Raw genomic sequence first — 72,089 nt, forward strand, 5'->3', positions numbered from 1 at the left:
GGGTGTCAGCGGGGAAAACAGGTACATTAGATAAGCTTCATTCAGGCATGAGTTATAGGGCCATCAGCTATGAGTCCAAGGTTAATGCATCAACAGTGTTTATTAAATAAGGTATCTTTAAACAGAAACATCACACAAGGTTACTCTCGGTGGACAGAAATGTGACTAGAGGCTCACAGGAATCTAACTTTGTATTTCCCGTTGGAGCAATGGGTCAGTATTAACTAATTCAGTGTTTGTGACAAATGTACAGAACATAACTGTAAGGACTAATGAGTATCAAGTGTGCATATATATGTATTTTTTAACTGCTACGTATTTGACGTGATATATTAGTTTTAGGTGTACAACATAGTAATTTGATGTTTTTATAGATTACTCTCCATACAAAGCTATTATAAAATATCGACTATATTTCCTATGTCATACATTATACTCTTGGAGCTTATTTATTTTATACCTTGTAGACTGAACCTCTTAGGCTTCTCCCCGTGTCTTGCCCCTCCCTCCACTCCACTCCTCTCTGGTAAGTTTGTTTTCTGTATCTGTGAGTCAGTTTCCCTTTTGTTATATTTACTCATTTATTTTATTTTTAAGAGTCCACATATAAATGTAAAACATACAGTATTTGTCTTTCTCTGTCTGATGCTTTTTATGTAAGTATTTTTCATTAGCTCCTAAAAGGAGTCACTTATAAATCTGCTCACTATCACTTTAAGCACAGCCTGGAGAAGAAAATTGTGAAATTTATGTGACCTTCTCTAATGGATGAAATAAATACAATTCTTTGTGAGGTAAAACAATTCTTTACAACTAGTTAGAACCTATTTACTGTATCAAAAATGGATTTTCTCTAACTCTTTGCAAAACGTTAAATTCTAAGGCCAGGAAACAAAGGCAGGCCACCTCCTCATCAGCCCCTGGCACTTGTGGAGAACAGGACTAGCCCACTTACCACAGAGCTTTGTGGAACATTCGTAATTCATAGAAGGGGGCCATCTGAAAGCATTTCCCAGAATTGTCACAAAATTCTGTCAGCTCCTGCATTGATGAAAAAATACAGTCTTGTGAATATAATTAAGGTGCATTGGAATCTGAGAAAACCATCAATAGCCACTCCACCTCTCTTCACGCTCTTGGAATGGAGTTTCTAGAAGAAAGTCAGTTCTGACAGATGATTTCATGGCATTTTACTCAGTGTGGGATGTATTTGAGAAGCAGAGTATCAAATTCTTGACCTTTGCTTTATTTTTCTTTCTTTATTATTGATTTAGAAGATTAGAAACATTCCAAAACCTTTTTCTAAATGTCTCCCCACCCGTGCAGCAAAAAGAATTCAGAAGGGATTTGACAGACACTGTAGAAGCATAAATCAGCTAAGGGGAGGATCCTTGCAAATTGCTCTCCCCTTTGTAATTTCATCTCGTTAGGGAATCAGGGACAGGTAGGTGGGTGTGCTAGGAGGTGTACATCAGGAATAGCAGTTCGTTTCTAGAGCAGTGAGGATCTTGTGTTATGAAACTCCCTTCTGAGAAAACTGTGCAGGTTTTTATTATGCATAAAATTCCTTCCCTGGTGGGTTTTTTGCAGTTTACAGAAGATGTGTAAACTAAAATTAGAAAATGCTTAGATTTTAAATTTTATTGATTTCTTAGGATCAATGTTTAAAAAAAAGGGGGGGGGGATCCCACAATAAAATTTTTATTCCCATGGTGTATTAAGAGGAACATGTGAAGTAGATTTGTGAAATATACTCAGTTAGTCACTGATACCCAATGTATCTGATAGACCAAGGATGAAGGAATGAGGTCTAGGAGTTCCAAGGACTAATGAGTAATATTTGTGGTCACGTTTGCATAATCCTGTTGTTAATAGAGTCTGCTTTCTAAGTACAGATCTCTTGTGTTTCACCTCTGAGGTCTCCTGATAATGCAGAGGGTAAACATAATGATTTCAGACTATGCAATAATTATAATGATAATGAGTATATGCAGCCATTTTATGTCATGGCATTTCATCTTTATAACAGTCCTGTGGCCGTATCAGTAAACAAGTATTTATTCAGTGCTTTCTTTGAGCTCTTAATTAAAAAAAAAATGTATTATAGTAAAGCATGCATAAGATAAGAATTACCACATTGGCCATTTTAAGTGTACATTTCAGCAGCTTCAAGCATATCCACAGTGTTGTGCAACCATCATCACTCTCCAGTTCCAGAATGTTTCCATCATCCCAAACAGAAAGTCAGTGGCCACTTGACAATAACTCTCCATTTGCCCCTCCCCCAGCCCCTGGTAACATTTGTCATACTTTCCGTCTCTATGAATTTGCCTACTCTAGGTACCCCATATAGGTGGCATCATATAATATTTGTCCTTTTGTGATTGGCTTATTTTGCTTAGCGTGATGTCTTCAAAGCTCATCCATGTTGTAATACGTATCAGAATTTCACTCCTTTTCAAGGATGAATGAATAATTAATTTTTTTAGCACCTACTAATTTCCCAACCCTATTCTAGACCTGAAGTTCTTACTAGAAAATAAATGCTCGTGTTTACTTCTCCCCCGAGGTCTCCACACTCTGGCAGTTTTATCATTTTGCCCTGATTCCTAGCTTCCAGAATCCATCCCCATGTCTTTTCCTTTTTAAGTCCAAACTCCATACTTGAAACTCAAATTAATACTCTTTGCATCATGCTATGTATATGCAATTATTAATAATCTATGCTAATCACCACAAATTAGCCCACCTAGGGATGTTGTGAAATAGTATAATGGTGACATTCTTAAACCAGTACTTCCAAGAGGATGTTTGATGGCATGCCAAAGGAAGTGCCATGACACTGCATAACAGGACACAGCCACTTTTAATTTATACCCAAGTCAAGTAGTGAATTTTCCCACCCAGTGGAATAAATCAAACTCCTCTTTCTTCCCAGGATAAGAGAGAGCCCCAAAGCAAACCAGAAATCTTATTCCCATGGTTAATAAAGCAGGCAGCTGATGCTTCTCAGAGTGTACTGAAAGGGGCATCTCCATGGAATCCAAATAGAGACTGTATATTTGAAGGAATGCGTAAGAAGTCATTAAAGACTGAGGACTGGATACAAGGATGCAAGCATCCTAATACAGGATGTCTTGGAAAGCGCAAGGGCAGCGGCATAGTTGGGACAATGTAAGGATTGAAAAAAAAAATGGCCCAGTAGGACCAGAAGAGGATTCTCTTCACCTTAATGTTCAAGTTTTCATATAAATTCCTAGTGTATAGGAACTAGAATTTGCTTTACAACTAGTGTAATATTCACAGGCTGTTATATTAGTCTAGGCTTTTAAAAACTGTATAGCAGACTCATAGACATAGAATACAAACTTGTGGTTGCCAAGGGGGAGGGGGGTGGGGAGGGACAGACTGGGATTTCAAAATGTAGAATAGATAAACAAGATTACACTGTACAGCACAGGGAAATATAAACAAGATCTTATGGTAGCTCACAGCGAAAAGTATGTGACTATATATATATGTTCATGTATAGCTGAAAACTTGTGCTCTACGCTGGAATTTGACACAACATTGTAAAATGACTATAATTCAATAAAACAATTTAAAAAAAACTGTATGGCAAATGTATTTTAATTCCATAGCGTTGGCTCTGTGATTCCCTATACCTGCTCGGCTGCATTCAGAGAGCCCAGTTCATCAGTTCCTCTAGGTCGGTGGTGGCTCTCCCACGTGAGTGTGTGCACCAGAATCCCCTGGGGGGCTGCTGACAACGGGACCCACCCCCAGAGTTTCTAATCTGCTAGGTCTGGAGTGGGGCTTGAGATCTGAATTGATGACACATTCCCAAGTGATGCTAGTGCTCTTGGAGTGTTAACCCTAATGTGGAGACCACGTTTTAAGAGCTCCTAGGTATCTCTAGATATATCTAGGTACTGAGATCAGTTGAGTTAAAGTTTAGTTGAAATTCTGATCAGCAGAGTGTTTTTTACATCTGCTCATCTCTTCTGTCTTCATTGTTACCATTGATCTCCAAGCCACCATCAAAAGCCTCCAAATTGGTCTCCAATTTCCTATCTTGCATCCTTCCAATTTCTCCTTCAGTAGCATAGATGGTTATGTTTTAAACCTAAATCAGACCTTCCAGCTCTTCTGCATAATGTTCTTAGACACGTTTCATGGCACTTACCCCGTTAATCCCAACCTCCTTGCCATGGCTCCCCAGGGCTGCTGTGAGCCAGCCCCTGCCCGTCGTCCATCTCCTGCCCCTCTCCCTCTCATTCACTAAACTCCAGTCACCCTGCCATCCCCTCAGCCCCTGCAAACACACCAGGATCTCCTCCCTCAGGACTTTTTAGCTACCCACGCCCTTTGCTGCTATAACCTGTCCCGCCTGCTCCTGACCTGACGAGATCTTTCTCTTCTACCAGGTATCAGCTCACACATCCCTGCAGAGCCACCTTGTCTGATTATCCACACTTGGAGGCAGTCCCTCCTTTTTATCCTCCTCCTACTTACACTCTGTTATTTTCCTTTGTAGCCCGCATTCCAGTCTGTAGCTGCCTTCTTACTTGTTCAGTTGCTCATTTCCCACCATCAGGCTCTAGGTTGCTCAGGAGCGGGACCGCATGAGTGTGGTGCCTGAGAGACAGCAGGTGTCCTCCTGGTTGGATCAGAGGAGGCAGGAGCAGGCGAGCTCTTCCTGAGCACAGTGGTTATTTTCTGGGCTCATCAACAGCCTTTCCAGGAAAGAGCCTGTCCTCTTTCAACTAATGCTACTTGATACCTTTGCTCTGAGTCACAACTGTTCCGTCGTTGACTCTCCTGGAGCTTTTAGTGGCCTGCTTCACTGTGGGTAGTGACTAAACCGCAAGGCCTGGCTGGCCTCAGCTCTCCCCCACTACCCCCGTGCTACTTCAGAGTCTTCTGAGAGGGCTGCCCAAGGAGCTGAGGAAATGGAGAGATGCTTTGATTGAATAATTCCTCGGAGTGTGCCCAGGTCAAGGGATGAGATGGCCCTTGGGCAATCTACATGACATCAAAGACCACATTTCGAGATACTTAGTACTTAGTTTGAGGTAAATACTTAAAAGAGGGGAGTTGGAAACTGCTCAGTCGAGGGAAAGTGCTCAGCTAGTATAGTTCAGAATTTGAGAAGTTTGTCACAGGAAGAGCAGTAAATGAACTGCGGAGAAACCTATGGAGCGAGAAGCCACCATCCTGAAAAGCAATGAAGCTTTTGCTCTAATTTGTCCCACAGGGGAAAGACAACCTTCAGATAAAAGTTACAGGGAAGCAAATTTTGGGTCAACATGAGGAAGAATTTTCCAAAAAGTAGAGCTGTTGAAAAATGAATGGAATTACTGTGTGAGGGCGCAGACTCCTCTTGCCATTGGAAGTGTTCAGGCAGATGTGATGGGGAAGGTGGGAGGAAGGAGGGAGTTAACTTTTATTGTGAACTAGTCTCTTTACCTCTATAATTATATGGCAGAAACTTTATTTTCTTGGCAGCAGACTTTTCAAGCCCCTACCATTGTTTTAAGGGCGAAGCCCTGCTGGGTGGAGGTGGTGTTGAGACGCTCCCTGGAGGAGCAGTGGATGGTCCCTGTTCAGCCATTTTACAGCCTTTTTCTTTTTCTTCTTCTTCTCCTGAATTCCATCTGCAAGCTGAGGAGAGAGCTCTATATTTCAAGATAATGGAAGAAGGGCTGGGGAGATTTTTAGGGCAATTATTTTAGGGAAGAAAACAATGTGAGGTGAGGTAGTTGCCAGTGGAAAGAAATTTTGAGAGAAGAGCCAAGATGTTTAATGGGGGATTTGATGACATTTATGTTGTGGGGTCTCCAGTACAAAATCCCTTTTCCCCTATTCCCCTACGTAATCTTCTGCAGAACACACATTTCTTTGTTAGTGAACTGTGGCTTTAGCTGTGTTTTTTGGAAACCGATGAATGCTGATGTAGCCCGTATGTTCAGAGCAACCATGATGGCCTATGAAAAAACAGCCCCTGTCTATTACACATCTCAGTCCATCCTCATAGCAACTGTCTGGGTGCCGTGAGCATCACTGGTTTCCTTTACAGATGATGGGGTACAGGAAGGTAAGTCACTTTTTCTAGGTTACTAGAGGATTCATCTGATTTTGACCACACCAGAGGCAACTTAAAAGGAACTCTTATCTTGGATTTAAAGTTAGGCCAGATTATTTCCAATATCCTCTTTATCTTTTAAAATTTCTTAAAGCAGAAAAGAGCAAATGAGAGTCATCTCACTTCTCTGAAAGCACAAGAACAAAAAGTTGCAGTAATGATGCAAATAAAGTTGATGAGGTGGTTACTTCCTGGGGTACCGTCCACTGGGCTGGCTTCATGGCTGTGTGACCAGTGCAGTCACATGGCCTTGTGCTTGTTAAAAACCCACACTTGGTTTAATGCTCTCCAGTTGTCATCTTGAAATTAATCATTTTTGACTTTCAATAATTTTGGACAAGAAGCTCTACATTTTTTATTCTCATCGAGCCCTGCAAAAGAGGTAGCTGATCCTGGCTACAGTTACAGGGGTTTTAGGCACCTGGTCCTGAATACATTGTCCAGAGTCTGGTAGTGTTTTAGAAGCCATGGAACCTTGGTCTTGGAAAGGATCTCGGTGGGTTACCCAGTTCAGTGGATCTCACTGCTCTCTGTACATCATGATCACCGAGGAACTTCTGAAAAGTATGTATAACCCAGAGATTCCAGATTTAATTGACCTGGAGTGGGGCATCTTATTTTTTAGAAGCTCTCCAGATAATTCTAAGAAGCCTTGACCTAATTCATTGGTACCTACTATTGTACAGTTGAGCCTAAGCTGTTACATTGTATTTATTCATTCACCAGATACCTGCTAAGTTTCCACCATGTGTAGAACATCAGAACACATTCTATAGGCGATACAAAAATAAATGAACCAGGCCATGGCCCACAAGAATCCAACCATATAATGGGCTTTCTGATTGGCTTGACCATCCAGTTCATCCTCCTGGTTTCCTGGGGGTGTCCTTGGCCTCCTTCCTCCTGCTTTCCGTAATGAGTCTTTAACATCTTTATACAACTTCCTCCCCATGGAGATCTGAAAGCTTTAAACAACATAACAGCAGGTATATATTATTTTTTTCCCATGAAAATGGGCTCCCAATGTAATTCGTTTCCCCAGTTTAGGGCGGTACTACATTCCTCAAAGAACTGGCATATGCATTTACAAAGACCCATTGTTGGAAGAAACTTGTTTATTTTTTACAGCATGCAGTCCCAATGTCTATAGTCACGTTTTAGAGCAAAGCCCTAACATTCCATCTCCCACGAGGTGGGCTCTTTGCCACCTGGGCTGTAATTTGAATTTTAGATGCTTTGTACAGCCTCATTTTCCTTGGTCTGAAACCAGCAGAGCATGTACTCCAGTCATATAGACACTGTGTAGGTGTGGCCGAGCACCTGTTTTTAATCTCGAAAGGAGTGGTTTATTGTCAATATATTTGGGAGGATGAGGCATAAGGAATTCATTCCTAATGTTTCTCTTGCTTTGGGATTTTCTTGGCCATAGTGTCATGGAAGGTTCTCATTATGGCCAAAACCCAATGGCAAACCTGTTTAGGTATCCATCAGCGTCTGTCTTCCCAGCCCCAAGTTCACTGAAGCTCCCCACCCCAGTTCAGGAATGGGGACCATCCCTTCCTGAGGACCTCCTGCTTTACCCACAAGTCCCATGGTGGATGCTCACAGCTTCTTTATGAAGGATTAGTTAGAGCTCTAAAGAATATGAAAGGAGCAGTTTTGCTTTACCCTAGATCCATCCAAAGAAAGAATCTACAGTTTAAGACTTTTGAAAGAACAGTGTGCAGGGGAACACCCACTGTCCTCAGCCGCCTCCTTCTTTACACTCAGGAGCTGCTCTGAAGTCAGATGCTGCAACCCCTCGCCTGCAGAAGCTCCACTGCAGCGGACAGTAGGAGAAGGTCCGCTCCCTGCCCACCTTCCAGCCATGGTTGTTTGCCTCCGAGAGCTCCGTGCTGATTCCAGAAAGGAGGGCAGGGCTGCTTGTCCCATCAGTGGGAGTCAGGAGATATCCAGCTTTGAGGGGCCCGCAGCAAATACAGTGCCCTCTTTTTTTTAAGAGAAAGAAGACAAAAGTATAAGTAGATGAAAAGGTGGATAAATGATTGACAAGCAAAGAATTCACAACTAATTATCAGAGCCTTGGAGCTCCAGCATTTTCTAAAGATCTTTTTAGGCAATTTACCTGAAATGCTTACATCAAAATGCTTTTTGATTGCAACCAGGCTTTTTCTAACCTCCTAGAACACGGCACAGCATCTCTCAGCAGCATCCAGTGCTCCTTGGCTTCAGGCTGGAGTATTCCAGTCCCGTCCTGGTCTTCTCATCTGCCAGAGCCAAGAGGCTGATTCGCTCTGGCTGTTTTACAAGACAGTGCTCTTCACCAAAGTGACCATCTGCTGGGAACAACATAGTTGTCTCTCATATGAAAAAAGACTGTTGTTCCTCTTAACATAATTCTGATCTTACCACTTCTTAATTATAGTCCCAGTGTAATTGTGTTCCTTTCTGGTTCTGGCTTGGATCACAAGAGCGTGTAATCCCTTTAAGTGATTTCCATAGCTGCACAGATGGGGAAACCTCAACTCTTGGTTCTAAATTTTCCCCCTAAAAAGAAGGATGCTCCAGTTTTTCCTACCACATGTGGGCCCCAGACTGAAAGAAGTGTGTGTGAAGAGGCTGTGTCTGCAGAGGTTCTCTGTGTGGCCGGTGCACTTTGTGGACACTCTGGTAACACGCACCAGCATGCACATCCCGAGTTGCCATCAGGGCACTCCACATCAAGAGTCCTGGGAGTAGATTCCAGGATGCAAAAATGGATGGGCATTGCTCTGTATTGAATGTGGAAGGTATTTATCCTGGACAGGTGAAGCTTGTACACACCCGATGGTGTGAAAGACACATTAAAATACTTTAGAATTGTTGCTGCCCTGTGATAAACCTGGAGCCGGTCCTCTTTAAATGAGGCAAGAGCATAGCAACCGGGATTCATTCCATGCCAAACGTCTTCGGAGCGTGAGTGATGGTGAGAAAGGCTATTAGGTTAACAAGAACATCAAATGGATAGAATAATCTCTTATTTCTCTCTCTCACTGGAGGCTCTGTTTGGAGTCTGCTTGAGTCGAATAATTACTTGGTGTTGCTCTGAATTGCGTCTCAACATGTCTTTTCACGTTAGCTTTGCCCTGCCTTCTTTCAGCTTTCACCAGCTTCTCCAGATTATTGCAGGGGGAAGGGGAAAAATCTGGTACGACTCACAGACTCTAGAAGCAATAGGAAAAGAAGGAGCAGGAGGTGGGGGTGAGTGGAGCTCTGAGGAAGGCCCAGGGCAAAGAGACTTAAAAGAGCTGTCGGATCCCAAAGCAGATGCTTCTAGGTGCTAGCCAGCATCTGGTAACAAATCCTCTCTCTCCGTGCTCTGTCCCGCCCCCACCTACTTTCCCACCACAGGCATCAAGTCACTGGTGCACTTCCTTGTCCTTTGTAGAGAAGTACGTTGCTTACCATGTGAAAATACAATACCTTCATCATTTTTTGGAAAACAAGGCAAAATATTAAAAGTAAACCGAGAAAGCTTGCTTCAGAGAGAAACATACAAGAATAAAACCAAAAAAGAGGGTTGAGTTTGGGCTCCCTATAGAACCATCGTCACTGTGGACAAGGTGATGAGAGGCGAGGGAAGGCGGGGTTAAATTATAAGTATGTGTCATGGAGAGCCCTGTGTCCTTGTCACACGGCTGTCACAGGTAGCTACTGTTCTCCCAGTTTTATACACTGTACTGAGTTGGATAATACCTGCCCCTGCCACCACCAAATTCACACTTGCCTGATGTCTCAGAATGTGACTTTATTTGGAAATAGATCTTTGTGGATGAAGTCAAGTTACAATGAGGTCACACTGAATGAGTGTGGACCCAAATCCAGGGACTGGTGTCTTTCTAAGAAGAGGGGTATTTGGACACATACAGAGAGGAGAAAACCACGCCAAGGTAGAGACACAGGGGAGGCGGGCATGTGAGGATGGAGGCCGAGATCGCAGGGATGCGCCTCCAAGCCAGGGAGCAACATCAGAAGCCGGAGGTGTCATAAGGGTCCTCTTCTAGAGGCTTCAGAGAGAGCATGGCCCTGTGGACACCTTGGTTTCAGACGTCTGGCCTCCAGAACTGTGAGAGAACACATTTCTGTTGCTACGAGCTGCCCGGCTTGTGGTGATTTGTTTTGGCAGCCCCAGGAGAGCAGTACACAGATGCAAAATCCCTGGTGCTGAAGGTCGGGCTGGAGTGCCTGGCGTGGGGGCCACGGGGGGCCAGCGGGCAGGGACGCTGCGCACAGAGCCGCCCGGGGGCAGTCCTGCGAAGTGACTGGATCCGTAATTGACCCGCCTGGTTTTGTCCACTTGAACTGATCCCTAGAATTCCAGAGAGAGACCCGGAGTGGGAAGTGGGAGGACGGTCGTTAACTGCAGCAGCACAAGTCATGCACCGATTTATTTTCCGTCTCATGGTATCCTAGAAAGGATCTAGGGTTTCTTTCAAAGATGCAAACAATAGAGCAAGATCAAGTAAATTGAAAAATAAAAAAGATGAAATGGAGAGAAGGAAAACAGTGGTGGGAAGCTGCAGCAGTCAGTTACCCAACCCCACACCCTTCCTCTGTTTCCCCATCCCGTCCGGCTGAGAGGATGGACCCTCTTGGTGGGAGGGAGAAACTTCAAAATGAGATAATGCCAACTTTGATTTCTCTCTAATTTGTGTAAATTCAATGAAAATTTCAGGCTGTTGCTTCAAGTAGAAATGAGCTCTAATTATCCTTCTGATTTTCATATCATTTTTAATAAGTCAGCATTGCGATTCCAGTTGATCAACCAGAGAAAGAAATCTCACATGTTTCCGGGCCCTTTGCATCCTTTCAGATGTGCTTCTGAAATGTTTTCAAACCGGAGATGAAAGGAGAGGCTCTGGAACGGTCTAGCATGCTGTTGTCTGCGGTTTATCAAGCCGTGCACGCCGACTTCCTATCAGAGCAGAGACGGTGCTGGCAGACCGACCTGGGAGTTACAGTTTCATTTGATACTTAGCTTTTTCTGGGTTTATTGGTCATCTTTGGCCGCCTATAAAAAATTTTATCCTGCCCTGTCTAAGAGAACAACCATATGAATAAATATGGAAATACCTTTGCAGGAGGCTCAACTCTGGAATAATTCAGTATTGCTCTGCGTGGCAGTTCTCCTGCTGAATAAACCCCAAACCATCATCCGGGGACCAAGTCTGTAAATTGCCTTGGGGTGAGCTGTGCTGTACAGATAGGAATCTCTAATCGCGTTTCACATAATACATACAAGTCTGCTTTTTAAAATTTTTTTTATTTTTATTTTTTTAAGGGCATCGTATTCACATGGCTCTCTATGTTCTCGGAAGGAAATGAGCTCTTTATTTGGAGAATATTTTAGAGACGAGGGTCAAGGCAAATATTCTGTTCCTAGCTGAGTGCTTGTTGCTCGTACAGTTGTACTTTGACAGCGAAGAACAATAAATACAGTAGATGATTTTTTTTTAAGGCAGCCTTTTAGGTTTAAAGCTAAAACCTCTCCCTCCAACGGGGAAATGCGCCCCTTAAGGTTATTTCGTCTGCTTCTTGCTGATGTTCAGCCACGGCCTGGGCTTTTCACTGGGGGATTACTCTTAATGAAAGATTAACTGTCGTCTTCTAGAAGAGATAGCACACAAAAGGCACAAAAGGAGACGTCACCGGTGGCGTGACCCGACCCGGGACATCGCGCTGGGAGAGGCAGCTCCTGTAGATGGCAGTGTCGCGCTGCGGCCAGCCGTCCTGCCGGCTGTTCCCGGGTGCGGAGGGCAAGGAAAAGCTGCCGCGGGAGCAGGCGTGCCCTCCAGCCAGCAATTTAACTAAGTTGCTGGTTCGCTACTCAATTTCGTAGTTTGCCCTCTAAATGAATCTTTTCTGAACGGAGCAAAAGTACAAACCGTTCCTTCATACACCCTGGACTGTCCTTTTGGGGAAGTGAGTTATGATTTTTTTTTTAATGCCTTCAGTGTTTTTGAATTTCAGAGTTTTTCTGAGCAGGAGATGGGACTTAAACATTCCTCTTCCTGAATTGTGAAAGCAATTAGTTAGCTGTGGAGCGCTCTCTAAGAAATAATGAAAAGCCCCTAAACTGAGACTGCCATAAACTACATTCATCATGCAGGGCAACACAGCGCACTCCAAAATAAAGATCTTTCTGCGGAAACCTCCAGACCAGATTGCCATGATTCCTTTTCTCTTGTTCTGATTGTTTACCTTTCTTCATTTTTTCTTTAAGCCTTTTATTAAAAAATTGTTCTCCACTGTGCTCGGAGGACCTGGATGACTGGGAGTTGAAATGCAATCTAGCAATCACAGATTTAAGGTAATGCATAATGAAGTGAAGGTAAGATGTCAGTTATTTTCTTAATTGTTTTGACCTTTAAAGCTAGATCAGGGTTCTAGTCTTCTGCAGAGTGAGTGATGGTAGTTCTGAATGAATTTGTGGAATTGTGCTAAGTTTTCCTCTCTCCCCTCCCCAAACATTCCTTGTTCCTTCAGCAAGTAGCTGTGTATAATATCACACATTCATGGTATATTTGCTCCAATAACAAAGTGAGTGAATTGGAATCTATGTAGTAACTGAGAAGGGCTTTCGTCCTATAGCGCTCACCATAGATCCACAAAAATGTGTGTATGTCAAGAAATGGCAGGTTTAGGTATGAATGACGCATAGGAATCTGCTGTTGATGTAATCAGTATGGAAATTTTATCGGCAGGATCCTGTACATAATAGGCGAACAATACCTTCTGTTAAATAAATTGAAAGGTTAAATGAGAGTGAAAATGAAGAAAAGGTGATGAATAAACTAGAGAAAGAAGAGACACTGACTAGTTATCTAAAGGCCCAGGAAAACCTTACAGGCTTGAGAGAAACGGGAATTCAAAGCTCAGGAGGCCAAAGCAGGCGGCAAGGAGGCTCTGCCGGATGTGAACCGGGCTAAAGCTGAGTTCAAAGACCCTGGAAGGATGGAGGAAGGGCATATGTCAATGTGCGGCCGAGGAGGTCAGCAAAGGGCTGACCGTGCAACCTCGAGTGGTAGAAGAAAGATTAAGGAATCTGGAAATTTGGAGAGACCATCAGCAGGAGGCAAAAGCACAGCTGACAAAGGGGTCGCAGAGGAGGGGAAGGCAGAGGGATGGGAGGGTGGCGACCAGCTGGGTGCATAGCAGTGCTGGTAGCCGGGCTCTCATGGCAGAGTCAGGGCTTCATTTTCAAGACTTCAGATGGGGGTGCGTTGGTGTGGAGAAGAGCCCATAAGAAGGCTTTCTTTATTTCATGATAGGGAAAACAAAAACAAAAACAAAACAAAACAAATGAAAAACCCAACCTACCCTCCGTTGCTCCCTGACTAAGGTAAACGATACCTGCTGTGCACCAAAGGCCTGATTACATTGGCGCTGGTCTGGAGTCACTGAACAAGGGGAAGCTCGTCTGAAATTGCCAGGGCCTCCCCTAAACCGTGGTGCAAGATTGCATTAATTGTCTTTGTTGGACACGGATGATGAAAACAAGACCCCGGTAGAAAGCAAGAACCTCTGCTCAGTAGTAACCACAAGGCAATTGGATGTAGCCAGTTTAATGCTGCCATTTAGGAGGGGGAGAACTTCGATGCCAAGACAGTTTGATACAGCTTTGCTTTTCGGATACTCATTAACATTTAAAAGTGTAAACTCCTCAACAGTGGGATCCACGACGTTCTCACCCCTGTTGACCACCTCGCTCAGTATTTACCTGAGACTCAGACACAAGGTGCAGCTTCCGATTGGAATCAGGCCCAGGCGCTGGGTGAGGCCCGGTGTGGGGTGAGAGGTGGGGCGAGGAGGGGAGAGGGGGAGAAGGAGCTGGCTGAGGCTCAGGGCTGGGGCAAGTGTGGGAAGTGTTGACTGCATTCACAGATGGGGGTGTGTTGAAATGGTTGACGCAAAAAGACCATGTCCAAGTGCCCTGCTTTGATTCTGGAGATACTAGCTTGACCACAGCGAGAGAAAGGAATCCAGGTTATTCCAGGTCATTTTAAATCTGAATTCAAACTAGCTTTCTTGACTGATAACTGAAGTTTGCATTGCTTTAACATTCTGTGTGACAGGAGTTGTTCATCCCTCTTTCCCTCCTTCCTTGCTTCTTTCTTTTCTTCTTTTTCATTCACCCCTCCCTCTCTGTTTCCCCTCTCTCCTTCTCTTCCTCTCTTCCTTCATCCTTTCCTCCTTTTCCTTATCCCTCCCCTTCTTCCTTCATTTCTTCTTTCCTTCCCTGAGTCTTTTCCTCCTTATTTCCTTCTTCCTCCCCTTTCTCTCATTTTTCCTTTTTTCTTTCTTTTCCTCCTTATTTTCTCTATTCCCCCCCTTTTCCCCTCCCCTATTCCCTCCCTTTTCCTTTCTTTTTTCCTTCCATTCAACATTTATTAATCATATGGGCTAGCTCCTTCGTTAAGCCCCCAAGAAAAATTTACATCCTTGGAGAAATGCCAAAAAGGGAAGACATTTTTTAAATGGGTCAAAATGTTGTTTTCCAACCCACTGCACCCTGTTTACTCCACACATTTAAGAAAGGTCTTTTAAAAGATGACCATCATTTAGTGTCTCCACAAAATTTTCCCCACTTATACTAATGGGACAGATCTATTTGTATTTAGAATTCTAATCACACAAAGGAACTAAAGGTATTTTCCTGTGGTCTCTCTCCTGTGTATTCCCAAGATCTCAGCTGAGAAGAGAAAGACTAAAAATAGTAAGAAGTCACAAGATAGAGAAGCCATCCTTGAGGAATCTTTGTGCTTAACCTGGTGGTTTAATGTAAGATGATTGGCTTTTAGGGTACGGACTTGCCCAAAACTTAAATAAAAAAGTTAATTCCACTGCATTTCTGGAATGTATCCACCACGTAACCTGAAAATCACATGGCTCAAATAGTATAGTTAATATTCAGGCATTTCATGGCTGTTCCAGTATTTATAGAGTTGTATGATTAGTTCTCACTTTTAAATTTGGTAGTCCTTCTGTCAAGTTCGCCAAAATCCCAGTTGCCTGGTTTATTTTTTGGTGAAGACCTGGTATGAGGGGCAGCATTTCTGTTCTGTCACCTCACTAAGCCAACCGAACCCCCTTCACATCCTGTCTGTGGGTCAACAGCGATGACCGCCATTCAGATCGTAGTACGTGCAGCCCTTTCACATCCATGAATTCACTTAACACCTAAAGCAGCCCTGTGAGGTAGGCGTTATTACAGATACTTCTGCAGGTGATGTAACTGACCCAAGCTCACATGAGTAAACAGAGGTGCTGGGCCTTGCCCACAGATCTGTTCCAGGTCAAGGTGGTTTTTCCAAATGGAATTCTTGTCCCTCACCAGCTTGATTTTTGTCGACTCCAGGATGAACGTTGCTGTGTCATGTAAGTTCATTAAATGCACTATAAACACATCCCTGGGTTTGTCCCCTCGGTTCGCATCCTGGTTCTGGGCCCGTCTTAGGAGCCATAGTGCACCAGGAGCCTCAGACTTCCTGCCTACTCCTTGAGCCCGAACCATGGCAGTCATTCTGAGTTCCAGCCTCTAAACTCCAGCACCACTTCACTAGCTGCCTTAAAACCTGGAGACTATCTTAAGGTCTGCCTAGTCATTATTTCTGTTGTTTTATATAATGATTATTATCATCCATACATTCTTAAGATGATCCATAGGAATGGAAACTAAACCTGAGAGGTCAGCACTGTATTTGGGAGGCAAGGGTCAAAAATATGGGGACGAGATGCTGAAATGTTCTGACTTCTCCTCCTAGTGCCTAATTCAGTATTTCTAAGTAATCACTTTCGGTGGTTACACAAAACCGTATAAGACTTACTCAGTTTAACTGCCTGCCGTTAAGAAGATTCCATAAATACGGAGCTGAGACCTAGACCAAGGAACTGTTTTAGCTACATTCACAGCACACTAATTAACCGATTTGCCTGGCAAAAGCTTCTTATACTAAGACATAATCATAAAATAGCTCTTAAGAAGAATTTAATGAAAAGTTTTGTCTGGAGGCTTTGGTAACAGGGATACACGTATCCATTAAGGATCAGTTTATTTCTGAATATAATAAGGAATGAATATTAAAATTAATTTCTCTCTAAAGTGACATATTTTATATCTTTAGACACCATCATCAAGGAAATTTTGCTGTGAGGTCCCAATCATGTTGCTCATTTATTAAACATCTGCCCTTACCAGGTGCAGGGCTCTGAGCTCTGCCATGGAAATATGAAGACAAAGCCAGGATGTTTCTCCCTTCTAGGATTTCAGAGTCTAATTGGGAGGAGATGAATTATTAGGAAATAAACAACTATGTACTCTTCATTCATTAATATGTGACTCAGAAGATTTTGATGGGCCACTTCACAGTAATCTTCATGTAGGAGGACCGTTCTCCATGGATCTCTCTGTATGTCTTGTTAGCAGAGGCGTTGGCAGCCTTTTATTCTAGATTATCCTTTTAAAGATGTCTGTACAAAGAACAGCCTTGAAACATAGGAAACGTATTTCTCTGTGGAGCAGAGAGATTTGTTTACTTTCTTGCATAATAAAGATAAGGTGCTGTTCTGGGGCAAAGGTGAGGTATGTCTGTGGGTAGCACATTGTAGATTTGAGATCCCTAAGCCTGGGACCCCTCAGCGATGATGCAAACTCACTGCTTGCTCAGTGTCCCCCAAGGCTGTTCCACGTTGTCTCCACGGGACATGGGCATGGGAGGGAGAGGGGATACCGCCGTGAACACAGAGCCCTTGCTTCTTGCTGTGCTGTGAGTCCTTTGTCTCTGACCCAGGAGTCTCATGTCTTCTGTCAGCATCTATGAAAATGTGGCTGGGTAACTCGTTACCTTGCAAATGGGGTGAGGGGAAGTCTCAGTCTTTTTCACAGTTCAGGACACTTCAGTCCCTGAATTTGGAATGCATTTGAACACTGTAGTTTTTCAAAAGAGAACCTGGAGAACTATACCTTCCAGTCTTCCACTTATCCTTCATTTTTGGTCTTGAGTGATTGTGTCTTCATCTATGTTACTGCAAACGGAAAGTCTGGGCTGCTGAACTTAGCCAAACGGCCTCTGTGCCCTTTTCCTGAAGAGCTAGGCAGTAAAACAAACATTTGGAGAGGGAAGTTGAATCACATTATAATGAAATAACTGCAGTGTTCTCATTTGCTAATGTTCTCATTCATTTGTAATTTAGTCTACAGTTCCACGAGAGAAATTCTACTCTGATGTAGATGATGACAAATTAAATAAATAAAATATGTGTTTGTTAAAACAAACCAGCAAACAAAACAGCAAAGTGTCGCTTTCGTGCTACTATTAATGCATAATTGAGGAAAATAAAATTGACTTCTTAAAAGTAAGAGTAATAGTCTCATACTGGGTTCCAGATATCAATGGTCAGTGACCTCTGAGCTTTAATTCTTGCCCTTTTTTTTTTTTAATTGAAGTACAGTCAGTTACAATGTATCAATTTCTGGTGTACAGCACAATGTTTCAGTCATGCATATACATACATATATTCTTTTTCATATTCTTTGTCATTGAAGGTCGTTATAAGATATTGAACACAGTTCCCTGTGCTATACAAAAGAAACCTTTTAAAAAATCTATTCTTTTATATACAGTGGCTAACATTTATAAATCTCAGACTCCCAAATTTATACTGTAACTTCTTTATCCAGTCTTCTGTTGATGAACATTTAGGTTGTTTCCATGTCTTGGCTATTGTAAATAGTGCTTCTGTGAACATTGGGGTGCATATATCTTTTTGCGTTAGAGTTCCCTCCAGATATATACCCAGAAGTGGGATTGCTGGATCATATGGTTAATCTATTTTTAGTTTTTTTAGGAATCTTCATACTGTTTTCCACAATGGCTGCACCAAATTACATTCCCACCAACAGTGTAGGAGGGTTCCCTTTTCGCCACACCCTCTCCAGCATTTATCGTTTATGGACTTTGACTGATGGCCATTCTGAGGTGATACCTCGCTGTAGTTTTGATTTGCATTTCTCTGATAATTAGTGATATTGAGCAATTTTTCATATGCTTATTGGCCATTTGTATGTCTTCACTGGAGAATTGCTTGTTTAGGTCCTCTGCCCATTTTTGAATTGGGTTGTTTGTTTTTTTCTTACTAAGTCATATGAGCTGCTTATATATTCTAAAAATTAAGCCTTGTCAGTCACATCATTTGCAGATCTTTTCTCCCATTCTGTAGGTTGTCATTTTGCTTATGGTTTCCTTTGCTGTGCAAAAGCTTATAAGTTTAATTAGCTTCCATTTGTTTATTTTTGCTCTTATTTCTATTGCCTGGGTAGACTGCACTAGGAGAACATTGCTAAGATTTATGTCAGAGAATGTTTTGCCTGTGTTTTCTTCTGGGAGATTTATCATGTCTTGTCTTATATTTAAGTCTTTAAGCCATCTTGAGTTTATTTTTGTGTGTGGTGTAAGGGAGTGTCCTAGATTTATTGATTTACATGCTGCTGTCCAGTTTTCCCAACACCATTTGCTGAAGAGACTGTCTTTTCTCCAAGATTGTAAATTCTTGCCTCCATTTTTGAAGATTAATCGACCATAGGTCTTGCGGGTTTATTTCTGGGCTCTCTAGTCTGTTCCATTTATCCATATGTCTGTTTTTATGCCAATACCATGCTGTTTTGATTACAGTTGCTCTGTAGTACTGTCTGAAGTCTGGGAGGGTTATTCCTCCAGCTTCGTTCTTTTTCTTCAATATTACTTTGGTAATTCTGAGTCTTTTGTGATTCCATGTAAATTTTAGGATCATTTGTTCTCGTTCTGTGAAAAATGTCCTGGGTAATTTGATAGGGATCGCATTAAATCCCTAGATTGCCTTGGGCAGTATGGCCATTTTAATGATTCTGATTCTTCCAATCCAAGAGCACGGGATATCTTTGCATTTCTTTAAGTCATCTTTAATTTCCTTAATCAGTGTTTTGTAGTTCTCCATGTTTCAGTCTTTCACCCCCTTGGTCAGATTTATTCCTAAGTTTTTTTATTGTTTTGGATGTGATTTTAAAAGGGACTGTTTCTTTACTTTTCCTGCTAATTCATTGTTGGTGTAAAGAAATGCAACTGAGTTTTTGTACTGTTCATCTTGTATCCTGCTAGCTTGCTGAATTCTTTTATCAGCTCTAGTAGTTTTTGTGTGGAGCTTTTAGGGTTTTCTATATATAGGATCACATCATCTGCATATAGTGACACTTGTACCTCTTCTCTTCCAATTTGGATTCCTTTGAGCTTTAGTTCTTAACTTGCAAGTCACAAGGAATGTTGGTCCTTCTGGGTTTTTTTTTTTTTTTTTACCTGTTTGTTTTTAGCTAACACTGGATGATATGTAAAGTTTCAGTTATCTTGGTGTAGAACACAGGGGAAGATAATAGAGAACATTGCATTTTAACAAAAATTACAGCATTTCTAGGTATTTTAATGAAAAACTGGGGCTCAAGCCAATGCTTAGAAAAGGCAGGCTGACTAGGACAGGCCGATAAGACCAGTTATAACCTTTATTTGATACAGCAGTCAAAGCAAGACGAGGCATGAGACTTAGTAAACCAGATGAGCAGGGAGAGGAGATGAGGAAGTAAGGCTGAAAGCACAGGGCGCAGACACTCACTGCTAACTGAGGCATGTTCCATGGAGAGAACTAGAGATGGCAGGATCCAAACCTCTGTGTTTTCAGCACTGCTGATATTGTGGTTTTTCTGAAGAAGATCTATAGTCGGCTTAGCTGGGGATTTGGCCCCGCCCCTTCTCTAGTTCCCATCATGGGGATCTTGCTTCTAAACACAGTGAACTGGAGTAGATGAAGTGAGAGCCTCCATGATTCCATTTGTGCATCTATTTCAAGACCTTTACCGGGAGCAGGACAAAGGGCTCTCTTGGCTCCCTTCCCTAGGGCCACACCTTCGTCTTGACTGGAGTTTTATCATCCTTGGGTTGGTCCAGAAGCTGAATCCAAGACAAAGAAGATTCTCATTTCAGGCTACAGAGGAGCAGCCTGGACTCACCCATTCGAAGCTTCCTTTCCTGCCCTTTGAAGTCTAGAACTGGAGGAATTGAAAGGCGAATGCTTTTCCTTGTCCTCCCGGAGAACCTGCCTCACTGGTTCTTATCCCACCAGCTCTAAGGGAAGAGATACGACAGAGAGAAATCATGCAAAGCAAACCGAAAGGAAGCAGCAAGAATCCAAGACAGAGAAAGGTGGAGAGAGAAGAATCTCAAAAGAGGTAAAAATACTTGCTCTTTTCACCGAAAAACTCCCCTTAAGCCACTAAGTGCCCTTGACCTCTACCAAACATTCAGCCCTTTGTGTACCGTGTCTGAGTCTTGAGCTCCTCCTAAAGGAAACCACTTAATCCAGTGACTTACCTGAGAGGTGGTTGTTCCCCTTGAAGGAGACATCTCGTCACAGTCTGAGAGGTCTTGCCCGTTCCTTTGAGAACCCACTGTTCCAATCCATCATTACTGCTGTATCTCCATTTCGGCCAAGGAAGGGAGCAATTTCTGTTCCCAAATAATTTCATAAATATCTTTTGCTTATTTTCAACAGAAACCCCCAAAAGGCATCAGGATATTATTTTAATTCAGTTTACACGGCTACAAGATGCCACCTTTGTTACATAACCTGTCAAACTCCCAGTTCCCTGTGCTCCACTACGAAGTCAGTCCTCTGTTGTCATGAAGAGATGAAAGCCCCTCTCCCCACCAATGGACCTCTTCTTCCTGTTACCCTCAAGAAATGAGTCACTCAGGGTACATACAAAACAATTTTCTCTTTCATTTTCTTTTCTTATTATTCTTGATGCAGGATAACGGATGTGGGGTGTGAGGAGGGCCGAGTCCCAGGTCTTGGTTGAGCCCCTGGGATGTGCCCCACCAGGTGTGGGTCCTTGGCTTTGTGCAGGAAAGAATTCAAATGCAAGCCAACGTTGAGTAAGGGTAGATTTATTTAGAGAGATGCATACTGCATGGAGTGTAAGGCAAGAGAAAGGCCAGGAGAGAGCTGTGGGAATTGGGTGCTCAGGTTAAACTAAAAGTAGGTACACGTTCCATACACAGAGTGGGGGCTGTCTCCAAAGAGGAGGGAGCAACAAAGGGCCACTAGGCATGGTGTTGTCGGTTTTTATGGGCTCAGTAGCTTCACACGCCTGCAGGTGGCATCATTCCAACTGCCCTGAGGAAGGGGCTGGGATTCCCAGGAATTGGGCCACGGCCCATTCTTTGGCCTTTTGCCTTGGGGCTGTCGTGGCACCTGCAGGCATGTTATTTATCGAGCTGTTACAATGAACAAATAATGAAGCTCAGAGTCTACTAGAAGTCAAACCTCTTAATCGTTAAGGCCAAGTAGGAGGTGAATCTTCCACCATTTTGGTGTTAAACTGCTGTCATTCCTTGAGTGGCTGTGCCCTGCCCCCTTCCCTCCTGTCTCATTCTTACCAGCCAAAGGGTCTTCCTTCAGCAACCTGGTTAGAATCTGTCTCACCTTTGGCAGTCTCTGCTTGGAGCATCCATGAGAGCCTCTGTAGTTCCTTCTAAATCTCCAGACGTGCATTAATTTTCCTCTTTCATATGTTCCACTCCTCCAAACTTCCACAGGGTTAACAGGATACATGCAGAATACATCAATGCGAGGCCCACATCCGCACCATCTGAGAAATTTTAAGTACATTTCTTTCAAACATGTGACCAGCCAACAGTTTCTAATATAAACATTAATTCCCATAAACCATAGCATTTCCCAAGCACAGTTAGTTTTTTCCAAGATCCCATACAAATTACTTTCTAGCCTGTGGTTCTCAACCCTGGCCACACATTAAAATTATTCAAGGAGTTTCTTAAAAGTATTACTTCCCAGACCCTAAAATATCTAGGGGGTGGGGACCCAGGTATTGACCATGTTTTGAAAGGGTTGAAAAATCACTGATGGAAAGACAATCTGAATTTTTTTCCGGCTGTAAATGATAACACAGATTAAATTACCTAGAGGGAGGGGATAGACTGACAGAGGAAAGAGAAGCAGCAGAGGACTCATGATTTCAACTCCTACAGGGTCTCATGAACCCCTGCCAGTTACCCAGAATCCACCTCCTGCAACCTTAGAAATTAAAACTTATTTTGGCACAACTTTCCTGAGAAGAAGTTCATTGTGCATTAAGCTTTTCATATTCCAGAAGGAAAAATGAACCTTCAGGAGCCCCATGTGCCTCGTTGAGTACAGGGAAGGCCAAGTCTGTGTAAGCAGTGAGGTCCCAGCGTCTCTCTCCTTACCACATTCTCTCGCAGAGGAGGAGGAAGTAAAAGAAAAAGCGGAACCAAATGAGGTGGGATCAATAGTAAATGAAATGTGCGCAGGGGGGGATCTCTGTCAGGGGGACAAAATATTAAAGTTCTTCCTTCCTTAACAGTTTGCATGTCAGTTAAAATGGTTTCCATGCTTAATGCAAACTGCCGTATGCTCCTCTGCATCAAAATGAATACGCACCCCGTACAAAGATGCTCACCGTGGAACCTCCCGCCTCCCCAGGGGCAGCGGCAGTAGCATCAGCTCCTTGATGCTGGTTCAGAGGCGGGGCCCTGCGCTCTTTCTTACCCACAAAGGAGTACACTGGCGGGGTTCGCTTCCCTGATGCGCTAGGACCAGAAACAGATGTGGCCTTTCTCAGAATGTCCCAGGTCCTCTGTGCCAGGGCCACATCTGTCACAGTTTACACACGGATTCCAGGTGTCTTCCTGTGCACTTGTCAACATAAACTTTTCAGCTGGAAACTTCTTAGGCTTGCAGAAAAGCTGAGGTATAACCATCATTTCTCACCCTTTCCTTTCAAAAGAAACGGCTCACCAGCTGCAAAAATTCACTCCTGCACAACTGTGAGCCCATAATAGACTGGATTGGTTGGCTAGATTGATCTGCTGACAGAATATAATTGAGGGAAACATTGATTCATTGATCGGTTACGAGCTTGCAAGGCTGTCTGTGGCAGTGAAGATTATGTGGTATGCAGACTAGCCTTTAATTATTTTTATTTAGGGGCCCGTCACCTGAAGTGACCGGGCAGTATCCTCGCTGATCTGCGGCACAGAAAGAAATGGCTGACAGTACGTGCTGCAGACTTCGAAATGGCTTGAAATGTTTATTCGAGAAGCTTAGAATGGATCTTTGCCCAGTAAGGCCTTGACTTGTGTACAATGCGAGTGATAATTACTTGTGTTTGGATGAAGCTCTGCAGTTTCCAAATGACTTTCTCGCGCATTGTCCCATCTGAACTTCACAACAGACCTGAGCGGTAGACTGGGCAGCTATTCTCATTCGCCTATTCCAGGCAAAGAAATTAGGGCTGAGAGACTTTCTTTTCCCCCAAGTCATCTGCCCTCTTTTACTCTGCAGCATATAGAGAGCGAAGGAGAGCTGGGAATTATTTAGTGAATTCCGGCTGGTCGGAATCTTTAAGGCATTAATCATCATACCGAAGAATGTCATATTTATCAACACGATTTCTTGGTATGAAATGTGGTGAAAGAGAAGCTGTCACTATAATGTGAAGTATATGACATGGATTTGAGTCTGCTAAAAGGTCTTACCTCATCTGATTTGATTACTAAGTACAGAAAAGGCACAAGATAAAACCTATTAACCAGAGTTATTAAAGATTTTCCCACTGTATTTACAAAACCCAGGGAACAAAGACATCGCTGCTAACATAGAACCAGTGCAAAACTGATGTGGATTTTTGCCATTCAGGGAAGCAGAGACTGAGTATAGAAATTAATATTGAACGACTCGTGTGCTATATGATCAAAGAAGAATTCCTGAGTATTTTCCACGTGCCCAGAAGTACGCTGAGTGCTGTGGGGCTTTTAAAACAAGTTCCCCGGCCACAGAGGTCACCGAGTTGGGTGTTTACTGTCGATTAATTTATGCAGATCCCATTTCTTAAAGAGCAGTGAAGAGTTGGAAGCATATGGAAAAAATAACAGCTCTGGTAATATTGAAGCTGATATAAAGACTGTTCTTTCCTGCCCTGTTTTCCTGGGCTCATCTGTCAGAGCATCATAACCTGCACAAAAGCTGTGTCAGTAGGAATCTGTACTAAGAAAGCAGTATTTTCATCCCTTTTAAAAAGGTGGGTCTGCAAACCAAAGTGACAGCTGATACCCATTCAATGAAAGGTCAGGCAATGAGCACGCAGCTGGATTTGTTTAGCGCTTACCTTATCTTTCTCCGATAAACAGAAACCTGTTGGCCTTAAGTCGCAGGACCTGAGGGTCTTCACCTTTTACTCAACTGCAGTCAGAGATGAAGATGATTGTAATGATTTTTTTCCTTCGTGCCCTTCCCACTGAAATGGCTGCATAGTTTTCAAAGACAAGCCCAATTTTCCAAGAGAAGGAGTTTCCTTTTCGTTAGAAAAATATGTAGTTTTGCTTTTTATAGAAATTGAAGAAGATTAATAACAGGGGTGGTTCACAGATAAGAATGACTGCCTTTGAAAGGGAAAGAGACAAAAAAAGCCGCGGTAGGGAAGGGGGGCTTGACATGACTGTGACATCCAGGCTGTCCAAGGAATCAACATAGCTAGAAGTGTAATTACAGTTTTGATTCCCCCGGGAATAATTAAGGGATTAGTGGTCCCAGGGAGGACAAAGAGACAGTGTCGATTGAGTAATAAAACTCTTTCTTCAATACCAACAGACGTTGACAAATAGCTCCCACAACAGATAAGATTTTGCTGTGAATCCTAGCATCCTCGGCCCCAGTACCTCCTCTCCATGCCCCATTCACCTTCAGATATTGGTGAGGTTCCTGCTCGTCTTTCCCACCCCCTGGGTTCTTCCATCTTTCCTCTGGGTATTTACGGTGCTTCCCGGGTTTTGCTTCTGTCTCCATTTGTCCTGAAGGAGGCTTGGAACTGTGCACTTGCAGACGGTCCGCGAGCAGTGCCTCAGTGCCATGGTGCAGTTGGGTGCTTGAGGGTGTGGCTGGGGGGACCTGGGTGGAGGCACGGAGGAAGCGAAAGGCTGCCAGGACAGCAGAGCGTGGTTCCTGGTTGACCCATCTGGTAGGAATTTCCAGGTAGATCTGATGAGAGCTCTCAGCACAGACCTGAAATTCAGTGTTGAGAGCCAGTGGAAAGGTTGGTTCTCCCAGTAATGGCTGAATAGCTTTTATTAAACTAACTCTTCTGCTAACAACTGTTGTCGACTCTCTCTTAGATTTGTATCTCCAAAGGCAAGAACTTGAGAGGATCCAACCTTGAAAGAGGGAGACCACTACGTCAGATGAGGTCCCCCCATACATGAGGCTCTTCTCCTGAAGCCACCTCTTCCTCCCTGTCTGTATGAGGCCTGTGGGAAAGTCACATCATACTGACCTGGGGAATTAGAAGGAGAAGTTTGGGATGCTAAGGTGGCTGAAAACTGAGCCAAAATATCCCCGAAAGGAAGGAACCTAACAGTCTTACCCTATTAGGTTCAGAACTTTCTATAAATCCCACAATATTCAAGACAAGGCAGAATGAGCATGAGAGAGCAAGAAAAAATGGGGCAGAATAGAGTTCAGAAATAGGCCCACCTATACATGGTCAGTTGATTGTCTACCAAGGAGCAAATTAATTTAATGAAGAGAAGATCTTTTTTTCAATAAGTGTGTTGGAACAACTGGATAAACATATGAAAAAAACGAACCTTGGTCTCTGCTTCATATTCTACACAGATGAACTGCAGATCTAAATATGACTTCTAAAACTATAAAGCTTCTAGAAGAAAGCATATGAAAATATCTTTGTGACCTAGGAATAGGCAAAGATAATTTATCAATGTGGACTCATGGATTTTTATCTTGCTCAATGATTTATAATTTATTAAACGAGTATTCAATTTGATGCTCAATTATCAGATATGACCAGAGGGAGCCCCTCAAACTGAATCCTGTGTCCTTCTGATATGTCCCCATTATTTTCTGAGCACATCTGCATTTTCTGACACAGAACAATTTCCAGACTTATTTTGTTCTTTCCTTCCCCGAGCTCTAGAATCAGCTATTTCTCTCAAGGAGCTCTGGCTCCTTTTTAAAAAAAAAAAAAAAAAACATTGGAAATGGTACAGATCTAGTCCTTTACTTTGCCCAGATAAACAGATGTATTTGGTTTCGTAGTTGGTGGGACAATGGATACCAGTATCCACCGGAAGATAGCCACTGAAGGATGCTCACCGATCTCCCAGAATGTCATCTCCAAGTCCATTTAGAATGTGAATCTCCCTTGAAGGAGCTCTTAGGTTCACTAGAGACAAAATAAACATATCCTCAACAAGAGAGAACTATAAAGGAATATTCATGCTTGACGCATAGCTTCTAGTTGCCATGGGATTCCAGAAGAGAGAGATGTGGTGGGGTTTGCTGTGGTCGAAGGACAACTCTGAGAATGGAGGGCGTGGAGGGATCAAAGGCTGGAGGGAACGTAGTGCCCTCTGGAGACAGGGAGGAGGTTAGATTGGTGGAAAAATGATCCGAAGTTTAGACAGGGTGATGGGAATAATTTAACAGAAAGAGGTGAGAATCTTATGTGAGACAGCCAACCTGCCTTAGCCCTTCCAGCCAGACAGAAGGGTGGAGAGGAGAGTGGTCACTGCCCGTCCATTTTTAGCAGAGTGGGTTATTTAGCTAGAGCGCTGAGGCGCACCAAGAAGAAAACAGAGAAACTCCTTACTTGTTATCCTTCCAAAAACAGCTCCGTGGCTTCCAGGTTAGGAACTGAATGTCTAATTCTGGGTATTCTAATTATTAGGCGTAATTCTGAAGACTTAATTCATTTTCTTGAGATCAATAACAGGACCCCAGATTCTCATTTTACAGTCTTCAAACATGCACTACAGTCAAATCAGAAATAATCTGAAGATCACTTCTCTTTCTGAGCTAGGTCTGATAATTTTCCTTCATTTCTTTAGCAGTCTTAGAGATTTGTTTCTTGCATCCCCGAAGAGAAAGGCCCTGGACACCACACAGTCTTTCAGAGGCTTTCATTTGGAGCTAGGAGACCCAGGCTTGAAGATAAACTACAACCGGACAGAGGGCAGGGGAGGTAGGAAAGGCCCTCGTACCACACTAGTTCTAGGAGACACTAATGGACAGACTTTCTAGATGCTCGTGACAGTGACGTCACCACTGACACACAGATCAGGAATGAGAACCACACAAGAATGGACACGTAATGTCTATTGCATGAACAAAGAGTTATGTTTAATGCTTTATGTGTAGTTTTTCATTTAATCCTCATAACAACCCTATAAGGTAGGTGTTGCTGTGTTTTACAGATGCACAAACCAAGGCTCATGAGATTGTCTTAGGGTGACTTCCCCTGGAAACGCTTCTGTGATTTGTGCACAGAAGGTTCGTAAGGAGTGGTGGGCGGCCCCAGTAAAGGAGTGAGGGAAGCACGCTGGGCAGAGGGAAAAGTTGAATTGGGATGTGACTGGGGCCTCGGCGAATCCCCCATGGAGCCCCGTCCTGGCACGGCCTTTCAGAGCCACGTCATGTCAAGGCGAGGGGGCTGATCTGATCCCTTGAAATCTCCCGTGGACCAGTCATGGGACACCAGTTGACCCCGAGCAGCGGGAGCTCCATCTGGCTGCGGGCAAGCTCTAGATCTGCCATCAGCACACGTTCTCAGAAGCTAGAGCCTCATCAGTGAAGGGGAGAGCGAGGTGGTAGCCCACCCCAGCCACCAGTCTAGCCCTGGGATCTGCTCGTTTCATACAGTGCGACCCCCTCCCCTGGGGACAAGCCCTCCACAGTTCCGGTTGATCTTGTTTCCTTCTGAGACGTAACGGGGGGAGTTCGGTGGGTCCAGGCGTGCCTGCTGCTGCTCCTCTCCTTCCCCGCTGCCCTCGCTCGTGATTCACACGTCTGCTGCCCCATGTGGCTGACCTGGCAAGGGGACCAGCGTCATCCCTGAGGGCTCTGAGCCACTGGTCACCATGCCTTTCTTAGTTACGTCTCCATTTTCTATCAAAATTGGGTAGAAAGGTACTAAGAGGTGCCCAGCGGATTACCTGGGTGTCGACCATGTTCTTCCCTGCCCGTGTTGTCTCTAAGCTGCTGCCTCCTCTCCTGTTAAGAGTTATTAATTTTGCCAATTCAATGACACTTTTCCTTGTCTACTTGTCTCTTGACACAAAAGACTCAAACTGGGTGGCAGCTATAGCTTAAAATTAAGTAGATCTTGAACTGTGTCCTCTGGTGGAAGCATTCCCCCAGGACCTCTAGGTACTGGAGCCCAAAGGTTCATGGTTGGGTCAGGGAGCCCAAATCTCCAGGCAGGTCACTGGGAATGATGGTAAGGGGGCCTCTACCACTTCTGCTCCTTGCTTCCGGGACCCGTGTATTTGACCTGCCGGAACACACCACACCATAGGGGGGCTGTTATTTAAAAGTGTATGCTGTGTTGTAAAGGATGCTCACCGGCCTCACAGAGCGTCATCTTCAAGGTGGGGCCTAATCATTGCTTTCAAAGCATCATTCCGTCGCTCTGTCAGGCTGCAGCTGCTGTTAAGGAGGGTCCCCTGTTCTGATGCGATGTCAGTATCTTGCATCAGTGGAGTAAACATTGCTGAATCCCCCACTGGTGGTGCTTGGCAAAGTCCTGTGGGCAGAAAAGGCAGACCCATCCTCTGAAACAGGGCACTGTGTCTGGGAGTGTGGAAGGGAGTGTACTCAGTGAAGGCAGTGGGAGCCGGGATGGGAGGAAAGGAAGTGGGGGTGGCAAGGCTGCGTCCCAGCAGCCCCAGTAGGACGTTTTGAGGAGAAACCTGGGGTAGATGTAGCAGAATCAGGAGGAAACTGGGGACTGCATCCCTCAGGCCCTGACACAGCAGACAGCAAGACCACTGCGGCAAGTGGAGGTGAGGGCTGCACAGAGAACACGTGGGGATTTTTTAGCAGGAGTTTGAGCTGCTCTGCCAGGGAAAGGGACGACCCAGCCATTCGCCTTCAGTCAGAGGCAAGGCGATTTTTGTTAGTATTGCTGTTCTTATTAGTCACATGCCTTGATTGTTCTCTTCTCTGGTTTTTTGTCTGGTTTCAGAAACCTGGGCTACACAAGATTGTATTATCGTTCAAGTTCAGCCTTGATGGTGCTGGTGGCGGGGGTACGGGTGGCGAGAGGGCGGGACCCTGGGTGCGGCTTTGGGTCTGGTGTGTGGATTCAGAGACACTGGGTCCATTGCCCTTGTACTTCAGCTTCCAGAGTCTGCAGAATCGCCTGGAAATCAATCAGATGCTATTTGGTGATGTTGAAAGGTCTGATTCTAACCCAAGTATTTTCAGAAGGAACATGGGAAATGTCAAAAAGTGTCAGCTCCGTGAGTATCTTCTGGTGATAATGCTTTCCAGCAGTACATTTCCACTGGTTCTCTCTCGTATTGTCAGTTGAACAAAACACTTGGATGCTTTGCTGGTTTCTAACTAATGAGTTGGCTTTGCTCTTTTAAAACAGTAATATATAATACAGAGTATCTATTGAGTCAATAAACCTTTAATCAGAACTGTCTTAATGACAAACAGCACAGCATCACATGAAATAAGGTTAAAGGTTCTTGAATTGAATCATATTTCTGGTTTTGAATTTTTCCACAGGCAAACAAGAATGATAAAAGGGATTATGTTATATTTGTTGTGCCCAGGGAAGTACAAAGATTTTTGTTCCACACTTCCTTCTCTTTAGAATTTGAAAGTAAACTGGCCAAAAAATAATTTTAAAAAAATGGCATTTAAATGTACCATTTTCAGACCTGGAAATGGTAGGGTCACAGTCCACCTCTTTTTTAAAACTCTGGCCGGTAAATTAATTCCTCACCGCTTTATGGTTTCTTTGATGATTAGTGTAATATTTTTATAGCACGCACACGGGTGTCTTGTCTGAGAGTTTTAGTAAAACATGAATACTTTTCCATTTTGTCAAATACTGTTATTTGTTAAACAAAGTAGCCTGCCTCCCCCTGTCTGTCTTCATTCCACGGGGACATGTAGGCTCCTAAAAGCTTATGGGAGCTGACGGTACTCCACCATCACAAGCCACTTAGAGATGTCCTGTTTTGCATGCTGCTTCACTTAAGGGTCAGCATCAGAGCTCTGTGTCGTCGTCTGCCCCCCTTTGGCACTCCACTCAGTCTCTTTCAGACAGATGTTCTTCTAAGAAGAGTCTATGCGTGTCTAAACCAGCTCAATGACACACTTCGTTGACATGTGGGAACATTGGCCAAGCCATAGTGGCCCATAAGTTAAACTGAATAGAGATCTCATGACTTCTGCCTTCTGTCTGGTCCTCCCCTCATTCACAAAACTTCTTCTAGTCTTTTCCTCATCCTTTCCCCCCACCATCCTTGATTCCCTCTATATGCAACTACAAGAACTAGCTTTCCCAAGTGCAGTTCTAACCAGAAATCTTTCATGCTGCTGAGAAAAATATTTTTAATATTTCTGTATTTTCTAATGTATTTTCATATTGTTTGCACAATACTCTCCTGAGAGAAGGCTGCTTGGAACAGCAGAAATGGGCCAAGAGTGTTGTCTGAGCATTCCTTAGCCCAGCACATTCTTGGGTCATTCTGATCTGCTAATGAGGTAGACTCCCAGAAGTTCAAGGCCATGTTCAACAGGGCTTTCATGAGCTTTCGGAAGATAATGTAAGCCCACCGTAGGCCAGCTAGTTAGAGAAGACCCAGGTGGAAGGCCTCATCAGAAGCTGAATCCAAGTACTGTTGTGGAGCAAGGTGTGCAAAAGTTGGATGTCTCTGAAGGGTGGGACTCGTTTTAGAATCTTTGTGTGAATGTGCCTCAAATAAGCAACACTAATGAAAAGAAATGGTTTAAGGGCTGGAGGTCAACTTCCCTGGGCTGAGATGAGAGCAATCTCCAGTAGTAATGAAGGAGAGGTCTGCAAGGCGAGCATAGGGGAACCCGATGGCCAAGAACTGCCTGTCCTTGGAGCCAGAATTGACCTGCCTCAACCAGAGGGTCAGGGACAGGAGGACTGAGTGGCCGGGGTCTTTTCAGAGCTGAAGTATAGCTTTGAACTTGGGTCTTAGGGTGAAGCCTGAAAGAAGTTGAGATGAGAACAGATCTCCAGAAATGTGACCTTACTTAGAAATAGGGTCTTTGCAGACATGACTGATTAAGATGAGGTCACATTAGATGAGGGTAGGCCCTGAGTCCAATGGCTGGTGTTCTACAGAGGGCCATGTGAACACACGGAGACACAGACACCCAGAGAAGATGGTCAGGTGACCACAGAGGGAGAGACTGGAGTGGTACATCCTTGAGAAAAGCACTGCCAAAGATTGCCAGAAGCCGCCGGAAGCTCAGAGGGGGCAGGGAAGGATTCTCCCCTAGGGCTTTCAGGGAGAGCATGGCCCCCCCCCCCCGACATGTTGATTTTGAACTTATGACCTCTTGAACTGTGAATGGATAACTCTCTTTTTTCAAAAAAGTTTTGCAAAAACTGTGGTTAAAAAAACCACATGAGATCGACCCTCTTAACAAATGTTTATGTGTATAATGTATATTAGGCATCTCGAACTTTCTCCTCTGGCATGACTGAAACTCTATACCTGTTGAATAGCAACTTCCCATTTTCCCCTCCTTCTGGTCCCTGGCAGCTACCCGTCTCCTCTGTTTCTATGAATTTAAATACTTTAGATACCTCATATTAGTGGGATCATGGTAGCATTGGTCCCTCTGAGACTGGTTTATGTCAGTTAACGCAATGTCATCAAGATTCATATTGTAGCATGGAACAGGATTTCCTTCTTTTTTTGTGGCTGGGTAATATTCCATTTTATATATACACCAAATTTTCTTTATCTGTTCATCCACCAATGGACATTTAGGTTCTTTCTACCTCTTGGCTATTGTGAGTAATGATGCAATGAACATAGAAGTGCAAATACCTCTTCAAGATTCAGATTTCAACACTTTTGGATATATACCCAGGTGTGGAATTGTTGGATCATATGTTAGTTCTTATTTTAATCTTTTGAGAGACTGCCATGCCATACTGTTTTCCATAGTAGCTGCACTATTTTACATTCTCACTAACAGTGCCCAAGGGTGTCAGTTTTTCCACATCTTCAGGTCAACACTCTCATCTCTTGTCTTTCTGGTAATAACCAGTTTGATAGCTGTGAGGTGATACTTCATTGTGGTTTTGGTTTGCATTTCCCTGGTGATAGTGCTGATGAGCATTTTTTCACTGGCCATTTTATGTCTTTGGAGAAATGTCTGCTCAGATCTTCTGTCCATTTAAAAAATCGGCTTGTTTGGTTTTTCTGCAGAGTTGATGGATATTTTGGATATTAACTCCTTATCAGACATATGGTTGGCAAATATTTTCTGCCTTTCTGTAAGTTGCTTATCTCTGTTATTTTAAGCCCTCCTATTTGTGGTAACTTGTAACAGCAGCCCTAGGAAACTAATAGAGTTGAAACATAATCTCAATTACATAAAAATTGGTTCTATGTGCTACAGAAAAAAATGCATAAAGGAAATTGATCAGTTTGTTATTAGCACTTGCCCCTGGGTGTGGAAGTAAAGGTAGGTGATTTTTGTTTTCTCCTTTGTGATCTTTTGTCTCTTCCAAGTTACCTCAAATGAAAACACATTGCTTTCTTTCTTTTAGAAAATAAACAGCATCAGTTTTAAAATGAAAACTTCATAAAAATATTGAAAGATATTTTGAAAGTTTGTCTTGTAGTGAATACTGAATATCTACGACATTCTTGGCATTGTTCTAAATGCTGGGATAAGACAGAGTTCCTACCCTCCAGCTGTTTATATTCATATATGAAGAAATAAATATGCAGTTAAGGAAATTAATCAATAAAATAATTTCCTGGACATCTGAGAACTGAGTAAGTAGAAGATACAATGAGAGGATGTAAGGCAGAGGGCCTGGAGTGGTCAAGGAGGTGAAACAGTGATTACTTTATGGAGATCTCAGTGGTGCGAGGGCAGCAGCAATGGGAGGTTCTGGAAGCTGGAGTAACAAGTGCAAAGGCCCTGAGGTGGGAAGGAGCTGGTATGTCTGAGGGTTAGAAAGAGGCCAGTATGGCTGGAGTGGAGTGACTGACAGGGATGGGGAAGGAGACAGGCAGGGCGCACCGTCCGGGGATGTGGGCTGCAGCAGAGGTCCAGGCATGGGCCCACAGTCCTGGCGTGCAGTCTGGGCTGCAGAGTGGTGGCAGTGGGAAGCCCACTGGAAGATTTTGATCAAGGGAGTGTGATGTATTGATGTTTGTATGGAAATGTCACTCTGGCCATTCTGTGGAGGGTGCACTTTGTCAGTTATCTCTGTGTGAGGGCGTTTAAAAAATAAAAGCCGGTCTAGGCAGTTTAAACAGAAAAGGAATGAATTGAAGAACCCTCGGGAGCTTATGGAAACTCCAAGAGGCCAGAGAATTAGGTTTGGAGGCTGCACAATCAGCCTGTTCACCAGTGACAGTGCCGCCACCCCAGTGAGGCCCCGATTGGACCTCAGCAGACACAGGTTCCACAGCCTGCACTTGGATCCAGGACTTATGGAAATACATCTAGCTCTGTTTTTTAAAATGCATTAAAAAATGCAGTTTCTGATCTGAGGTAAACCATGGACACGGTTTAGGATCTCTTCTCTAGCTGGGAAACCCAGGAGTACACTTACTGTTATTTTTTCCTTCTTCTTTGAGAAGGATTGCTTTAATGAAAAATTTCCAGTTGCTTCTTTGTTTTCCTGAACTACTGTAGATTCTTACATTTGTGTCAACTTTATTTTTGAAATATTTTACATTTTTTGACTGCCTTCTTTTCACCTGAGTAAAACATTAAGGAGGAAAACGTATACGTAAATTTTTTCTTCTGGATTCTTCTGGATTTATTCTCTTTAATGGAAATGTTGGTACAACTTTGATTTTAAGGAGCCTCTAAAAGGAATCTGATGTAACCTATTGATGGTCAGATTTGCCGATGCAGCATTCCGAGGAAGATAAAGTGCTGTATTTCTAAAAATGCAGAGCTGAGATATCACTAACACAACTGCACTTTGCAGAGACGAGACTAAGAAGGTGAAGGGTTTGTACGTCCTATATAGAAGCCTCCGGTGGGGGAGGGTATAGCTCAAGCGGTAGAGCGCATGCTCAGCGTGCATGAGGTCCTGGGTTCAATGCCCGGTACCTCCTCCAAAATAAAGAAGCCTAATTACCTCCCCCTCACCAAAAAAAAGAAAAAAGAAAAAGCCTCCTGACCAGTCTCTCTCTCCCCCTTACCCACACACACAGCACATGTGTGCCCATCACCTAGAATTACCTGCTTCGGTGTAGCCTGCATTTAAAATGTTCCGTTGGAGTGCTCATCTCAAGATGTCCATGTCGCACGTGTCCTGTGGGCTCTGTTGATCATGGAACAGGTTTTCTTACCTGGGATGGTAAGAGGTCACTGGCTTTCCATCCCTTTCCCCCGTTTTGCCACAGCAATGGACTAGCAGGCCAGAAAGAAGCATTTACTTGTGACTCACAACAGAGTGGGAGGGTGTCCAGGGACATCTGGTGGGAAACTGAAAAGAACAAAGTTGGAAGCCAGGGTGACTTTTCTGCTCTCCACTCTGAAGTTACCCAGATCAGCAGGGGGGGTTGGTGAATATTTAATGTCAGCACATTGCATGCGTAATTTGTCCCATCTGCTTTTAATTTTCATACCAGTTTTATAATCTTAATAACATTTTAATTAAAAATAAATGAACTGAATACTCCAACAGAACATTTTAAATGCAGACTGTCAGGTTGCAAACCCAACCTCTGCTGGAGAGACAAACAAAAGTAAAATTTTCTAAAAATGCGTAGCGGAGGTACCTCTCTCTTCTGCTCAGAGATCCCACCGTTTCAACGACCAAGACATCCTAAAAATATTACAGACAGGTTCCAACTCGCACACAGAGCTAGAGCCAGACCACCCTGTTTCATTCAGTTTCGGAGAACGTTCCTTGCATGCACCGACTGGGATGTTCCCGTCTCGCTTCGGTCATTGCTCTCCCAGGGCTTACTGGCTTGCAGCAGTTGCTCTCCGTCCTGAGCAGACCTCTGAGGCAGCTGACTCAGACTCACACCTCCCCCTGATAGCTAGTAAGTGCCTGAATCACATGCCCTTATTTGACCAAATTCATAATATATAAATGAGTGTGTATAAATGAATAACGCCCTGTACTTCCTGGAGAAGTTTACTTTTAAAAAACGCTTTTGCTTTCAAACACTCATCTAAAGGAATTTCAAACAATATCAGAAAGCGAAGCACACAACTGAAGGAGGGTGGGTAGAGATGCTTTTGGATTCAAGACCCGAGGTCCTCTGGGGGGGCAGTTCTTGTTTTAAAATAGGTCGTGCCGTTGTCCACAGAACATTTTAATATTTGAGATACATCACCAGTCAGCCACAATGTATATGTCACAGTCTGTAATGACTGCATTTTCAAAGTAGACTATTATAAAGTTTTGATTGTATAAAGTTTTAGACTATTGTTTTAGAGAAAACAATACTTACAATTTTAGAATCTCTTCCACAGTGGGGCTGGGATTTTATTAATAGTCTACCTCTTAACTATATCTCGAGATTCTGATTCTATTAGAATTGTTAAGCACTAAGGAAAAACCACCAAATTAAGATCTGAAACAAAGCTGAATTTATTGCTTGCCTGGCAAAGTCCCATCAGTCAGCTGCAAGGTCAGGGAGTCTCTCCAAGTGGAAATTAGAAGGGCACAGAAGGAGGAATCGCATCAAATATGTCCACCGGCAGTCTGAGTTCAGGCTCTCATTGCCTCCTGTGGCAGAGACACCACTTCTTTATAAAGGGGCACTTTCAGATTTCACAGGGCTGATGCGGGGAGACCAGATTTCCAGCCAGTTCAAGATGGCATGTTTAAGAGTCCAGTGTTCTACAGTCATTCATCAGACTTGCTCGTGTGCTCATGTTGGAAGCCCAGTGTGGTTCCTTTTGCTGCTTCTTCTCAACAAAATAGATGATGTTGAAATAAGAAGTCATTACTGAGTTCAATATAGCACAGGGAACTAGATTCAATATCTTGTAGTAACTTTTAATGAAAAAGACCATGAAAATGAATATATGGATGTTTATGTATGACTGAAGCATGATGCTGTACACCAGAAATTGACACATTGTAGCTGACTATACTTCAATTAAAAAAAAAAAAAGTCATTACAATAGAGGACATTAAAAAGCCAGAGCTTTCAGGCTTTGAATTAAATAGTATTGGGGGGGGGGTGTGCTCATTCACTCACTCATTTATTTACTTATTCCTTTTTCATATTTGTCAAGTCCCTTTTACATGCCTGTCATTGCTAGATGACAAGGATAACAAATGCAACCCCATGTCACATGAGACCGGATTTCTTATTCTAAAACCTCGGAGAAACCTAGCATCTTCTACACGGTTTGCATCTACCGGTCCCTAAGAGCTAAAATCTGTAGCTCAGTGTCTGCCTTAGCATGGCTTCACTGCTCAACACTCCGCATTAAGCTGACTTTATTTTTTTCAGGAAATTCTGATCCAGGAGGACGTCTGTCTCATGAACTTTCTGAAATCCATTTCTTTCAATAGTAGATTACCCAAGTGGTCTTCATCAAAGTAAACAGCCTCCTTCCCAGAACAATAGATTATTCAACTGGGTTTCTCAGAGGACTGCTTGCTCTTCAAGATGTCCTTTAAAACCTTGTCCTCACCGTGTCTGCCAGTTCTAAACTATTATGCCACAAACTCTACTCAGTTCTGTTTTCACATTGAGGGACCCACCGAAAACCAGACCCTTATCTTTCCTTTGTACTCTCTCTTTCAAGACGCTACAAAGACTCTGTCAAGGTTACGATCTCCTTTACTGCAATGAGCCATAAACTTGGCTTTGCTTAATCTAAAGACTGCTGGTGGTCTTTTGAGGTAGTTGGCAATCTGCAGAAATTATAACATCAAGGTGACTTCTGGCTTTAATTTTTTGATCTCATCGAACTTTAGTATACCACCATCAATTCCTTTTTCTTGTCTGCTCTATGCTGACCAAGACATAAAATTGTCTTCCTTCCTTGTTTTCCAAAATCCCTCAATTCCCAACTACAACCCGAACAAAATCCAGTCTTACAAAGCGTTAAAAAAATCGATGCCATAAAGGGTCCATACATATTAGCAATAACAATTTAAAACTGAATGTTAGACATTATTGCTGGTGAGTCCTTTGATCTCCCCACCCTCTAGCTCAATGCTACTCAAAGTGATGGACTTTCATCAGTTCACCAGGAGGCACCTGAAACTGAGAGTGAGTACTTACAACCACTGGTCAGTGATGATTTAAAACTAACCTTCCCCGTGAAAAAAAAACCAGCTCCCGACAACAAAAAACTAACCACTCCTCAACCCTATCCTTCACCACAGATCGTTTGAGAGCCATTCTCCAGAATCTCTGGCTTTCAGTTTAGTGGGACACCCCCTGCCGCCTTTACCCTTAAGCAACCTGGGGAAACTCAGCTCTCCTTACTGGATTATGTAGAGCAGTTTATTTCCTGTTCCTCTGCTTTGGGTTTACCTTTAATTCAAAGCCTCAGTATGTGGAGACACGTCTACGGCATTCTGCTAAACGATGGGATGTGTACCCCAGCTCCCACCAAGTAACAGCACAAAAGAACTGGAAGAGGTCTTGCAATTTCAGTCTTTCCCCTCCTCTCTCTGCAGAAGTCTCAGAGAAAGACAATGGAGCCCGTCAAAAAATCCTTTCTGTCTAATAGAACTGTGATGTTTTTCCTAATGAGTAGAAGTTGGTACAGTCAGCTTAGGCTTTAAGTAATACTTTTTGCCCCATTATTTCATAGTGAATTAGATATTGTCCCTGACCTTAAAGAACTTGTCATCATTTTGGGAAGAAGTAGTCATGTAAATAGATCAGGACAATACTGCAAACAAGAGAAGGGCAGAGGGAGCCCCAGTGTCCGAGGAATGTGGAAGGAAGGGGACTGAGTGTGCCTGGGGACTGAGGGGATCCGCTGCTTTCTGTCGCTGATGAGATGGGTGAGTGGAATATAGTGGGTGAAAGGGTGTAGCTTTGTCATGGATCTAAAGTAAGATTCACGCTACCTCCCTTCTTTAGGCATCTGTAGTTTATCCTCTAGGAGCATCAATATTCAGTAGAGCTAGTGCTGAGAATGGAGTGATGGCAGGAGTTTTGTGGCTACAGAAATCAAACGGCATTTAATTGTATTTCCAACAGATGGGGAATAATGAAATCATTTATTATCTTTTCACAATGAGTTAACTCATAGGTAAACCTCAGATGATCGAATGGATTTATCCAGTCTCTTGCTAAAGGTTTAATATTTTCATCCGATTCAACAATGTTATTTCCTGGCTCAATTTAATGATTAACATGGCATAAAAGTAACCATTTCTTGATTATTAAAATCCTATTTGCTGCACATTACAGAGAGAGTCTATTTTAAAACCATTACTAAATAAATAGTCTGTAATAAGAAATGAACATTGAACAACTACCTTATAAAACCTTAATAAGTTTATTAGAGAATGTTAATTCAAAACATGGTCACAAAAATAAGCTCGGCTACAAATTTTTCTCATTAAAACGACTTTTTGATGTTGAATAATATATCAAATAACTCTGCCAGTAACAGTCTTTGGCATTTCCTCCTAAATCTCATGAGCAGAGCGGGGCACTTGTGAAAAGAACAATCAGGAGGTCCAACCAGGGTGGTCCTGAAGGGCTCGGTTAAAACTGTCAGCATCTTCCTAATGCCCAGCTCAGGGCTGACTCTTGTGTTTTGACCAATAGTGCTCACTTATGCAAGTAAGTGGGAAACATCTGACCACGAATCGGCATCCTCAAACTGCTCCTATGGAACTGGCCTTTCCCATGGAAGAAACATACAGAGGTGCTATCCAATGGCACAGATATTCACAAGCTCACATTAAAGGATTTAAGTACTTATTTCCAAAGTTATCCATTTCACTGTGGATAAAGACCGCCCCCCAAAACCCAATAATGTCACAATTCAGAGACAGCCACAGTCAGTATTTTGATGCACGTTCTGTCTGGTCTATGTCTGTGCTTAGCACACACTGCATGTGCAAATGTCAAGGAAGAAATGCAAAGAGTTAGGTATACTGTTCTGTCATGTGCTTCTTTTTCTTTTAAATGTGTTCACTTACTTTGGGTGGCTCAAAATGCCATCTACTGCTGGCGGGATCAGATTGGAAAACATAGCTTGGTCCTACAGTCCAAGTTTCCTAGTGATTTTCTTCCCCGGAAGTAAATTACACCAGAGGTGCAGACCACACATCCCCTAGAGGAGACAAAACAGTTACCATCGTGAACTTGTCATCTAGTCCATGTGCTTCAGTGTCACAATTTTGTGTCCTTATATATTATTTCATTTTGGGGTTATTTTAGTGGGAACTTTCTTGGTTTTAAGAAACAGTCTTGCTTGAGACTCCTCAGAGAAAGGATGCTTTATGGTAATGATACATGTGGGCTGGAACTGGGTCCAGAAGGGCACACCGTTGCCCTCTAAGGCTGCCCTAGAAGAGCCGCTTCTGTCTGCACATCTGTTTCATTCCCTTCTTTTTACCAACAGTCTTCCCCTGCTTCCTCATAATTCTCATCTCTGTATTAATGCATCGTGGCAGCCCCTAACCTATCCTTTTGGCTCCTGTCTCTGTAACCGAGGGCTCTCGTCTCTTGGTGTGCCGTTGCCCCTGCGCAACATTTTATGCCTGACCAGTCAGTCCCTGCACCTCTTGCAGGATGAGGTCAGGCTCACCTGATGTAAAGGTTGGCCTTACCACTCAGGAAGAACTGCAGGTGAGACGGACCCGTTGGAAGGATGTTACGGTCAAGGCGTGCAGGTTCCAGGGCAAACATCTCTGCAGTTGGCTAATAAATTCCCAGGAGTCAAATTCCTGACTCAGAGTATACACATTTTCAAAGCTTTTGGTGTATACTGCCAAATCCATCTCTAGTAATGTATTAATTACAGTCTTACCTGCAGAATTAGTTATTTTTCCCTGCACCTGCAGTAATATTGTATATTTCACTGTCACTCTTTGGATTCCAGATTTGTTACTTTTGAACGTTCAAGAGAGAAGTTTAGTTGGTAAATAGTTATGAAACATATCTTAAATTTTGTTTTGTCAATATCATCCACCTCCTTTAAAATGGCAAAGAAATGTCTTGGGTTCATTAAGAAATGCATTTCCCTATTTACTATTGAACTGGAAACTCATTTTAATATGCCTCTGGGCCATTTTATTTTTCCTTCTGTGATATTTTTTGTTTATATATATATTTTCCTAATAGCTTGTTTACCTTTTCCTATTGATTCATAATTCTTTATGTGTTCAGTGCATTCATTCTTTGTTAATTACAAGCAGGCAGATGCCTTCGTCCTGTTTGCTGCTGGTCTTTTCTTTTATGTTGTCCTTGATGAAAAAGTCCTTGACTTAAATTAGTGTGTTTACTAACCTTTCCTTTTATGGTTTGTTTGTTTAATCCCTGCATGGTTTGTACTTTGGAAAGCAGCTTGATAACTGCTTTGATAGTTAAATTGAAAACGCTCCTGTTTACAGCAGTAATTCTATTCCTACGTACATACTCCAGAGAAATGTTTGTATTTGTGTAACTGTTTATATCAATGTTCATAAGTGGCATTTTTCTTGACAGCAATACACTAGGAACATTTCAAATGTTTATCAAGAAAGAAATATATTTTAAAAAAATTGTGAAGTCATTCAATGAAATATTAAGTACTAGGCAGCCATAAACATAAATGAATTGCAGTTATGTTTTGGTTATCTATGGTTGTACAACAAACAAAACTGAGTGGCTGACAGCAGCAGTGACCTATTACTTTGGATAATCCTTGGGTTGGCTGGCTTGTTCATCTGCTCATTTGCCGGGGCTCACTCTTGAGGCTACATGTAGCTGGCAGGTCAGTGGGGACTGGACTCAGCTGGACAGCTGGACCTCTCTTTCCACATGCCTGGGTTTCTTCACAGCACAGTGGTTTCAGGGTCGTGTTAAGAGAGTGAAAGCAGGAGATGCAATCCCTGAGAATCGTACGACATCAGTTGTGCTGCTTTCTATTGGTCAAAAGAATCACTTGACAATCCCAGATTTAAGGAGTGAGGAAATGGGCTCCACCTCTGGATGGAAGGCATGGCAAAGTGACATAGCAGATGGGAATGAACAAAAGGGGGCATGATTCATAGGGCCCCACTATTTTAACAAAATACTATAATATTCTTTTTTTTTTTAAACGAATGTAGTGGGATTTGAACCCGTGACCTTGTGTATGCTAAGCATGAGCTCTACCACTGAGCTGTTACCATTACACCCCTTTTTTAATGGTGCATGTTTTATGATCATACAGTTCTTACCCCCAATTCTGTCCAAATTTTCTGTAACCAGTAGAAATAGCAGTCTCAAAATTCAAGGGATTGTTTATTTTTTAATATGGAATTTCTGACTTTTAGGAGGGTGTTTCCCAATAATGTCCTAGATCCTGAAACTCTGGAAAAGTCATTAAAATCTGCACTTCATATCTGCCTGGCCTGTCTTCTAAGATCTCAGTAGTCCCTATGATGGTTAATTTTCTGTGTCAGCTTGGCTAGGCTCTGGTACCTAGAGGTATGGCCAAACATATCTGGATGTTGCTGTGAAGGTGTTTTTTTAGATGAGATTAACATTTAAATCAGTAGACATAGAGTAAAGCCGATTGTTCTCCAGAATGTGGTGGGCCTTATCCAATCAGTTGAAGACCTTAAGAAAAAAACTCCTGACATCATTACAAGAGGGAATTGTGCCAGCTGACAGTCTTTGCACTTGAGCCACAACATAACTCTTGCTTGGGTTCCTATTTGTTCTGTTTCTCTGGAGAACTCTGGCAGACATATTCTCCTTAGAGAAACTGCTTTTTTACTATAGTTTAATCTACTTGCCTTCATTTTGTTTTATTCTTTCCCTGTTTCTGTTCTGATAGTATGAATAATGCACCTCTCTAGTTCCCCCTTATTTCCCTGAGTGAATTTGATGGGCCCGTGCCCATTTAATGTCCTTTTAATTTTAATTTTCCTTTTAATTTCCTTTTTAACCTTTGGGTCTGCAATATAATGTGAATTATGAATATGAATAAGGGATCTCATTCCTTTTTGTTTACTAATAAATCGACAATTTTTTTTTTCCTGTGGGGGAAGCTATCATCTGTATCTGGAATTCTAAATACAGGTGCAGAGAACTTCTTTTCCTGGAGTATCTGACAAAACTTTATGAGGATGTCTGCCTGGAATGTGGATGCAATCTTGGAGATGAAGCAGCCATTGTATGATCATGAAGGAAAAAACCAAACTTTAAGGTCTGAGTGGCAGGAAGAGAGAATTAACTGAATCCTTAACAGCAATATTCAGCCTTAGATGGCCTACTCCATGTGTTTTGTTGTTGTTGTTGTTGTTATTTGGCAAAAATAAGTGTTTTCCAGTTAAACCACTTTAGTTTGGATTTTCTCTGGAAGGCAGACTAAACATCTTAGTTGATAGAAAAGGTGCTTTAGAATTTAGTAAAACAGGTTTGGGAATAGCTCAGTGGTAGTACACATGCTTAGCATGCACAAGGTCCTGGGTTCAATCCCCAGTACCTCCATTAAAAAAAAAAAATAAGGGAAAAGGATACAGAATTTAGTAAAGTAGATAAATGAACAAAACAAAGATTGAAACCAAGTATTTCAGTGCTATTCTTGGCATTTATATATTTGAAGCTTTTAATTATTCATAAGGTTTTCTGTCTGTTGTCTCTTTTGATCTTGGTCGCAGTCCTGGAGACAAGAGCGGGTTTTATTATCCTCAGTATACAGATGAGGACTATGGGGCCCAGAAAGTCAGGATTCATGATTTTTTTAAACCAGGCATGTGATTATACAGACATCAGTTCCCGGCTTCTCATGAGAGAAATTAATTTATTCATTCTTCCAGAGACAGCAGTAAACAGATATACAAAGCTTAGATAAGAAATTTCAAAGACAGATCCCTTTGATTTAAGAATACTTATTAATAAAAAGTGTTTTTAATGAACTGGCCCCCCCCACTCCCCTTTAAGGGTTTAAGAAATGATTGTCAGGCTAGAGAATGGAGGTGACCCTGGCTGGCTTCTTGGCTCAGGTGATGGGAGGTCTGTGATAAAAGACAAAGATCTTGGGTGTGATTTCCTTATAGTAACGTCTCCATTAAAATAACTATTATTTCTTGTAAACCGTGCTGCACAGGCTGGTTTTTAAATGCTCACACTAACCCTGGATGCAGCTGCTGTTAGGCTCTGACAGATCAGGAAGCTTCGAGGGCAGGATTACGGGGCCACCTGCTACCCTGCGCGGTGATCACCAGGCTGAGGAGGAAGAGGAAACTGGCTCAGTGAGGATTCACCCCTGACCCCCTCTAGAAGCGATTCACGGCTCCCGCCCTCTCTGCTGATGACCCAGTCCTGGTATCTCACTGTCTGAAACGCGAGGCCTTTCCGATTCCTGCCAGAGAAAGAACTGATCCTAGAGCAAATCCGGAGCAGGCTCGGTCCATACACTGAACGCATTAAGCAGACGTCACAACAGTGTCAGCCACAGAGCATGGAGCGCAAGGCTTCCAGGCAAATTCCTTAACCAGTTGGCATTTGCAACTGTGACTTCTCCCTGACTTTGCCATCAGCTTCAGCTGCGTGCATCTTCAATTGCAGAGACGTGGGAAATAATTCAGTTACTTAGGAAAACCTGATCAATACATAACCTCGGAGATTGCAACAGCATAGCCTTCCTTCCAGAGTTTTCTGTAATATCAACAGCATCTTATATTTGTGATGTGCTTTACAATAATTAGACCTTGTAACTTTTTTCACAAGGAAGTGGGTATATAATGGGAAACACACGTGAAAATATTGGCCACTGACAAAGATCTAGGTTTAACATAGCTGTCCCCTTGATTAGCTGAGTCACTTCAAGCTAATCAGTTCATTTCTGGATCTCCTTATCTATACAATAATAATAATAAAAGTAATAAAACATTTCATTCATTTGTTAGGGTGCCCAAAACAGCGGTCATACAAGCAAGCCCTTTATAAGTTATAAAATGCTATAGAAATGTGGCGAGTGGTTCATGGTCATCATTTTATTTTATCTTCATGGCAGCTCCTTAGGGCAGTTGGGGTGGAAATCATGTACCTGCCTGCACTCAGCCGCACAGCTGTGATGGGCCCACGCGCCTGCCCGGGGCAGTGAGGGCATGAGGAGCGCCTCAGACACCCCCACGACACAGCAGCTCTCAGCTGTGCAGTCACACTGTGCACGGCCAGTTAGACACAGTGGCATGGTGAATGGCTCTCAAACTGACACAGCACCCTGTCCCCAGGATCACGGACAAGAGACACACGTACGCGTGTATGCTTGCTTTCCCAGGGAGGGAACTGAGGTTCTGGATAATTCAGATGATTCGCCCAGGGCCATCGTAAATTGTTGGTCTGGGATCTGAGATGAGGAGTTCTGCTCCAAAGAACTGAGCATTTACAGCATCACTAGCCTACTTTCAGAAAGGAAGCAGCGTACATCCCAAACCCACCACTGTTCTCACGTGTTAGTGAATCAGTGCGCCCGTTGTTGACCAGAGTTTACAGCGTAAGCTTCTTGCCATAGACACTCTGTTCTCTTTCTAAAATACTTTGGCTAGTAAAGAGTCTGATGATCACAAAACCGAGGGGAATCATCAGTGAGCTCTATTAAATTATAGCTTGCTTGGTAAGTAATGAACTGTAACCTGCCCTCACTGATCAAGCTTGCTTTGTTTTTTCTTACAAAAACTTGCATGTCTTCCAATTGTCACGAACCTGCGTCGGTCCTAATCACAGCATTTCTGAGCTTAGAGATGATCTTCATAACTCCCTCATATTAAGGAATTCCGAGGAGTTAATTGGCTTTCCCTGGGCTGCACGGCTGGTTTGTGCCAGAGCGGGACCAGATCTAGTCCTTGGTGCATCATCCTGGACTCCTTTCACCACCTGCCTTTGGCTGTGCGCCATGTTTAGAGTCTCAGCTGATGTGCACAGCGGGTGGCCACGTCCCCGCCGGGCACGACCAGGCAGGCATGCCTCTACCGTGCGCCGCAGCATCATGTACACATTGAATGACAGATAGAAACAAAGGAATGTTATTTAGACCCCAAGGACGTGGTGTCCATGGTGAAGTATTGGTTTGGCTTTTCTGTAATAGTAAGAGAAGGAATAGAAAGAGCCAAGAGGAAAAACCATTTTGGTGCCAAGCTAATAACTCACATCCTTCGACATTTGAACGATTAATGCAATATTTAAAAGAGAAGTTGTAGCCTCGCCTGAGGTGATCTATTGGCTAACCAGGCTCCGTGACATTTTGAAGAAGCAAAGAGCAGTAATTATCGTGCGAGAGGTTTTTAATGGGGGCCCAGAAGGCAGCGGCCAAACAGAGACAGGAAAGCAGCGCTAGCCATCTCAGTGCTTGTCACCGCAGCGAGAAGGACCAGGAGCTTTTATTTTCTTCTCTGTCCTACTATCCAAACTCATTCCCCTAGATGCACTTTGGATTTCAGGGGTGACCCCTGAGAGAAGTTATTGGCAGTCCAGCCCAGCCGAGCCACCGTGGGGCACTCATCCTTCCGAGAAGAGCTTGCGTTTCTCGTCGGTCTCTTTGCCTTAGAGTGGCCCGCGGCGTGCTGTACATCCGGGCAAAGCCGCACTGGCTACCTTACCTGTCATTAAAGAGAAAAGAGAAAGGCTGAGGTGTGGTCAAAAAAATAAGAAAGCAATATTTATCCTTAGGAGACGGGATTAGGGCTTAAAGGAGAAGGTGATTTTCCTCAAGTCTGAGCATGGGGGAGAGAAAGGCGAGCTGAGCTCCCGCCCCGAGGGTGACTGTGTGTGCACAAAAGGCAGTTGGGAAAAATAAATGACTTCTGTGCATAAAGTGTTACTGACAGCATTCTAGGGCTTTCAACAGGAAGGAAGCACAAATCCTGCATTTCAGGAAGTTAAGGACAGGGGAAGAGAAATAACTTTCCCAGGTTCTGGGTGGTTAGCTGCAGACTATGGGAACCCAGGTGCCCTGCCTCCCAGCTCAGGGCTTTTCTGTAACTCCACGAAAAGATATGTAAATTATTAAGGGAAGAGACCCAGTCTATCCTTTCTCCTTCCTTCTTCCCTGCTCCCTTTTCTCCTTATCTTCTGTTTATTCAGTGTTGATTGAGAACCTACTGTGTGCTGGGCACTGTCTTAAGTCCTGGAGACACTACGCTTGATGCAGTTTCTTTTTTTCTTTCTTGCTCGTCTTCACATTCCTAGTGCCTAGTATGTGATAACTAGCTGTAAACGTTGAGTGAAAAAATAAGGCTTATGTACAAGAATGAGAAAGTCTATTTTTTCTTTTGAATTAACCAGTGAAATTTTGGCGAGGCCAAGTTAAATTCTACTGGACAATAAACTGCATTAGATTGCTATAGGCAATCTACATTAAGAATAATACAGAAACCCTGTATTTATCACTTTTAAAGAATTTGATTCACTTAGAGGAAATAATTTTCAAGAAGTTTTTGAAGATGTAGTGTCACATCTTGTAAAGTATCAAGGTTTCTTTTTTTAAAAAAAAATTTTTATTGAAGTGTAGTTGATTTACAATGTTAGTTTCAGGTGTACAGCAAAGCGATCCAGCCATACGTGTACATTCATATACACATTTCAGGTTTCCAGTAGGGTCTAAAGGGGGCATTCATTTGTTGACACATTTTAACTACCCTAGTGTCACCAAGAAGAAGGCACCAGTTAATAATCTAGAAATAATTTTAATCCATGACAACACAGTTGCTTCCTGCGTTTATCCTGTAGCTCGACTGTACAAAAAAATTTTAACAGGGAAAAAGGTAGAGTGTCTGCTTAAAATTTCAGGACAGATGACTCATGGAGATCAATCCCTAACTTGGATTAGGGCAATATTATCTCTGCCAGCTTTCACAGCCAAGGTGAATGACTTTGGATGGGAAATGTCTTGCTGGAAGATGCAATATAAACCCAAGGTATGACTGCCAGCCCTATTTTCACATTTCAGATTAACGTGATCTTGACATTTTGGGAACAATAATGATATTTGATTCTTCCAGTTAACTAATCACCGTATTCTCTTCACTGCCTCCCGATGCCATCACCCTCTGCTGTTTCATTTTCTGTCTTGAGTTAGAAAGTTTTTTTCCTTCTTGTCAGAGGCACAGTTCTCAGTACTAATTTTAACTTTGATGAGAAACCATGTGACAGAATGAATAAGCAAAGAGCTTCCTCACTGAACCAGGCTTGGTTTGAATTATTTAGTTAAAGCTATTTAATTCGGGAAAATGATCCAGATAAAAATTGGCAAAAAGAATAGGTTCAAAAATAAATACTCTAAGTTGTATATTGACTTCCTCCCACCTACTGACAATATTGATTGATTAGAGTTGACATTTTGTGATACTTTGTGCTTTTAAAAGAAGTTTTTAGATTTTAAAATGGTTTTTCACACGTTGTGGCTGTAATGCACTTCCGAGGAATTGTCTGTTCTGCATTATTTCTTGAAAGATGGAAACAGCCTAAATGACCAACAACAGAGAATTGGTTAAACAAAATTATGGCATGCCTATATCGTGGAATACTACATGGTCATTAAAAAGTATATTTAAGAAATGTGTATCTTGACATGAAATATTCATGTAGTGTTGTTAGGCTTAAAAAGCTGATTAAAAGTAGTTTTTATAGTAGTCTATTGAGAATAACATATAATACAAGTATAATATATAGAACACATAACAGATAACTTAGAAAATAATCTATAATAGATTTACTAAGAAGTTAACAAAATGATCATCCCTGAGAGTGAAATTATGTTTTTCTGCTTATATTTATGATTTTTCTATGATGAACAATACATTGTAAAAAGAGAATAATAAGAACCAAATAAAACATTAAAAGAAACGTTTGTAAATTTTTCAGCTTGAGTTTTTTTTTCTTTAAAATTCTATTTTTAAACAGTGTTACCTGTTTTAATTGCCAGTGTTTACACAATATCAAAATTGGTTGAAAATTCTTTTCGATCATCACTTTATAATTTCTTTGCACAGAGTAAACAGTATTAACTGGGGCATAGTTATTTTAATAGTAATGAGTGTTGAGTTTGTCTCAAATATTTATTTATTACACATGGTTCAGAACAGACACAAAATAAGTGGAAAAAAATTTTAAAGCAAAAAAAAAAAAGTAGGGGAAACCAAGAAATTTCTAAGTGACACAAAAAATTTGCCAGAACTTCCCCTGCAATGTACCAAAAACACCAGAAAAACAGTGACTCAGAAGATTCACTTTCAACCAAATACCTGCTTTGGCTAATTTTTAAAATTATAGTATAGTTGATTTACTACATTATATTAGCTTCAGGTGTACAACATAGTGATTTCAAATTTTTACACATTATACTCCATTTAAAGTTGTTATAAAATACTGACTATATCCCTGTGCTGTACGGTAAATCCTTGTATCTTACTTATTTTATACATTGTAGTTTGTACCTCTTAATCTCATATCCCTTTCTTGCCCTTCCTCCCACCCCTCTCCCTACTGGTAACCACTAGCTTGTTTTCAGCATCTGTGAGTCTGTTTCTGTTTTGTTGCAGTCATTCATTTATTTTATTTTTCAGATTACACATATAGGTGATAACATACAGTGTTTGTCTTTCTCTATCTGACTTAACTACACTTACCTTAATAACCTCTGGGTCCATCTCTGTTGTGGCAAATGGCAAAAATTTTTTCTTTTTATGGCTGAGTAATATTCCATTTCATGTCACACATATACCACTTATTCTCTATCCATTCATCTGTTGATAGACACTTAGGTTCCTTCCATATCTTGGCTATTGTAAGTTCTGTTGCTAGAAACATTGGGGTACATGTATCTTTCCAAACTAGTTTTTGTTTGTTTTCTTCAGATATATACCAAGGGGTTGGAATCCTGGGTAGTTCTATTTTTTTAGTTTTTTGAGAACCCTCCATACAGTAGCAGCACCAATTTACATCTCCACCAGCCGTGTACAAGGGCTTCCTTTTCTCCACATCCTCACCAATATTTGTTATTTGCGGTCTTTATGATAGTCATTCTGACAGGTGAGAGGCGATGGCACATTGCGGTTTTGATTTGCATTTCCCTGATGATTAGTGATGTTGAGCATCTTTTCATGTGCCTGTTGGCCATCTGTATGTCTTCTTCTTTGGAAAAATGCCTATTTTTTCTGCCCATTTTTTAATCGGGTTGTTTGTTTCTTAATATTGTGCTGTTTGAGTTGTTTATATATTTTGGATATTAACCCCTTATTGAACACATCATTTGCAAATATTTTCTCCCATTTAGTAGGTTGTCTTTTTGTTTTGTCAGTGGTATCCCTTTGCAGTGCAAAAGCTTTAAAATTTAATTACATCCCATTTATTTATTTTTGCTCTTCTTTCCTTTGCCTTAGGAGACAGATCTAAAATAATGTTGTTATGATTTATGTCCAAGAGTGTTCTGCTTGAGTTTTCTTCCAGGAGTTTTATGATTTTTGGTCTTACACTTCGGGCTTTAATCCACTTGGAGTTTATTTTTGCATATGGTTTAAGAATATATTATTGTTTCATTATTTTAGACACAGCTGTCTAGTTCTCCCAGCACCAAGAGAATGTATTTTCCCCATTGTATATTTTTGCCTCTTTTGTTGTAGATTAAATCACCATATGTGTGTGGGCTTATTTCTGGGCTCTCTATTCAGTTCCATTGATCTATGTGTCTCTTTGTGTCAGTGCCATACTGTTTTGATTACCAGAGCTTTGTAGTATAGTCTGAAGTCAGGAGCATTATACTGCAGTTTTGTTCTTTTTTCTCGAGATTGCTTTGACAGTTCAGGGTCTTGTGTTTCCATGTGAATTTTCAGATTATTGTAGTTCGATGAACAATGTCATGGGTAATTTGATAGGGGTTGATTGCATTAGATCTGTAGATTGCTTTAAGTAGTATGAACATTTTAACAATAGTAATTCTTCCACTCCATGAACACTGAATATCTTTCCATTTCTTTGTACCATCTATAATACCTTTAATCAAAGTTTTATAGTTTTTAGAGCATAGATCTTTCCCCTCCTTAGGTAGGTTTATTCCTAGGCTCTTTATTCTTTTTGATGTGATGTTAAACAGAATTGTTTTCTTGTTTTCTCCTTCTGACAATTCATTATTAGTGTATTTAAAAAACAATAGATTTCTGTATATTAATCCTGTATCCTGCAACTTTGCTGAATCTATTTATTAGTTCTAATGGCTTTTTTTGGTGGCGATCTTAAGGTTTTCTATGTATAAAGTATGTAATCTCCAAATAGGGACAGTCTTACTTCTTACTTTCTGACCTGAATGGTAAATCCCACTGGTTTTCAAGCCCGCTAAGGATACTTGTCTTCCCGGTGTTGAATTGTTGTATTTTGTAAATATAACAATTGTAAATTCCATACCAAATTTAGTTTAAAAAATTAGAATCAATACATAACTTAATTAAAACAGTAGATTTATCAGGTTGTCTTGAGATGGTGCCAGCTATTCCTGCAAGGCGCTTGAGGTGCAAGCAGTTAGGCTGCACGGAAATGCTAAGTCCTTAATCAATACAGTGAAGTATTTCCAACTCCGCAGCCTGATAAAATCCAGCAATCAGTGGCTCTGTGATACAGGTCTGGTACAAGCAGGATTAAAAATAATATTTTTTTAAAAGTCCTACCTCTTGTTTAACTATTGCAGGAAATTCTTAGAATTAATCCTTCTCTCTTTACTCTCGCTGAAGTACCCCAAGTTGTTGACTCCACTGATCCCCTTCCACAAGGGCAAGAGAGTATCCCAGTATGAAAAGGAAAATTGTCTGCTACCTGCGAAGACAAAAAATAAAGCCACCTCTCTTGCTACTTCCATCCCAAACAGTCCCAGGCTGCTGCCCATATAGAAAATAAAGTTGTTCTAAAAGCTATAATGAATTTGAAAACATCTCACGCTCCAGAAATCTGCTTCCAGAATTATTACAAAATTCTGCATTCTACGAACAAAGCCCCATTAATTCTCCTATCAACTTGTTTCTTGCTGCTCTTTCTCTGGAGCTGTTTTAAGTGCCTAACAAAGGTTTGACTATTTATATAAACAAATAAAGGAGAGCTGGGTACCAAGTCATGTCAAAGAGGTTAATAACTGTTTGGCAGTGCTAAATGCCTCCGACAGCTTGGTTAGCCACTGAAAAATCACTCTAATGATACACTCACTAGAAATGTCCCTGGTTGCCTTAGAGGAAAAAAAAAAGGCCCAGCCAGAAAAACACTGGCTGTCCAGCCCTATCATGAAAGCAGAATCTGCAGCTGAAAGATGCTTGTCAGACTACGTGAGAAAGTCTGCAGAAAAATTCAGAGATGAGGAAAGTGCCCTGAGTGGAGGGGAATACAGAGGTAAAGAAACCCCAAGACCCTGCTCATGAGGAAAGCAGAAATCCAAGACCTTATTTATTCCTTCAGTCAACAAACAAGTCAAATACTGTTTACCCGGCACCACACTAGGGTCAGTTTACAAGATGAATGAGACGCAGCCCTTGGAATGTATGCACTGCAGTGTTAGCGAAAACCCCAGATTGGGGTGGGTAAGAGAAATAACATGGAAAGAACCTAACTGAGACTTTGGGTCCTACCAAGGGAACACCTTGGGTACCATTTTTACACAGTTCTCATTGTGGGGCCAATTTTAAAAGTTGTGCAATAAATAGAAAAATGAAAGACAAAACAACAGGTCTGGTACCATTCAACTGGGGCCTTTTTGCCTCAGACGAATGCATAAGAAGCTGATTGGATGGAGCTTGGTGGGGAGGACAGGCCGGGCTGGGCTGGGCTGTGCACAGGCAAGAGAGTGAGGAGGGCAAGGGGTGGTTCCGAGAGCTTTCCTACAGTTTCTAGACCTCCGTGGAGATAAGAAGTTTTGTCAAGATCTGAGTCTTTGGTTCTCATACGCCGGGCGCTGACGGCTCAGCCCTGGATGGCTGCTACTTCAACTAAGTCACTTGGAGCATCCATTCAAAGCACTTATGCAACAGGCTGCATCTATTTCTAATGAAGGGAAGACGGCCGCCAGCAGCGCTGACGGCTCTTGAGGCCTGAGAGCCCGCTTCTCCCGGAGATGCCGCGAGGCCGGCCCCGAGCAGCTCTTCCCGTCTGCCGTTTGGTTAACTCAGGGCAAATGGCAGAGACTTCTCCGGAACTGGGTTGATTTAAGAGCTGTTGGCTGATTTCGGTTGGATTCTCTAGTCAGAGAGGGAAGAAAGTGGCTGGCAGCAAGAGGAAGAGCGAAGAAACCTAAGGGTGGAGGACAGAGGGAGACTGTTAGGTAGCAAATTTATTTCTTGTTTATTTGAATACATGATGATGGCCCTCAAGGCTGAGATGACTTTGATTTGGTTTTAGGTCATCCTTATCCCAGCTTCATTCCCAGTAAGAGATTTTATTCAACAATTGATGGGATTTTTCAGTTTTCTTAAAATCTGTTTTTTCGGATACAGTCTGAGCCAATCTCAACAGCTGCCCCATATGTACCATATCAGATGTGATTTGGTTTTGGGCCCCGACTTAAAGGAGTCATGAAACTTCCTCTAGTTTTAGGGCTAATACAGTAATCGTGAGCCCTTGGATGGGCAAGCTCCCTCACCTGTCTGCGCCTCGGTTTCCTAAGAGGGCTGGCTTGGAGGCTGGCTCGCAGCTCTAAAACTGTGTGATGTTTGTCTCTGGGCAACCAAACACCAGTGACATCCTTTGTTTTTTATATCAATAAATGAGCCTTTGTTTTGGTACAGTAATTCTGACGGGTCCTAACAGCGTGTTTTGTTGCCACAATACAATACTGGAAAAGAACCAAAACCATAATTCAAGGGAGATTTAGAGTATTTATTTGTCATGAGGCTAATTTAGAGGTGTTTTCTGGTTTGGGCCTGTAACTTTTACTTGGCCACGACGAATTCAGGAGGCGGTGGGAAAGTAATTTTCCTACTGTTTGCACACGTATCTTTTGATCTGACTCTTCCATCTCCCCTGAACCAAGGCCTGCTTTGTATAAAATTTGCACTGCTTGTCCCCTAACATACTAAGCCCCCAAACAAAAGCAAGACAGAAAGCATGCTCAGGCGAAGGACTGGAGACAGTGTGCGCGGAATCGTGAGCAACAGCCGGCCAAGAACAAATTCAAATGTAAGCATTTGAAGGGTTAGTATCCCAGAGAAAAGCTTTTTTGATAGTCTCTATTTTTGACTAATCAAAATAAATCTGTAAAATTACACTGTGGCTGAGAATTTGTTTTCCTCCCCATTTGGAGGGAAAAAAAAAAAAAAGAAAAGAACAATCAAAAGCATTCAGAGACAGATCCCCAGCTGCAGTGACAGTTCCAAACAGGTAAGCACGCAGGGTCCTTGGGCGGGAGTCCAGGGACTGAGTGCCGTTCAGAAGACCCTGAACTTGCAATTCATTATTTAGTAAACGCTCTCCTTGCTGCTAAGCAAACACATAATGGTCTCTGGCAGGGGAATTCATTTGAATTCTCAGCCCTGAAGTGAAGCAGTCAGGCAGGGCTGCTGTGTGCATTTCTAACTGCAAAATGAAGAGGTCCCTAAGAGAGGTGGCCCCGGCTTTGCGGCATGACCCTGCTCTAAGGATCTTAGCCTAAGGGACAGGAAGGTGGCTGGGTCTTTGAGGCTGATGGGGAAAGTGGTGATTAGAAAGAATTGATCAGCAGCCTTAAGGGAAAAGAAAAAGGGAGCAGTAAACACAACGCGTTAACTGAAATTTCTCACCCCTTCTCAAAGGATAGCCATTATTAGGGCGAGCGGTGCTGGGCATTTGAGGACGCTCGACCTAAGAGGGCACAAAGTTGCAAACGGGAGCCCTGCTTGCCGAAAGGTGATGTTGGAGGCTAGCTGAGCCTGGTGGCCATTTTGGGAATAACTGAAGCGATGGGACAAGCACGGAGGATACGGTGGGTCAGTAGAGTGGACAGTAGTGGGGAGGGAGCCACGTGGTCCCATGATTAAATGTCTCTACTAAATGTACACCCACAACTACACTAAAATAGTGTGATGGAGAAACGAGAAGAGAACCAATGAGGTGCTCGTGGAGCACAGAAATGAAAACGTTATCTTATTTTGGGAGAACCAAAAGAAACATCCTGAAGGAGGAGGGGAAGGATTTGGTAGGCAGAGGAGGGGCCGGTGCATCCCGGGTGGAAGGCACCATTAGGGCAAAAGCACTGAAGATGAAACTCTGAGCGGTGGGGGGTGATTTGATGCAGCTAAACATAGCATGGGAAAGACAGGAAATGAAGTGGGATTGGGGTATTTGGGGCCAGACTGTTTAAGAGTTTTACATGCAAAATGTTTCTGAGCTTTATTCTGGGAGCAACAGAAGGAGAGGAACACAGTTAGAACTGAAGGCTGTGGGGAGGCTGAGAGCTGCTATGAGGCAACGGAGTAGGTGAGAGTTAATGTTGACCACAACAGAGGGAGCTAAATGGAAGGGCTGGACGTGAGACGCATCACGGAACCAGAGGGCACTGGAGCTGATGACGCATCACATATGGGGAGTAGGGGGCAGGAATGAGTAGTTAGAGAGTTTTAAGCCTGGGTGAGTAGAAGTGGTACCCCAAAAGGGGAAGGGAAAAGACCCCAGTTCTTGTCTTACCCCAAATACAAGAATTCAAGCAGGAGACGGACGTGTCATGCAGTGAAAGGTTTTAAAGGTTTTAGCAAAGTGCACCTCCAAGAACGGGAGGTGGGCCGATCCAAGGGCAGACAGCAGTGGACTCCGGTCCTCTGTCTGATACCCTCGCTTGGAGGTGGTCTCTTGATTGACAGCTCTTGCCCCCGGAGTGCTTAGTCACGCTCGTCCCCTTTTCCGCATGTCCTCGCCCGTGATGCGCACACGAAAACCCATCGGTGGGGGCCGAACTGCAGTGCTGATTATGTTGCAATCAGCACGGGGTCATGGCCGGTTAGGTCCTTGTTGCTGCCACACAGCTGCGGCTGTTGGGGTCTAACTGGTCTCTCGCTGGCGCTCATTTAGAGGAAGGAAAGCCCCTTTGTGCTGGAGGTGGGCACACCACCGTCTTCGGGACCATCCTCCCTCTCCGCCACCTGTCTGTCTGGTGTCCCTACGTATCTAGCTGCCTAACAGAAGGACCACAATGCCATGAGCGAGGTAGAGAACACAGAAGGGAGTGGGGGGCAGTCTGAGGAGGAAGGATTCCATTTTGGATGTGCTACACATATGAGAACAGAGAAACGTGCCCAAGAAAATGTCCTGGATACATAAGTGCAGACCTCGAAGCCGTCCCAGAAGTCTGAGCTGGAGACAGAATTGGAGGCATCTGTCATAAAGGTGACAATTAAAGTCATGATTAAAACAACGACGACAGGTTCGCCAGGGGAGAAGGGAGAAGGGGAGGGGAATGGACGACATTCTGGGGATGCCAGCACGGAGGGAGCGGAGAGAGGAAGGCCCACGTGCAGGAAGTCGGGGAGAAGGAGCAGAGAGGGCCAAGCCCTGGAGTCCAGCCTCCTGAAAGCAAAGGGGGGCGGTTTCACGGAGGGCTGGTGTTCACCAGGCTCAACGCCCGTCAGGGAGCTGAGGGGGACAGGACAGAACTGATGTCCTAAAGTGGCATTAGCGAAAGATCACAAAAGGGTGGTGCCCATTACGGGGGCAAGGGCTTGAAGAGTGGGTAGGGGGTTCAGAAGTGGAAACAGCCCGTGGTGTAATTAGCGTATAAAGCTCCCTTCTTCACTGACAGAGGAAATAGTTCGGGCATTGAAGTGCCGTGGTGACAGACAAGGGCTTGAAAAAGGTAAACATTTGCTCAAAATGGTACCTTGCATATTCTTATTCCAAACATGGAAAACCACTGACTCTCACGTAAGCTAAAGCAAATGGAGCCGATAAACAAAACGTTAATTTGGTTAGCCGTGTGCTCGTGTCTTATTCAGCACACGGTGTAAAACCAAACACTCCTGCAGACGTGGCACATTCCCACGGCTAATGTTTGTTGAAGTTTACGTGTTACCTTTAGAAATTAGAGTAGTAATTACAATGAATATTCTACAAATATTACCTGAGTCCTCACTACCTTCCTGGATTACAGGGCTGAACAGTCCCTCTCTGCCGTTGTGGACTGCACATTTTTCCCACAGATACGACGTGACTGCCGTAACCTTAAATGCTCAGAACCACCCTTCAGACCCAGTCCTGCAGGGCCGAGGGGGGCAGGGGCCGGCCCCCGCCGTGGGGGCCTGAGTTCAGGCTCTCCTCTGCTGTGGGCGTGCTGCCCACCCCGGGCGAGTTACCCAGCCCCGCTTTTCTCTGCTCAAGGAGCCCTTTAGTGCCTGACTGGCACCTCACCAGGGATGGTGCAGAATTTCACTTCTCTCGCAACAGACCTGGAGAAGGAGGCCAACGATCTTCACTTCGCAAGTGGAAAAGCCCAAGTTAATTTGATCTAAATCCAAACAAAACACACAGGATTCTCTTTCTCACTGGTTTCCTGCTTAACACTTTACCCCCTTCCCGATGCTTCTGGTACCTTTTTCCTGCAGTATTTTTCTACCTGGTTTTACCAGCATGTACTCATCTATCTTGTTTACAGTCTGTCTTCTCCACTGGGCTGTAAGCTCCCGTATGGAAGGCACTTGAGTTGTTCTGTACCTGCTGTGTCCTCAGCGTGTGAACCACGTAACAGGTGCTTGGACGGGCGGTGACCCTCAGGACAAGAGTTAGAAGAAGCTCCATGGGAATATGTCGTGAGGGTCCTTGCCCCCACCCCCTGAGATGGATGAGCTTCACCGCTGCCTGAGCGTCGTGGCTGGGACAGACAGAGACGGCCGCCCAGCACGCGGAGTTGGGGGCGGTCTGGAACCCACGTTTACAGGAGGGTCAGGCGAGCCGGGCAGCAGGAAGGCTTGGGGTCAGACTCAGGAAGCGGCCCCATCACCACAGCTTTCAGGGCAAAACCCTGATTAAGACAAACGATATTTGAACACCGAGCTTCCCCGAGAACTCTGTTTGCATGTAGTCTATAGAGAGTGCTCGGGATTTCTGTTAATTAATGTGGTAAATGTAATTTCTACACCTGCTGAATTAACCTGCTACATTCCGGATTTTGTTCCGTTGACCAGTCACTGGCCACTCGCCTCACAGGCTGACTTTCGTCCTGGCCTGGTCTCCTCAGCGTATTCAGCTTTTAACTTCAGCTACCTTCGTTGTCACACTTTCATCTCTTCTCCTAGGACATCTATTAAAAATTCCCTAATTTACCTCATTTCTTGAGACCATGCTCCACTTTCTCGTGTGCAGAGCCTTTTGAGGGTCGCCCCTGAGAGGCAGAAACTGGAGAGCCGGGCAGGTCAGGGCGATATCAGCAACTTACGATGACACAGATGAGGGATCCACTGTAAACTGAGTTCAGATCTGATCAGGGAATATCTTGAGTTAAATTCAAGAGTCTGTCTACTCTTCTCGAGTGAGTCAGCAGCCCTCGGGAAGCTGATGTCCCACTCGTGACCGAGCCCCCGCAAGCCCCCGAGCCGGACGCGGGGGTCTGTAACCCTGCCCCCAGCAGAGTTACTTGTGAGGCTTTCCAGGCCCTCATCTTACTCCCAAGGGCCCGCCAGGTCCTGGGAACTCTGGGTCCGTGTGTCACAGCCAGCGAGAGGCAGCGAGAGGTCAGTGAGCAGAAGGGCGTCTCTGTGGGCCAGCCTCACCCCTCCCTGGACCCTGGCTTCAGTACTGACAGGCGCTCCCAGAAGAGGCCCTCAGGGAACGTCAGTTTGATGAAGGGGCTGGAACCTGGAAACTGGAGGCCGGAGGTGAAAATGCAAATACGGGCTGAAAAGCCCACAAAACAGAGTCAAGCTAGAAAATCAGAGAAACCTAATTGCTTGTTGTCCTGGGCCCTGAATACACCCTTCGCTGACCTGTTCCCCTTCCTGTCAGCTGCTCCTCCCTCTTCACAGCCACGTTCTCAGGGAGCGGACCTGGCTCTCTCTGCCTTCAGGGCACTCTATCTTGTTGGCATTTACTTTTGCCTCTCTTGCCATTATTCTTTGAAGATTCCATCTGAGGGAACAGAAGCCACTCTTTATGCTGCTTTTCAGGCGAGGTCAGTGCTTTGGACATGGTAGGGATTTGATGAATGTCTTAATTTTAACAAATGTTCTGGTTATTCATGTGTCGCTATTCAGACGCCACTCCTGACCTCCTAGTGGACACGGCTCTCCTGTGCTGACTCTGCGGGGCGCTGTTGCCCCTCCCCACATTCTTGAGCTGGTCTCTGCCTCCGTGGGGGGCGGAGGAAAATGACCCCTGGATTTCGACGCCAAATGACATTCGTTGAAGCCTCGATCCAGCACGTACAACCTATGTGTGACTTCGGTGAACTCACGATATTTCTGATCTCATTTCTTTCCTCTATAAATAAGTTTCTACCTGACAGAGTTGGGGTGAGGATCAAATGGACTCATATGAATGTACTCTGTAAACTGGTCAATGCATGTAGATATGTACATACGTCCATTTCAAATCTCACTGACCATTTCTCACTGCACCGACCTTGCTGTGTGTGTTGTGCGGAGGGCAAAATGAATGCCATGTGCACTTGCAAGTACCTAGCAGCGGGGAGGCTTCGGTGAGGAGAAGGGGTGGGCTGTGCATCCGTGGGGAGAAGCACGCCAGCCGAGGCACGGCTAGTGCAGCGACGGTGTGGAAGGGGAGAGTCTGCATGCACGCGGAGAAACGGAAGGATGGACTGATGTGGCTCGAGTAGAGGGAGTGAGGGCAAGAGTGATACAAATGGAGTCTGGAAAAACAAGCCAGGGACAGATCACATAGAAATGGTAGAGATTTGATTTCTTTCTAAGTGCAGTGGTGGATCATTTGAAGCTTTTGAGTAAGGGAGTGGAATGATCCTAGTTACATTTAAAAAATATTACAGTGGCCACTATGTGGGGAGCAGACAGTAGTGGGGCCCACATGGAAGGAGGGAGATGAGCTGGGAGGTGTTGCAGTCACCTGGAGGCTGATTGATGGGGAGACGTGCTGTGGAGGAAGAGTCAAAAATCACATATAAGTGCATTTACTGATGTTGAACGCTCCACATAGTTTGACTACAACTGTCTATTCTCACTTTAACTCACACTTCATTCCTGCCTGCCCTTCGGTGCCACCCACGCTTGGGGGAAACTGTGCCCCCTCGTGCATTCCTGCACCCATGCCTGGCTCACGTCTCCTCGTTAAAGTGCCCTGTCTGTATAAGTGATCTTTAAATTTCCTGATTATAAACATCCCCCCATAATATGTGCCTGTTTATTTTATAAACTGTATGCACGTGTATTATTAATTCATATGGTAAATGTTAGTAAAGCCTAATTTTTAAAAAATGTAAAAAGTGAGTACCAGTGAAAGTCCCCCAAATGCCTGCCTCCACTCCAGTAGCTGTGGTGTGAGCCTCGCCTCGCCCCTCCTGGAGCCGAGCACGTCTCCCTCGGTAAACGCATCTCCAGGCTGTCAGTGTCCACTGACTCTTTAAGACTGAACTCAAGCGGCTTTCCCTGCAGAATCGTCCTTAAGCACTCATTCTTTTGAAGTGCTGAAGCCCTATAAACACTTGAATTCTACTACGTGCGTTAAATGTAGCATTTCTCACTCACCGTTTGTCCAGTTGCTCTCTGTCGTGTCCCCGCTTTGCTCACCTCGACTATCGGCTCCTTGAGAGCACTGACTAATGGCTTGTACTTGTTTGAAGACACGTTAATACTTGTTAACTGGAGGAAGGATCTAGTAATAAAAAACAAATCATTTTAGTCATGGACATCAAGGGTCATTCATCAATTAAAAAAAAAGTGATGACCACTGTCTAATATAGAACCAGTATTCAAGTTGCTGGGTCTCAAGAAATGACAGGACCAGCAAGGTCTCTTTTCTCATAAAGCTGACGTTTGAAAGGTGACAGAAAATAAACAAACAAACAAATAAATAAATAAATAGACAAATATCCAAGATAATTTAAAATGATGAATGATTAGTTCTGTGGATAAAACCACGTAGTAGGAATGCTGGTTGGGGTTAATGTGATGAATGAATGCCTCCGAGGAGGTACCACTGTAGCTCTGTCCTATACGATGGGAAGATTCAGAAGAGCTAAGCTTAGCTGAGGTGAGATGGAGACGCTGCCATTCCAGGTGTGCAATTTACCTTTCACCACCTAGCTCGTTCTGCTTCTACCTTCGTGGTCATGAAACTTATTCAAAATTTCTTTGCCATAGTGACCAGTTCTACTCTAGAAAGGCTAACCAGTAACTTAAACGTGAATCAGTAAGGTGAACGCTAGCTGCTGTAACAAACGAATCCCCAAATCTCAGTGGCTACACATAGTAGAGTCTGATTTCTTATTTATGTGATAGTTCAGTGTGGGTATTCCTTGTTCACATGTGACCGTCTGAGATCCAGACTTCCTCTGTCTTCTGGCCCCATCCTCCTCTAGAATCTCAGGGTTCTCAGCATTCAGCCAGAGGACAGGGCAAGAAAGGAAGGGATCGCATACAGGAGGATTTTGTGGACCTGCAGGAACAGTGGTGATGTGCACATTCTAGAAAGAGACTATGTCTCAATGCAGAAGTGGCTGGGACCTTCCAGTGGTCCTGGAAGAAGAGGAAATGAGTTTTGTGAAAGGCAGGCCAGTTTCTGCCACAGTCAGCTTCTCCAGGGCTCCTCTGTCTAAGATCTGAAAAATAACCAAACTTATCAAGCACCAGAAAGCCAGAAAAAAGTGTAAATGATAAAACGGGCCTTCCACTGAGTGAATTTATCTGCAGTGATGATCTTCTCTGACCTAATTTAGATACTGTTAATTTCACACATCCCACTTACCCCCGCAAACTGGCGCATTTTCACAAATCTCAGCAAGAAATCAAGATTCAATCCTGAATTTACAAATGTAATACTTTGATGCAGAAATCGTCACAAGTAGAAATTCACAGCATATACCTTGAAGATCACTGAACTCAATGCCTGAAAATGACCTTAAGCAACACCTCTTCTTCAGATCAGGAAGCAGTTGGCTACATTAGCTGCTAGGATGACTAACAGTAAAAGGTGCACATTTATTCCATCGTAAGTTCTTCATGGTGCTGCAAGAATCTTTGTTGCTCTCTTCACTTGTTACAAGTAATTTTAAAAGTCAGGCTTGATTATTTTGACTTCTTAATGCCCTTAAGCCTTTATTCATCATGTCTTTTAATTTGTGGGGTGCAGGGCAAGTGGCTGGTAGCTGAGGAAGCCTCAGTGCTTTGACTTTTTATTGATTCTATCTTTTTTGCTCATAATCAACATGGCTTTTGCATATTAGGACCAATTTTTCTTCTTTGAAGTCGCTGAAAATGAATGATGATGTATTAAACTTAGCACTAGCCCTGGACTGAAGGAGAGAGGGAATTATAATACTGATTCTGTTAGGGTTAGATATGAAACTGACGAAAGTTAGGCAAAGATACGTACAAACTTGTCCAGTTTTTGTGGGGCTGGGATGAGTGTGGTTGCGGCACAGACCAGAAGGGCAGCAGCAAGGACTGGATGCTGAGGATGGAACTCAGGTAAATTCAACTGTTGTAAATCAGGGAGGCTGGGGTCGGAAACCAGAGAAATGAAGCTAAGCATGGATTCAGAAAAGATGATGATCAGAGGTGCAGAAGGCATGAGACAGGGGCAGAATCTCTTGTAACCACAGGGTGAGGAGAGCAGTTGAGAATAAGTTGTCCCTCTACTCCTCACCCTCTGTCCACCCCACCCACTCTGGGCACCCTTGTTTGAGCTCCCAGAAAATGCTGCGTTCTCTCTAAAGCTTTCTCCCCTTCATAGCACAATAGAGGGGTGGCGGACACGGTAAAAATTTCCTCTCCTATCACTTTGTGGCAAGTCCAAGAGATGACTATTTTTTATTACTTACTTGTGTACACTTTACTGTAATAAAATTTTTGTTTATAGCCATTCTACCTAATGGAATCGATTATGCATTTGGTAACCTCTATTTTGTATCTTCCGTGTGTCAGGGGCAGGTGTATAAAGATGAGATCTTGGCATCAAGGGGCTATAATCTAATGGGGATAGACAGGCATAGAAATGAACAATTAAAACTTATTCCATAGCACAGGGAACTAACTATATTCAATATCTTATAGTAACCTATAATGAAAAAGAATATAAGAAGGAATATATATGTATATGTATATATACAACTGAAACATTATGCTGTACACCAGAAGTTGACACATTGCAAACTTCATTATATTAATCTTCAATAAAAAAAAAAAGAGAGGGGAAAAAAGACTTAATTCAACAACTCCAGTTCTAGGTGTCTGACTAAGAAAATCGTTTGTTTTTTCCTCCTGGGATCTGGCTGAAATGATAGAAAAAACATAAAACTAACAGTACACGCATAGTGAAACTAGAAACCAAAAAAGGGCAGAGCCACTGCATACCATCGGACAGTTTTAAATAACCTATTTTTGGCAGCCCTTGGCAGCAGGCCGGGAACGCCAAGGAATTCTGGAAGACACACAGCAGACAGACGTGGATTGATAGAGGTCTGCCTATGGCCAATAAAACCCAGAGTGAGCACCATTCCAGAGTGGATTTTCCCAACTGAATTCAGGAAACCCCTCTAGATCAGAGATTCAAGACTTGCAAGTAGAAATGAGACAAAGGATGCTTAGTGTGGTGATTATTAAAAGGCCCGTGGGACCAGCTGCTCCAGCCTCCACTGATAAGTGGCTGAAGCAGCATTTGCTGCAGTTCAGCAATGCAAGCGCAGTTCTTTAAACAAACGGGGCAGTTGATTTATGGGAAAGTCCGGCATGCATATTGATTCCAGGGGAGGTGGTGGAGTGAAGCCATGGACAAGGAGCTTCTGGGTGCGGAGGCAAGCTCTCCCTTTGCTCACATTCCCCCATTCACTGCAGTCAGATTTTCTATAATTAGCAACCTTTTCACTGCTGAGGGGGGAAATGGTTGCCTCTTTTGCTGAGCTATGAAGGAGAGGTAGGTCTAAGATACCCAGTGTCTGTCTACTAAGAGTAAAGGATGTAAAGGAAATAGAGGAGAAATGAGCAGAGAAAATACGCAGAAGCAAAACTTTCTGACGAATAAAGACTTGACAGAGAAGGAGGAAAATTAAAACGAATAGAGAAAGAAACACTCAGAGGCACATGTTTATGAAAATAGAAGGAAAGTCCTGTGAGTTACGGGAGGGGAGAAGTTGCTTACAAAAAACAAGAATCGGACTGATAGTGAAATGCTCAGTTGCCACATAGGATGCAAAAAAACATTAAAATAGTAATAATTTATAATTTAACCCCCTACTTAATCCAAGGATCCTTCCTCTAATATCCTTCTTGCTGCCTCAGACCCTCAAGGATGGAGAACACAGGGTCTTATCAGCATCTCGTTCCTTCGACGGGACTTGGAGGATGCTGTGCCCTGTGCAGTCTGCAGTGTGTTCTGTGTACTGTCCTGCAGTAAACCACAGACCATCTCAACTCCTTAACGTGTTCGGTTTGAAGATGGTGAAGGCCATGCTGATGTTGATTTTCAGATTCATGAGAGGGTTTGGTGAAACAAACATAACAGGGGTCTAAAAAGAAAGAGAAGGTGTTTTAACATTTTGGAAAATGAAAGTAAATGCCTAGTTCAGACAGAACTATTTCACACAAAGAGTAATAAACATGAAATGAGCTACCAGGGGAAGGAGTCGAAGAGAAAGATTGCAAATGAGTCTGAGTCGCTTGGATTTATTTGTCAAGGAGAGAGGAGGCTTAGTGGGGACAGACAGTAGTAAGATTGAGGTCAGTTGGCAAGATGAGACCAGCGGTTTGCAGCCTGGACTTCCTGCCTCAGGCCCCAGGCAAGCCCAGGCTAGACTGGGCCCCTCAGCAAGCTTTGCAAATCTGCCCACCTGAGGCAGGCATGAGGCGAATGACCAGGTTTAGGAAAACGCCTGCATGTTAACTCCAGCTGGAAAGGACAGTGCTTACGAAGAAAGAATAAATATATATATTTTTTTTGGTCAAAAGAGGTGTTTTTGTTTTTCATTTTCCCATACTGGATGCTGTTAATCTACAATTTGTACCAGGACAGAATTTACATTTGAAAATTCAAAAATCTATACCATGGTTTTAAAGAGATAGGAGAAAATACACTGATTGGCATTTTTTTTGTGTGTTTTTCTTAGAAAAACTGGCCCCAGCCTGCCCCATTGAGCCTCCACAGCTGGGTTACATGCTCTCGACCCTCCTGGAGGCTCAGGCCGGTGGCCTGGGCATCGCCCTGACCTAGCTTCGTCTCTTACCTTCCCCAGCCTATGAAAGTCTACTGGACCCGCCTTTACTATGGATTTCCCCCTGAATCAATTGCCCCGTTTGTTTAAAGAAATTTACTGCCTCAGTCTGACCTCAGGGCTCTACTTCAGTCACCGTCACCCCAGCCCAGGCCTCCATCACCTCTTGTCTAACCTACTGCACCAGCCTCCTAACTGGTCGTGGTGTCCCCTCTCGTCACCCCCTGGCGCATCCTCAGCACAGCAGACAGAACCACAGCAGACAGCGCCACGCAGGGCCTCTCTGTCAGGTGTCTGCCTGCAGCGCTCCTCCCTGAGCAGACGCAGGGCTTGTGCACCCTCCTCCTTCACGGAACAGCTCAAGTGCCACCTTCCAGTCATCCAGTTGAAAACAGCCACCTCATCCCAGCATTCTCTGTTCCTTTACCTGCTTTATTTTCCCTGACGGTTCTTATTACCTCCAGATATACTATATAATTTGTTTTATTTATGGATTTTATCTCCCCCAACTGAAATAGTAACTTTTGTGTTTGTTTTTGGTCTTTTGTTTGCATATCTATTCCCTGACTTAGGAGAGTTTCTAGCACATAGAAAGTGCTCAAAAAAATCTGCCTGGAATAAATATTATTGTTCATGAAAAGCACACGTTCCAAAACAATCTAAATTATGTTTTGCATTGTTTCTTTCATCTCGTGGCATAAAAATGGGCGCATTATAAGACAGGAAGGTAGGCTTCCTCACGGGGCTCAGCGTGGTAAGTCATGACTAACTTTTTCATTAAGTCCTGGAGGCACATCACTGCATATTAAAAAATAAAGTTTTATTTGCTTATTGTCTTTATAAAAAATTTTAACTATGTATTTCTTAATTGTTTATCTCCTAAAGTAAGAAATTTAACTGAAATGCACTTTATACACATATATATAAATTCTGGGAAAAAATTTGTAACAGTGAATATACTCTTGGACATATATATATATATATTTTTAATTGAAGTATAGTCAATTTAATAGCATAATGTTAATTTCTGGTGTACAGCATAGTGAATCATTTATACACACACACACACACACATATATATACATAAATATATATTCCTTTTCATATTGTTTCTCATTATAGGCCATTTCAAAGTATTCAATATAGTTCCCTGTGCTATATAGTAAGACCTTGTTGTTTATCTATTTTATACATAGTAGTTAGTATCTGCAAATCCTGAGCTCCCAATTTATCCCTCTCTGCCCCCTTCCCCCCAGTAGCCATAAGTTTCTTTTCTTTGTCTGTGAGTCTGTCTCTGTTCTATGAGTCTGTCTCTGTTCTATGAGTAAGTTCATTTGTGTCTTTTTTTTTTTTTAAATTTCACATATGTTATCATATGGTATTTTTCTTTCTCTTTCTGGCTTAAGCCAGAATTATAAACTTTTGATTGCATTATTATTTGCAAGTAAATGTGGTTTTAAATAAGTGTGAAGATGGAATGAAAGGGGCTAAGGAGTCTGGCACGGGGAGAATTTCAAGGGATGTGAACCCGTGGTTCAAATTCAGAAGTCTCTTGATTCTGCTCTTTGACTTTTTCAGCACCGCCTTTTTTTTTTTTTTTTTTTTTTGGACTAATTTTTCAGGACTGGTCAGTACAAAAGTCAGGATTCCAAGAGTTTAAGAGGTTCTGGTCCAGGGACCCCCTCATGGTCAGCAGATGCAGGCTTGGGTTTCTCCTCTTAGCAGTGGTAGCTGGAGCAAACAGAGGGAGCTTCAGACTCAGTCATTTGGTGAGAATTTGGGAGAAAGTCAGTGAGATTTGGCCTTTAGAAAAACAGTTTCCAGTGTTATTTGCAAAATGCTTAATTTCTAATTCTTATTTTAAAATACGCACATAGGAAATAACTGAATAGCAGCGGCTTCCTCATGGAGTCCACTATTTATCTGTCTTACCGCCCTTCATCCATCATATTCCTGTTGACTTTTCAGGTTTCGTAATAGTTGTCTCTTCTTCCAGGAAGCACTTCCCATTTCTTCCACATCTGAATTACTGCCCTTCCTCTGGGCTTCCGTAATATCTTGCACTTCCCACATCAGAGCGCTGCTCTACAACAGCCCTTTTGTGAATTCTGTTCCCCGAGGGCAGGTGTGAGTGGCTGCAAAGGCAGGGATGGAGGTGGCCTTGCTTCTTGCCGGAACGCTGGTACCTGGCACACCACTGAGCAGAGCTGGTCGTTCCAAACACGTAAGTGGGATATGTTAATGAGTGAATGTCTTCCTAACTAGATTAGCTCATCCAGATAACAGTTAGAAATGAGGAAAGGAAATCCTAAAATATTAGGCAACAAACCATTTAAAAGTCTAAATGTGATGTTTAAAAAAATCCCGCTCTCTGTTACTAGGACGACAGCCCTCCCGCAGTAATTACCCTTCCGTCTCCTGGCCCCCAACACTCAGAACCCAACCCAAGAGGAATTTATTTTAGAAAGAGAATTTTGACATGTCAGCTACTGGCTTTATATTTTAGAAAGAAAGTGGAATGAAAGTTACATGTTTCGGTGCTCCTTGCTGATAAGAGCTGCGTATCAGATGTCGCTGAGAGTCTGATTTCACCTCCAGGCACCCTTCTCCGAATGCATTTAAGTGCTTCTCATCTTTTCCCCTTTTAGCTTGGTGCTTGTAGTTTCCAGTGACTTAAATTCACTCATGCAAAAGCAGGAAAAATGAGCAAGAGTTCAAAGAAATGTGTCCCTTGTGTGCGATTGATTCTCAGCAGTTTGTTATTAAATCTTTAAATAATTAAATACAAGAGAAAACATTAAAGCATCGATGAAAAGCCAACCATATGTTGCAAATATAAGTGGAGAAGGGGGCGGGGTGTGGAGATGGCCGCAGAACGAGAACTGCTCTCCATTCACCCTGCTCCGGGGTACCCCTGCTGATCATCTCTGCGCACGGCCGGCGTGTGGGACCCTCTGCTGGGTGGGCCGAGTTGAAGGAGAAGGGAAACGCTTTGTCTGAAGCAACTTGCCAAGACGAGAGGTCAGCGAGTAAGGATATATGAACGAAGACCACAGGAGGGGGTGTAGGATGATGAGTGAGGCATTGTTTGAAGGGTCCTTCAGACAACGTGTTCTGTTTGTTCTTTACAATCTGGGGTGCTCCCAGGGCAGCAGAGCTCCTTCCTCTCAGAGCACACGGCCTGGATGTAAGGTGGCAAGTCAGCAGTGATGAGAACAGAGCCCTGCCATGGGTGACTCGAAGGTGCGGGCTTACTGGGTACCTGTGAGGACACAGAACGCGTGAAACAAGGAAGAGGAGGGCGGGAGGCTGGACCAGGAGAGCGTGCAGGATGGCGGGCAGTGCGACTGGTCATGGATTTAACTGTGTCCCCTACGTTCCTGTACTGAAGTCCTAACCCCGCCAGTGCCTCAGAGGGTGACCTTATTTGGAAATAGGGTCGTTTCCTCATGTGATTAGTTAAGAAGAGGTCATACTGGGGTAGGGACCTTTATTCCAGTCTGACTGGTGTCATTGTAAAACTGGGCAGTTTGGACACAGTTCTCACAGGGAGAACACCGTGGGTGAAGATGAGGCAGAGACTGGGGAGAGGCTTACCAGCCAAAGGTTGCCAAGGATGGCCTGGAAGCCACCAGAAGTGAGGAGACAGGCTCGCTCTCCGAGGGAACCAGCCCTGCTGACATTTCGGGCTTGCACTCCTAGCCTCCGAGCTGAGACAGTACAGTTCTGTTGTTTCTGCCACTCAGTCTGTGTGCCCTGTTCGGCAGCCCTTCGAGATGAGTAAACTGGGGGAGAGCCAAGTTGTGAGGTTCACGTCACTGCTCATCACTTGTCTGGTCTGGGTGGCTTCCCGCCCCGACGGCGCCGCGGCGGGCAGGTGTTTGCGAACCGCGCGGCGGCGCGTCAGGGGCCGCACACCTGCCGCCCCTCCTGGCGCCCGGCACGGCGCCCGGCCCTCCGGGAACACGGGAGGTATAGAGCCGGTTCTTGCCACTTGTGGCGCAGGCTGGAGATCCCTGTGAAAAGGGTACACTGGATAGTTGAGCGCTCAAATGAGTGGGACAGACTTGTAGAGCACGTGGGAGGGCTTGCCGGGGCGGGGGGGGGGGGGAGGGTAACCGCAGCGACAGCGACAACGACAACTGGTCACTGAGAGCCGTGTGTTCGATGCAACGTCACACGGACGTCAGTCTTCAGCGGCGGCCCTGTGAGCTCGCCAGCATCGTCATTCAGAGCAGACAGAAGAGGGAACTAGGTTTGGAGCATATCAGGGACTTGCCCAAGGTCACACTAAGAAATGATGGAGCCATTGTTTGAACCCAGGTCTATCAAACTAAGTTGCATTAGGACAAGTAGACATTTGTGTCACATTGTTGTGGCTACTGTGGTTAATTGGCTCCAAATTGCACAGTATACAGCAGCATTGCGATTTCGGTCTCAGCCTCAGGGAACCAGAGGTCATTTCATTGGCTGCTGTACTACTTATGTTTTTTCATTTAAAAACAGTCACATATTTTAGAACCTGTGAGACTGGTCATTAGTTCTCTGTTAGATATCGTTGTTTAACTTTTCCCACTCCTCATTTGGGTCTTGCTTACCCAAATGACCGTGAGTTCCTTTGAGGTAGGAAATTATGTTGTATATATTAGGAGCTCATTAAATAATTTTTTAGGAAAAAATAATGTTAAGTTTGACCTCATTGATTCCTCCCCTCCCGACTCTATACTCCGAAAGAAAACTTGCTTTTAAATCGGAATCATTTCTTACTCATTCTTTTCTCCACGTCTCACATCCAGTACATCAGCACTTCTTTTGGTGCCATCTTAAAAATACATCCAGGATCACTGTTTTCACCATCACCTCCCTAATCCGAATCCTTGTAAATTCTCGCTGCATTCCTGGTTCTGCATTGCTTGCTTCTAACTGGTCTCTCTGCCTCCATCCCCGCTCTCATGATCTACCCTCCAGTCTGAGATTTCCCCTTAAAAGAAAGAGGGTTCTTGTTTCTCTTCTCTCCAGAGCTCTCCAGTACCTGTCATCAGACCATGGCAACGTCAAGTCAGACCCTGCCGCCGCTTGCTGGGCCTTGCCCGGAACACTTCCCCAACCACTCTGCTCCTTGCTCACTGGGCCCCAGCCGCACCCATCTCCTGCCTGTTCCTGAGTAAACTGAGCACCCTGCCTTCTCAGGGCCTTTGCACATACTGTCCTTTCTGCATGGAATGCAGCTTCCCCAGATATTCTCGTGCCTTTTTCCCTTGTTTCCTCTAGGGTCAGCCCAAACGTCACCATATCAGAGGAGCCTTTCCAGCCCGCCCTCCGTGTAATACCATATTCTCCCACAGAAGTCGGGTTCCGCCCACAACACTGCTTCATTTTGCTTCAGAGCCCTTGTCTGTCTGCAGTAGCGTGTAAGTTCACGAGGGCAAAGATTTTGCTTTGTTTACTTTTGTATCCCCAGCACCTGGAACACTGCCTGGCACGTAGGCATTCAACACCTATCTGTTAATGGATTGAATGAATGAATGAAGAAAGAGAGTTTGTTAGTTGCAGGACTGTTGCCTCATCTTTGTAAATATCAGAGTACAGCCGTTGCCTTATATGTGGGTAACAGTTCACTGTACTTTTCTGTGTATTAACTCACCAAATCCTTAGAAGATCTGTGAGAGTTTGCAGGACACATGTCACTCTGAAGAAATAAGGTTAGACACAGGTGAAGTGACCTGCCCTAGGTTCCGTAATTAAAAAGTGACTTGTCAGGTCTGAAAACAAGATCTGCTCTTTCCTTTAATCCAAGAGTCTTTTCCCAAAGCCGTGCTACCCTCATTGGCCCCGACAAACCCGCTGGGTTACTTCCCTCTCCGGATGCACGGTGCTGGTTTCTTACATCCTCTGGCTGGGGTAAGAGCTGAGGTGCTGAGTGTGGGCAGAGGAAGTGGCTCGCTTTGAGGATTTGGTTTGGGACACGAGTTCCAAGAAGGGCATCCTTCAGGCTTGATGGAGGGTTTACGCTCTCGCTGATAATTCTGGTCGATTGTACCTGGGACTCGTCTTAAAGAGATACCTGTTCTCAGAAAGGTTGATGTGACTTTGAATGCTTCTGAGAGTGACATCCTGAAGGGGTCATTTGACTCTCTTCACATTCAGACTTCTCTTTGACAGAGACGTGCGATCCTGGGGGTGGGGAAAGAAAAATAAAAACCCCCATAGGTATTCCGAAAAAGTATAGGAGATTAATAAAGTGACAAAAGGTGGCCTCCTTAGCTTTCAAGGAACTTCCAAGGAGCCAGCCCGAAAGAGAGGCTCACCATACAGGAAGGGGGTCAGGCAGGTGGGAGGAAAGGTCAGCCAACTGTCAGGAGTGAGGGAAAGGGTACGAATGTGTGTTCAGTTTCTACTTTTCATCAGACACAGTTCCTGTACCCCCGCAGGGACAAAGCAGAGGAGAAGCTGGGACAGACTGGAGGGAATAGAAACAGCAGAAGCCACTGGGTCTCAAGGCCCCACGGGGGACCCAGGCCATCTTTTCTCTTGGAGCTTGTGGGTTTGGCATGTGTGCTGACACCAAAGGTTCGTCTTCCCCGTTTGCTCCCCAGTCTTCATGAGCTAATAGACATGCGCCAAGCACGCTCAGAAGTTTGCAGGAGCCACGGAGGATACGCGAGATAGATGAGTTGCAGCCCTGGTCTTGAGAAGCCTGTAACTGCCAGGCTAGCAGGATATTTCTAAGCAGACTGGAGAAGGGGCTTGGCACTATATGCTGAAATCTCTTTCTCTGGACTTTTTCTGAAGCTCTGTCTCTTAGATACACCCCAGATAAGCTCCATAGGTTTATCAAGTGTCCTTTGGGCATCAGACGGAGTCTCTGCACGCTCCAGCAGGGAGAAGCTAGCCTTCACCCAGCGCTCACCTGGCAGCAAGTGTTTACGGAGAGTCTGCTGCTTGCCCCACACAGCACTGGGCGTGGGAGCATGGTGGGGCCAGATTCTTTTCCTGATCAGAGGAGTTTCCCCAGGTCTCCCTTGCCCTTCATTCGTGGCTGGTCCCCGGGAACCCTGCCTTCCAGCCTTGTAGTCAACACCATCGCCAGGGACCTGTGGAGCAGCAGCGCACGCTCCTCGGGGGTGGAAGCGCTCGGCAGGCAGCCTGGGGGCCAGGACGCAGGCCTGCCCGGCAGCCGGCACACCCCAGATGGACTGATGACTCTTTTCTATTTTTCTCCCAGGGGTAAAAATAAAGCGATAGCCCGTATTTTGACATTTTAAGAAGACTTACAGGAGTTATGCCACATCAATGAGCTGACGTTATGACATGCTGACACTAATGT

The 72,089-nt window shown here is 43.6% G+C and overlaps 1 long non-coding RNA gene across 1 annotated transcript; it reads right to left on the reverse strand.

Moving 5' to 3' along the window:
* Positions 1-27,453: 27,453 nt before the first annotated feature.
* LOC123614431 (uncharacterized) lies at positions 27,454-35,262 on the reverse strand. The gene is made up of 4 exons (XR_006721820.2): positions 35,080-35,262; positions 34,538-34,784; positions 28,664-28,844; positions 27,454-28,129 (listed from the first exon to the last, which is right to left on the reverse strand). It is a non-coding gene; the product is annotated as an uncharacterized LOC123614431 (long non-coding RNA).
* Positions 35,263-72,089: the final 36,827 nt, after the last annotated feature.

Source organism: Camelus bactrianus, chromosome 12, assembly GCF_048773025.1.
Source record: "Camelus bactrianus isolate YW-2024 breed Bactrian camel chromosome 12, ASM4877302v1, whole genome shotgun sequence".
Taxonomy (NCBI): domain Eukaryota; kingdom Metazoa; phylum Chordata; class Mammalia; order Artiodactyla; family Camelidae; genus Camelus; species Camelus bactrianus.